Source organism: Drosophila mojavensis, unplaced genomic scaffold (genome assembly GCF_018153725.1).
Source record: "Drosophila mojavensis isolate 15081-1352.22 unplaced genomic scaffold, ASM1815372v1 contig_136, whole genome shotgun sequence".
NCBI classification, from domain to species: Eukaryota; Metazoa; Arthropoda; class Insecta; order Diptera; family Drosophilidae; genus Drosophila; species Drosophila mojavensis.
Genome location: NW_025318667.1, coordinates 7,004,429 through 7,061,323, shown reverse-complemented (window position 1 = coordinate 7,061,323; position 56,895 = coordinate 7,004,429). Strand labels below are relative to the sequence as shown.

Genomic DNA, 56,895 nt, shown 5'->3' with positions numbered 1-56,895 from the left:
TTCCCTCAATTTCGGCTTTTACCAGCTTCATATTGCTTCATTCATGCCGCTTTCTGCGGTCTCGGCAAAAGCAACCAAATAAAATAAACTGCAATAAAATGAATGAACAAAGTCGGGGGAAATTATCTGAGACTTGGCGAATAATTAATACACTCACTGAAGAAAATGGGCGGAAATGAGGGCATGAGAAAACGTTATAGCCAATACGTTATACACTTAACGACTGGAGGGAGGCAAACGTATTTAGGAATCGGGATTGCGTTACATATCAGATGACAAACTGATATAGCCGGCGGCAGGGCAAACAAATTGCAGGACTCATTTCGTAGCAGTAAATTCTGAGGTTCAGATCTGCGTTTGCCTTCGCCTTTCGGATTTCGGATCTCTGTGGGGGGTTGCGGCTGAATGAGTTTTATTCAAACTGGACTCAAGCCGCTGGCGAAATATGTGTAATAACTGAGCTATGCGCCCTGTGCACCGGCTGGCCATACGTGCACCATATATGATGTGGTACAATTAAATATTTGAAATATCGTCCTGCTCTAACCCAGTACAGCCAGAGCAACGTGAAAAACGACAACTCATTGTCGCCGTAATGAGGCTATTTGTTGGCATCAGGTGACATTATTCATGAGCTCTTTTCAGCCGACGCTGCGCTGAGAATGCGGATGGGAATGGGAATAAGAGGGCGAGCGCCGAGGGGCGAGAGGTCCATCCGAGCCGCAAGGTTTCTCAATATTTTACCAAAAGCTAAAATTTAATCACAATTGATCTATAACGAAACTGCGTTCAGCCTGATTTATCGGCTGGCCTCGTCCAATTTGTCGGCTAGCCAAATCCTAGAATTGCCTTAGCATCGGTCATACTTTAATATCTCAGACGGTGGGCCTATTTGACTGTGGTTTTCCCAAGAAAATAATGTCCTAGGCTTCATCTCGTCTTACTTTTTTCTATAACTTGTTGAGGTAGTCCATCTTCTTCATTCATTTGAAGGTTTCCTTCGTAAGGTTCTAGGCGTCATCTTGTCTATCTTGGTCATTTATCCAAAGGTTCCCTTGGTGAGGTTCTAGGCTTCTTCTCGTCTTACTTTCATCTATAACTTGTTTAAGGAGTCTATCTTGGTCATTCATCCAAGGAAACCTAGGTAGGGTTCTCTTCTATAACTTGTTGAGGGAGTCCATCTTCATTCATTCGAAGGGTTTCCTTGGTAAGACTCTAGGCTTGTCTTACTTTCTTCTATGACTTGTTAAAGCAGTCTATCTTGATCATTCATCAAAAGATTCACTTGGTAAGGTTCTAGGCGTCATCTTGGTCATATATCCAAAAGGGTCCCTTGGTAAGGTTCTAGGCTTCTGCTCGTCTTACTTTCATCTATAACTTGATGAAGGAGTCTATCTTGGTCATTCTCCCAAGGAAACACTTTCTTCTATAACTAGTTGAGTCCATCTTCTTCATTCATTCGGAGGTTTCTTCGGTAAGGCTCTTGGCTTCTGCTTGTCTATCTTGGTCATTCATCCAAAAGTTCCCTTTGTAGAGTTCTATACTTCACTTTATTCTATAATTCGTAGAAGTCCATCTTCTTCATTCGTTCAAAGGAGTCCTTGGTCTACAGTCCCCATTATCTCAACAGCCTTGAAACCTTAGCCATTCCTTGAAAATTCCAACTTTACTCTCCCGAAGGATCGTCTGGCTTAGATTGCTTATTAAATCAGCTTCTATGACCTAGTTTCTAGTTTCCTTTCTGTCTCTCTGTCGCTCCCTCTGTGAATCCTAATGAATTCCATAATTTAAAATCATTAATCGTAGTTATATACATATATATAATCACGTTATATTCCTCTATCTGCCTCGCCTCGCCTAGCCTTGGGAGCCTTGTGTGCTTAATCAAATGAGCTTAGACTGAAACTGAGACTTTAATCAAATGCAAATAAATATTCAGGGCACGCATCAAGAGCTTGGGAATTACCGGCCCAGGCACCGGCTCGAGTAACAGCCACAGACACAGCAGGTCAATTGGTGTGGAACAGGGCGTCAGAGTAGGGATGAAGGAGGGCGAGTGGGGAGTGGGGAATGGGGCCCCAAACCAGTTGACTGGCGTACATCCGGTCGAGGCATCAGCTCCCCGCGGTCAATCATTAAATAAACAAACGTCAAAGATGAGGCCGGGCCACTTGAACCGTGGAAAGGAAGTGGGCGGCCAAACTTGGAGGCCGATGATGCCCACGATAATGATAATAAAGATGCATGATAGTTCCCATCAACCGAATGAGCTAGCGCCGGCGAACGACGAGCAGGACTCGCCCTCTGCAGCCGGCAAAGGGGTCCGTCCATATTGAGATTTTGTTGGCATTGGAATTAAGAAATAAGGCAAACGTCAAGCTCGAGCAGAGCGTAGTTGGCAGCAGTGGCTGGGGCCCCTGTCCCAAGCAGTTAATTTCGTGTGTTCTGGTCATGTCCTTGCCGTGTCCTGGACGTGTCCCAGCTGCCTGACAGCTGCCCACCCCCAGGCGAACAAGCGTGAGAGCTTGTAAATGAGTGTGAACGTATATTCGGCTCCAATTGTGTGTTAGCAACGGGAGGGAGGGGAGTGGAAGCAAGTGGAGGTTGCTGGAGCGGGATGAATCACACTCCCAATTTGTGCTGCCCGCTGGCCATTACGAGTCGTAAATGGAACAGTCAAGAGCAAGGTTATATTTAGATTATTCATAAGCCGTTTGCCCCAACTCGGCGGCCTCCCGGCGATATCTGCAGACATCGCGACAAATGCTCCTTCCGCCCGGACACGTACGTACTCCTGTCACGACAGCGACAAATACTAAAGACTTGCACTATAATCGATGAATCTATCAACGATGTGATGATGGCCACCCTTTAGAGGGAAACCAGCCCACACTCCCTCTCTCTCTCTTTCTCTCTCTCTCTCTTTCTATTCTCTCCCACACCTCTCGCTGGATAAATGGCTGGCCATAAAATCTTATGAAAACTTTTCATCTTTCCGCTGTATTGGCTCACTGTCTTCCCTCTGCCTCTCCCTCTTCTGTCTTCTGTCTTCATTTGTGCCATATTGTTAATTATTTTGTATCTCTATCTCTCTCCTCCCCAAAAACAGCCAGCCAGCCATCCAGCCAGCCAGCTAGACACTTAGCCATGGAGCTCAGTGTAATTTGATTGTTCGCAGCTTTGTTGTCGTAAGCTTCTGCTGTTTATGACACTGCGACGGGCTCTTCATCTGCGCGATCCTCTTATGGGCACAGCCACAGCTGGTGGCACTTGATGGCATGCTGCCTCATCCTCCCTCACTCCTCCGCTCGATTATGAGCAAGTGCTCAAATAATTCGTCCGATTCCTTGTGGCCTTGAGCCTTCCTTTACAGGCAGGACTCGTCCTGCATGCCAGCAAATACAAATGTAATCATTTCTGGCCGAATAGTTTCATCTGATTGCACTCAAACGCATTCCCTTTAACCAATTGTTGCTGGCTGTTGCGACGATTCCTTGTGGCCAATTCAATAGAATGCGAAGAAGTTTGCACATTCCGATCGGGGCAACTTTAAGTTTTTGGAGCACTCTTTGGGCTGCTTCACATTTGGGAAGGAGTGGATGGAGCGAGGCAATGCAGCTGAAACAATTTGCAACGTCGTTCACAGCTGAGGCAGGAGAGACCCGAGTTGTTTCAGATTTCCAATGGCCGTCGGCTTCGACTGCCAACTGGGCATTTAAAGAGTGTCACTTGGATTGCTTTCGCCACTGAACTGCACCAATTCATTGGGCATTCGGTGTGCTTTGGCAGCTTTTACCCTTTTAGCCATTGCCGCACAGTGGGACCTTTGCTCATTTCGCAATGTAAAAAAAATTACAGCTTTTGAGTCAATTTAAAGTGAGTCTAGTTATCTAAAATCATAAATTGACAAAAAAATAAAATAAATAAATAAACAATACATATAAAATATTTGGTTTTCTTAAATTTTTGGTATAAAAAAAAAAAAAACTAAAAAAATATTTTGTTACTCAAAAATTTGCAGAATATATCTTTTTGCTCTGATAAATTCTCTCAATAATCCACCGGATCAATTTCTTGCATAAAAATTTAAATTTTCGCCACGTTTTGCAGGGCAAGAGCCCACTGTGCGCCGTTGCCGTTGTTCAATGGGCCAATGGGCTATTTACGGCTGTAAATCATTTTGCTGCAACCATTCGAAATGAGCTTAGAGTAGGAGAGAGAGAGAGAGAGAGAGAGAGAGAGAGAGGGAGAGAGAGAGAGACAGAGGAGAAAAAGAGAGTATGCTTTCATTGGATAGAGACATGCCATTTGTTAATTACGTGCCAGAGTTTGCAATGGCTAAAAACAATTGCAGCTGGATGCGTCGCTTTGGCAAATCTGTTGCCAAAACCAAATCGCATGGACAATGGGCGAACAACTGCAACAAGCTGCAACTCGGAGCCAACAAATATTCCAATTAAAAATGTTTCATGTCCGGCCTACGAGCTGTTTCAGCGGGCAACGATAATCAAACGGAAGAATGGCAAAATCTAATTGCATTTCCAGTTTATTCAACGTTGTCCAATTTGGCTGACAACAAGCTGGCTAAGCACACACCGAGGGCACCCAAGGGCCTTTAAACGCTTGTCAAATAGTTATAGCGGCCGCATAGTCAAACCGAGCTGAGTATACGAAATTGCCGTTGGGCAAACATTCTCTAGACATAACTGAAGGCAGCAGCAGCAGCAGCAAGTCTCTGCTTCTGCACCTTCAGCACATACATCGCAAAACAATTTCACTTTTGTTCTCTGTGCTTTGTGCTTTGTGTGTGCTGTCGCCACAAACAACGCCCGCAGCCACAGCCACAGCCACAGCCCAATCCGCAGCCACTTAGGCTCGCCTCCAGGATGGCCAAGCGCAGGGGAGCAACGGAGAAGTCGAGCTTGTAGCCGTTGAGGTCTGATTGCAACGTGACTGTGCATTGATTGCACTCTTGGTTGGGCGCAGTTTGGGCCATAGCCAAGCGCCAGGCTAGCGATGCTAACTGTGCCATCTATACCCTATGATGTGATAGATAGAGGAGATAAACTGAATTTGATTGTTTACCCCAAATTGATAATACGATTCGCATATAAACCCAGTTTTAAAGGGTATACGAAAGCACTCAGAGCAATACACTTGATCTCCAGTTAAACACTTCAACTCAAAATACAGGGTATTTGCTTAGCTAAGCACTTGTAAAAGTCTCAGTTGTTTGCGTTGCTCGGCTTGAAAGTTAAATGGCCAAAAGCTTTAGCGGCACGTAAATTGCTGTTTGTATTTAAATGACTGCCATCCTCTGTGTCTGTGTCGGTGTATATATGTAAGTGTGTGTGTGTGTCTGTGTGTGTGTGTCGGCGTGCTTGCTGGCAAGTTGCCAATGTTAGTGGGCATATTGGAATTCCTGTTGCGAAGCCATCTGATTATAAATGCCCAACGGAAAGCGAGCTGAGCTAAGGGCTTTCTGGCGAAAATACTTGAAACACTTTTGAGTTTAAATATTGATTGATTTGATTAAAGGAAGTTCGACAATTAAAAGCAATTTAGCATGTTGCACAGTTGTGCGGAAAGTAAAAGCAGGAGGCCATAAACTGTTTAAACGTGAATAATTCATTATGGAATTCAAGCAGAAGAAGAACATAATAAAAGCAATCAAAATAGAGCTAAGTTATGTAAAAGACTTATCTAATCTATGCATATTAATAAAGAGAAAATAATCACTTGAATTCCGCAAGGGAAGTCACTATGCTAACTCTCTTTCTCTCCGTCCAATGACAAGCGTCACGATCCTGCATAAAAAGCCATCTCACTCTCACTCAGTATTTATGCTGTTTTTTTTTTTTTTTTCAAGTAATTCCTGATGTGCTTTTCTTACACGTCGTGCTTATCCAAAATGCCAATTGCTAGCCCGCTTCTCTTTGTCCAATGTCAATGGTTACGATCCTTCTCAATTGCCATCTCGCTTTTGCTCAGCAGGACGCGGGACTTCGTTTAGCCACAGCTATCTTTGTCTCTCTCTCACTCGAGTGAAAGAGAACGGGTCATCGTTCAGCTCAAGCTATCTTTGCCTCCTTCCCGCTCACGCAGTGAGCGTTTACAAAGAGAAGCGTGGGACTAAGAGACAAACTCAACAGCAACAACTCAACGAGAACTCGGCTTCGCACTAATACAACTGCACCAGTGGGAGCCAATCAGCACAAAATTAAATAGAATTGGAAAACATAGAAAACTGAATATTACGTTGCGATGCGCTATATATAGAATATACATATATGTATATTCTTTCATTATTATTAAATTTTTTTTATAAAATCAATCTGGATATTTGGTTCAATTTGCGTCTTTAAATGAAAACAGGATATATATTTTATTTATTTTGCTTATATATAACATAGAATATAGAAATATACAAATATTATGCATATGCAAACATTAATTAGGTCTACTATAATATACATATGTATAATATTATATATATCTATATTTTGTTACTCTATTTTTTATCTGACTTTCAAGTGTGCTCTGTCTGTTAAACTAGACATGTTTGTTCATGTAGTCAAGGCTTGAGGGCAAAGCTGATGTATTATTTCAATATTAAGATGAGAGTTAAATGAAGCGATTCAGTGAGTGTATTGAGTTTATTAGAGAGCTCTTGAGCTCTCTGTGTCTTTTTCTTCGGGCAAGTATGTTTGCCTGGGATTACATTTATTGTGATTACAGTTATTGTGATACCTTCTTGATTGTTGGTTTAATCACCAAGGATGTGAAATTGTTAGCCAGTTCATTGCGTAGAGTATGCACCACTTATTCATGTAATTTATTAAGGTAAGGTAAGGTAAAATCATGTATCATACGTAATATAATAAATTACTTTTCTATATAATAATTCTGAACATTCTTTTCTTAGAGAAGAAGCCGGTTGATCAAACTGTCAACAAACCATGTAAGAATCACTTCATGTATATATATATATATATATATATATATATATATATATATATATATATATATATATATGTACATATATTAGTAGAGCTAGTATAACACACACTCACATCTTCATTATATCCTAATCGAGTGCATCGCACAAACTTTTTGTTACAATTCAAGCCAAGGATCAAACAGGAATCACTTGAATATCGTAAGAAACCCAGCTAACCCATGCACACATACATATGCACATACATACAAACATACATAGATGAGTGGCAATTATGTGGCAACTTTAAGAGCAATAAACTTCAATTGATTTGCTGAGCTGTTGATGCTGATGTTGATGTTGTTGTTGTTGTTGTTGCTGCTGTCACTGTGTAAAACCTCATGGTAACAAGTTTGTCTGCCAGCTGCTTGAGCTGAAGTCAAGGACACACACACCCTCACACGCACACACACACATCTATAATTACACATGAACGTGTGTGATTATCTGAAGAGTTATTTCGTCATTTTTGTTGTTGTTGTTGTTGTTGTGGAAGTCGTACTTAGCGTTTGCCTTGCCGCTGGCTTTGCCCTTAGCCCAACGACAGCCGTCGAGGGGCTGCCGTCGCGTCGCTGCGGCTGCGGCTGCTCACATGAGCTCAAACAGAATCGATGGTTCGGTTGGGTGACAGCTTTTATTTGCTTTACTTTACACTTTTATTTTTTGTATTTTATGTTATTTTCATTTTTTTCTTTCATTGTTTTGATTTTTTGCCACTCTAAATTTTTATTTATTTATTTTTTTTTTGGATTATATAAATAGAAGAAAGTTTAGTTTTGTAGGCTCGGCCAGTTGCGACTTTCCCGGCTCGAGCTCACTTTGTTTTACAGCATTTTTATGCGTTTCGGTCCGCAAATATTTCACACTGCCTCGGCGCAGTGACGCGGAAACGGAAGCGGAAGCGCCTAAAAATAAAAAAAAGAAGGAAGAAGAAAAAAAACCCATGCCAAACGCAAACACAACGCAATGGGCAATTGCCGAGCTGCTGGAAATGGCTGCTGGAAATGCTTGATTTTGCAATGTGCCACGCCCCACCGCGCCGCCCATTAAATCGAAATAGTCAACGCTGCCGCTGACGCTGCCCAAGCGGACGTTTCTTACAGCTCACTGATTTCTTTGTGGCAACGCATCAACATCAGGCAACAACAACTACAAAACAACAAAAACAACAGCAACAACTTAACACATTAGGAGCAATCACTCAACCCAAACATGATATAATAGTCATGTTGTGCAGCCATCGCCTTAATTTCTCGGCCTTGCTTTCATTTCGACCCACTTTCAGCACTTTAAGCTGCTAGAACTTGGCGCTTTGTTCACATTCAAATCGCATTCATTTGGCCGCTGGCAAATGTTTCTTAATATTTCACATAAACGTAGTTATTGAATTTTTAACAAGCCCCGGCTCTGACCTCGACTCCGACCCGGACCCGAAGAACAAGCCAAGAGAATTTCACATTTGCAACTGTCTGCCGGCCTGAGGCCAATTGACCTTTTATGAAATAACCCAGACCACATGTCGCATACGCAATATGTTTACACATTGGCACACAGCAGCAACAACAATAACAGCAACGGGAATACATATGCGCATAGTTTTCGTATATCAAAGGTAAAATGTAATTCAATACAAATTATATCAAATGGCAAACAATAGAGGGAAAAGGCACAAAATGTCACATAGAGAAATATACAATTGAATTGACATGGCAGAGATATTAAGAAAATAATTGAATTATTGATCGGGTAGAAACCGAGTTCATATTCGGTAATATCGAAACAAAATTATTTGGAGCCTATCTGATATGAATTGATAAGCTAGAATAGTAGCGGTGAAGTTAAAGGCTCAAATTTTAGGCAACAAAAAAAAAATGGAATATACATATACATATAATGTGACATTGTATTCTGTTCTGTAAGACTCTCTATTTCGTTCTGATTGGCTGCCGCCGTTGAACTCGCTGTAAAAATATTATCCGCGTGAGTTTGCGTCTAAACTGCCCGCTTCTCATTGCTGGTTTCCATCTTCTAAAACTCTCTCCGTGAGAGAGAGGGAGACAGATATTGCTATTGCTGAACAATGTACAGGCTGTTGAGTTTCAGCATGCGATTCACTCCAAGTGTGGGAGAGAGACAACCATAGCTGTAGCTGAACGCAGTCCCGCGTCCTGCTGAGCAAGAGCGAGATGGCAATTGAGAAGGATCGTAACCATTGGCATTGGACGAAGTGAAGCTGACAAGCAATTGGCATTCTAGGAAAGTCCATTGCGAAGGGCGCCACACCGGGAATTCCTTGTAAAATTATGTCATTGAGCGAGATGGTTATTAAAGTAGGATCATAGCGAGTTTTATTGGGCAAAGAGAAGGCGAGTAGCAGTTGGTATTCTGGGAAAGCACATTCTGATATATAGCATACCGGGAATTCATTGTAAAATTGTAAAATTGGAATGTCTGAATGAATTGACATAAGGTTTAAGTGCATACATGTATATGCTGTCAGACACAGATTTTAAATTTAAAAACTTTTACGCTTTGGACCAACTCTGAGAAATTCATATGTGGCTGGGTACAGCTCGATATATGGACGTGTCTGTATGAAAACCTAATGCAATGTCGCAGCATAAACATTTATATACTATGTATATATAATGCAATGCAGTTGGCTAGCTGCATATGTATATAAAAGTTGTTGGCATGGCAAATATATTCTTCGCTCATGTCGCATTCGCCTGGGCATTGAGTAGAGTTTTGCCGTTTTGTTGCTGCTGTTAATTGAATTCTATTGCATAGTTGTATTTTAGTTCTCTCTCTCTCTCTCGCTCTCCTTTACTATGTTCTAATTGCGTCCAGTTGAGTTAGTTTGTGGTCTGCAGCCTAGTTAAAGCTCAAATGGAAATTCTTTGCCACTTAATTGTGCATGCGTTGCGTATACGCACAGTCAACCGCCATCGGACAGAGCAGAGCACAGGCCATGCCATGCGTATGTCATTTGGGCAGCTATCTGAGCGTCTTTTGATTGCGATAAGTGCCACAATTTGGTGCTCATTTCATCGTGGGCGTGCAGAGGCTGATTCTGCTCAATTTCGGGGGAAAATATTGGGCAAGTGGGCAGCGCAAGTATAGGGCAAATAAATGGAGATAAAGCTGAGATGTCCACTTGCTGCTGACGCTGCCAGTTACCTTAAAGGTGACCCGAAAGCAACAGCTACAGCAACATCTACAGCAATAGCAACATTGACGACTCGCACCTCAGGCTGGCAATAAAAGAGCTGAAATATATTTGAAAAATTGTGAAATGCCATTAAATGACTTGTATACTATTTGGTCAAAGGGGATTACGCACTTAATTAATTCGTTCGAATCGGCTAGCTGGAACATTTAAGCTGTTTGCCCCCGGCCAAATGACCGACATGTCAATACATTTTTAATATACCTGGCTGCGATGTTCGTTGCCCGCGCCCTGGGGAATATTTGCTTTGATTTCGTGTACAGAGCTCACAAAGAACTCTCCTATTCATTATGTTTACAATTTAATAAATATTTTGTGGCAATATATACGCCATGCCCGGACTAAATCCAGCGCCAGCATTCCAAAGCCTGAATCCGCCAGCAGCCAGCATTGAGCGCGCGCCGGACGGAGAGGGCAACGAACAACAGCAAATAATTGAGGCAGCCAAATAAAATAGCTGACAGTCGGGAGTTAACGACTGCACAATACGCGCTCCACTCGATTTATGTAGGCGAGAGTCTAGCCGGGGAAGGACCAGATGCAACAGTTCATGATTATCCTCAAGCCTTTTCACCTTCAATGCGTAACGGCTTCTATCCATAAGGTTACACGCCCCCAACTAATATACCTGACCGTGCTTGCCGAACGAGTGTTAGGCAAAAGCAAAAAGAAAAAGAAATGGTCAGAGGGTAAAGACAAGAAAATCTGGCTGACGGAATGTTTATTGCTTTGTTTGTTTAACCATCAGCAAATCAGTTGAGCTCTCGTTTCATTAGGTTTTTAATTGAATTGAATTGAATTGACTCGAATTGAATCGAATGGAAGTGCAGCAGCCATTGCCCCAAGCCGGCGAGACGAGACGACGCACGCTTGATTCCTTTGTGAACTGGATTAGCAAGCCTAACCAAACACATTAAAGCATTTAGTGCAAGCCGAACAAGTCTATATTGACGTCAGCCACTTAGCTGATGTTTGCCCACTAGTTGTTTAGTCAACTCGAATTAGCAATATTTGCTTCATACTTCATATGAAAATTCAACAGTTTTCTTAATTAAATAAATTCTCAATGTGTGAGCAAAGACTCTTGTACTCCTGCTAAAAACGCTTCATTAGAAATTGCCCTAAGCTTCATACACTAACATAAACACGCACACACACACACACACACACACACACACACACACACACACTCATAAACGAGTGCTTTGAGTGTACATAATAAATTCATTTTAATAGGATTATTGAATAATTTCTATTTTTCTTTTTTAAACACAGTTTCCCGAGTAGATTTTTACCTCTAACATGTGTTTATAAGCCAAAGCACGAGTTTCTACTTTGACTAGCAGCTTAAAGTACTCGAAGCGAGTGCATTCGTCTAGCAGATACCCTAAAATCTCATTCGGGGAAGGGAATCAAGAAAAAGACTGCTGAGATTTTGACTAAAGATTTATATATTTTAAGGGTGGACAGAACGATAGAAAGATAATCAAGAATATCTTTGCCTGATGTACGCTTAAAGGACTTAAAAGATAGTATGGTGTGTCTATCGCAACTGATCAAGGATTTAAATACTATCGAGACAAACGGAAGTATGCAAAAGGCTATTAATGGTGGTCCCAATTCTAAGAGAAGATGGAATAATGAAAACTACAAATTCAATTTTTCAAGAATGGAAGGAGGGAAGAAAAATGGTAGAGAGTTTGATGCATAGATTCTGATCAAAATATTAATTAAACGAAGGCAGATGGTCGTAAAAGGTTAGAGAGATGCGGCTATTAATTCTGACATGAAGAACAAACGAAATGATGGAAAAGATATTAATTTTGATAAAGAAGGACAAAAGAGGCTGGTTAGCTTCAGCCTCGATGCTGATCAAGGATACGCGAATACTAAGGACGCACGGAAGGTCGAAGGATGAACAAGAATTTCTGTAATTTAAGGATGGATGGGAAATCGAAGAAGACTAGTTGCTATCATCTCTTATTCTGATCCAGAATACCCTAACTTAATGGACACAGGAAAGGACGAAAAAGGCTTCTGATGCCAAGCCAAAATCAATGCGCTCTAAATGGTTGAGACTCTCAGCATGAACTTTCCATTCGCCACCTGTGGCCAGAGTATCATCAGCTTGGCTAGGATTATGCGAAATTCGTGCTAAGTGAATGAAATGTAATTATTAATGTAAATGCATTTATAACGTGTCTTTGCTACAAATTTGCGCTCTCGTTCTGCAGAAAGTTGTTCAGCTTCAATGCTTAAAGTCCAGGTTCCTGTTAAGGCTCTGGGTGGCCGAGGCCCAGCAGGCCTGTAGAGTGAAAAACTCATATTTATTTAAAGCAAGCCAAATGAAAGCCCAAAAGAAAAATCAACTTTTGCGAAAATGTTTTGTTGCCATAGACTGGCCAACTTCAAAGGCGAAGGCTCGGTTAACTAAAAATGGTTCATGGCCAGGTAATTGTTGCCAGTTCTGAATCGAAGCAGCGAAGCATAAAAGTGCTCAATCCCAATCCCAATCCCTATCCCTATCCCGATCCTGATCCTGTTCGCAATGCCCATGCGGACTAGACGAGGCTGTCACTCGACGCAGAAGGCCAAACGAATGCCGGCTATAAATTTCATGCGAACTTAATTAGATGAGCGGCAAGAGTCGGCTCTCTGGCCCTGGGTCTCAGAGGGGGGGGAATTGCGGCTGTCATTTGCTTCTGGCATGTGGAGCATCTGGCATTTGGCAGCACGTGTGTGGGGCCGCCAGCGTAGGCGACGCGAGAGTTTTACCAAAGTTTAGCTGCACAGCCAGGGCACAAAAATATGCCAGTTTGATTTTAATAAAAAAAAAAAAAAAAAAATAACAACAAAAAAGGAGCAACAACTGCGCCAGCAGCAGCCACGTTAGCTTTATGCCTAAGCTTAAGCGGAATCAAATGTACATCGGGAGTCAAGTGTTGGCCCGAGTTAACCTACGGCTGCCTTGCCCTTGTGGGCGGGGGCTGGTGGGCGGGGGCGCAATTATGCCGAAATTACAAACTTGTTATCTCATTTATGGCGTCAGCTGTGTGTATTTTTGATTTCCTGCTATGATTTTTCAAGACAACCGAGGTTAAGTGGCAGCCAGGCCCTGGCCTGGTCGGGCCACCTCGCCCATCGGCCACACCCACAGCTGAAGTACCAACAGGTGCGTCGGCGTCTGTGTGTTTCCACAATTTTTAATTAAAAACTTATCGGCAAGTCGCTTAGCAAAAACTACTCATATTGGATACTATATATATATATATATATATAGTATACCTAATAACTGAACAATATCAATGACGCAGCACAACAGCTGCCGCAAATTTCGAGTCATTTAGCCAGGTAATGCGCTAATGAGTCGCCGCTGAGTCGATGCGTATCTATAACTATTTCTATTTCAGCTTGTCCCCAGAAATGTCGTCCAACAAGCAAAGCTAATGGCGTTCTGCACGTGACGACACTGGGGTGTAGAGAGCTGCAGAGAAAGGGGTGTAAAACGTGTAAAAAAATATTGATACAACAGAGCTTAGCTACACTCGCACAAACTCTTGAAAGTTTGTATGATAGATTTTGCTTTGACTCAGCTCGAAAAAAATCAAGATTATTGTGCTCCGTTCTAAAAAAAATTCAACTGCTAAGGACAGAGATCAAACTGGTTTATCACACTCGAAATATATTTAAGTTATATTTCAAGTTGTTCATACATGAATATAGATTCCAAATTTGACCTCATTAACCATTTCCCATATACTAGATAGAGATACAGAAACCACGTTTCTAGTGGCAGAAAATCTGCAATCTTTGAAATTTCAAGTCTTTAACTTTAATAGCAACAACATGACTAATGGAAAGACAGAGAGACGGTGGGACAGACGGATGGTTAAACGGATGGACGGATAAGCGCACGGACGAAGAGATGGACGGATAGATAGGAGCACAAAGAAACAGAAGGACAGACTGTCAGACGGACGGACAGAAAATCGGAGTGACGCACTGACGGACAGACGGACATACGTAAGGACGGAACGACGAAGAGAAGGTTAAACGGAACGACGAAGAGACGGTCAAACGGAAGAACGGGTGAACAAAAGGACAAATCAACGAACGTATAGACAGAAGGACAGGCGAAAAAACAAAACCAATATGCCTTACTCACTTCGTGAACGAGTATAAAAGCATGGTTTCCCAGAAATTGATTAGTAGAAATATGTGATAATTTAGGCTCCACGCTCAGTTTGCAAAAAACGGTAATTGAACTCTAAAGTTCGAAATTTATTATTGGAATTTATTTAATTTAAAAAGTCTGTCCACAATAAGAGTTGCTTTTGTTTGAGTCTTTAAAATATTTCTGTATATTCTGCATAGCATATGTTATACTACTGTATTCGCATGGATTAGTGTCTATGATGATATCTTCGATCATCTTACATTCACAAATGCAAGAATTGCTCATGTTAATTTCTAGACTTTCAGATGTAGGCTATGAAGTTCTCTTACTTCACCAAACAGAATAGAAGAGAGTGGCAAGAATCAAAACAGCTATACATACTTACATACATGTATATGAATACTATAGATTCTTAGCTGTTGATGAAACCACGCACTAGGAAACCGTATAAATTTGACGCCCATCAAATTTGCAATTTCAATTAAATTATTTCAAGCCCATACGTATTTCGATTTTGAATTGTTCCAATAATTTGTGCGTTGGCGGATCTCATTAGCTGTTTATTTTAATTGCTCTTGTAATTATATACCCTGCCATTCGTTGGGGCCGCTTTCAAGGGGTATATATTGTGATGGGCGGAAGGGGGTGTGAAAGTTCATGATTTTTCCTAGCTAGAAATCGATATCAAGTATAGTTTCCAGGTATAGATTCCTATATTAAATCATAAAAAAAAAGATTACTGCAATCCATAATTCCCTGAGATAGATCCCTGGGATAGATCACTAATTAGAATCGATCATAGTCCAGCTGATATCCATCATCGTAGTACTTTGCTTAGTCAAATTTAATTTTGTTCGTTGTGTGAATGTTGTTAGGAGATCTTTCATATAAGCAGCCTGGGACGACTATTATCTGGTAATTTAGCTACTAGATAATAGTTTGATAGAGTCTTTCAGCATTAAAACCAGTTGTATTTACAATATACTTCCAATGAGTATATAGTGGATTTCTAATACCTTCACCAGGTGTCTAAAAGGTATATTTTAATTGTAGAGTATCAGAGTACTAGAGCATTAGATTTATATTCATATTACTGTCCTGAAATTGAGATTCAGTGCCCCCATCTAGCATCGCAGGTATTTGATACTTTCCCATAGTAGCGGGTATTTGCTAGTCGAGCACTCCCGATTGACGCCCACTTACCAGTTTTAATATCGCTCTTCCGCAATGGACGTGCGGCCAATTTGCGCGCTCAAATGCCAAAATTTCTAATGATGCTATGAATAATGAAACGTTAGCGTTTTCCAATTGCAGGCGAAACTATATAGTATTTTATATTCTCGATTTATTTGCTGGCGGATTAAAAAACATAAGCTAAAATCGAATGGGTTTTGCAGTTGAAAATGGAAAAAGCCTTTGGCTATGATTTGAATAAATAATGCACCAATAATAATTGCTGCTGTTGAAATTGGTCGAATCGGGTCAGAGCCGTAAGTCCAGGATCAGCAATCGACATATATCATATCAATTTATTGGATCAGCTTGGAGCTGCCTTTGCATGTCGCTGGAGCTGAGCTTTAATATATAGTTTAAGTACGGCTATGACAGCATTGTATGCTGCCTACGACAGCTGGCAGACGTGAGATATGGGTCTTTTTTCTGTTACAGGTGGAGAGGTATTTGCTGGTGTCTGTGTTCCGAGCATCTCAACTGTAAATTCATTTCGCATCGTTTGTATCGACTGACTGCATATTTGCACACGCGAGTATTTATTTACGCTTTGCCGTGCAATTTTTTCCAATCAGCCGTGAGGACGGACGGACCGGACAGCCCGGACAGCACGGACTAACGGCTGCTCTTTATTTTATTTACTTTCGGACAGAGCAGCGAGAGCCGAGGACAGAGGCCGCAGATGTCGACAGCCAAATGCAATTGCAGCGCTTGGCTTGCTTTATCCGGCGCGAAAGTCCAGCCGTCGGCTTTAGCTATAACTAAACTTTGAATATAAATTCAATTTCCGCTTTTCAAACACAAGAACATACACACACACACACACACACAACGCGCGACTGCCTATTTGTTTGTTGACTCAAATGGATTTCAGCGTGGCCAATTCTCAAACGTTTTCAAGCCTCACCCCCCATCCCACTCAGTCGGCCTGCAATCTCACTGAGTATGCGGTCAAAGTTACTTGCAGCACAAGGCCCAAACAGAAGTCAATGGAATCTCAAGCCACGTTCATTGACACGCTCCGACACCCACGGGGCGGTGCGATGACACCGCATAACGTCGTGGATTATTGTCGCCTCGGTCACTGCGATAACAATTAACAGCTGCCAGGGGGTCAAAGCACCCGTGAAACGCACTCGAGTGGAACGAAGGGCGCCAAGTCGTCCCATGCCGCCCATTTGTCAAGTGTTGCAAGAGTGCCCCAGTCCGAGCACCGCAGCCGGCCCAGAGCAACAACTCTTCCTGCCTCGGTCATATCACTAGCTCCAGGCATGACACATTCCTCTTCTGCAGCCTCCCTTGCAATGGGACGCACTGCAGCAGGCTGCCCCAAACGGAATGTGCCAAGTTTTTCGCATTCAACTGAATCGGCCACAAGGAATCGTCGCAACAGCCAGCAACAATTGGGTAAATGGAATGCGTTTGAGTGCAATTAGATGAAACTATAAGGCCAGAAAGGATTACATTTCTATTTCTGACATGCAGGACGAGTCCTGCCTGTAAAGGAAGGCTCAAGGCCTCAAGGCCACAAGCAATCGGACGAATTATTTGCTCATAATCGAGCGGTTGGAGGAGTGGAGAAGTGGGAAAGTGGAGTAAAGCATGCCATCAAGTGCCACCAGCTGTGGCTGTGCCCATAAGAGGATCGCGTAGATGAAGAGCCCGTCGCAGTGTCATAAACAGCAGAAGCTTACGACAACAAAGCTGCGAACAATCAAATTACACTGAGCTCCATGGGTAAGTGTCTAGCTGGCTGGCTGGATGGCTGGCTGTCTGACTGTTTTTGGGTAGAGAGAGAGAGAGATACAAAATAATTAATAATATGGCACAAATGAAGACAGAAGACAGAAGAGGGAGAGGGAGAGGGAGAGGGAAGACAGTGAGCCAATACAGCGGACGCGCAGACGACAGCGCGAAAGATGAAAAGTTTTCATAAGATTTTATGGCCAGCCATTTATCCAGCGAGAGGTGTGGGAGAGAATAGAAAGAGAGAGAGAGAGAGAAAGAGAGAGAGGGAGTGTGGGCTGGTCTCCCTCTAAAGGGTGGCCATCATCACATCGTTGATAGATTCATCGATTATGGTGCGAGTCTTTAGTATTTGTCGCTGTCGTGGCAGGAGTACGTACGTGTCCGGGCGGAAGGAGCATTTGTCGCGATGTCTGCAGATATCGCCGGGAGACCGCCGAGTTGGGGCAAACGGTTTATGAATAATCTAAATATAACCTTGCTCTTGACTGTTCCATTTACGACTCGTAATGGCCAGCGGGCAGCACAAATTGGGAGTGTGATTCATCCCGCTCCAGCAACCTCCACATGCCTCCACTCCCCCCGTTCGCTAACGCACAATTCGAGCAGGATATACGTTCACACTCATTTACAAGTTCCCACGCTTGTTCGTCTGGGGATGGGTGCGGTGAGCAGCAGTAGGAGGGCGTGGCGAGTACATGACCAGGATACACGAATGAACTGTTTGTGGCTGAGGGCTGCAGCTTGTGGCTGCGGTGCTCGGGTCAAGTATTGAAGCTTTAATCAAGCTTGATTAATAGCTGCCAATCGAAAGCTAAATTCGAGCTGAGTTTACGTTTGTTTATTCCATATCCACTCTATGCACACGCACACGCATACACACACACACACATACACTATGAAGCACACATCTCCTGGTTGGCTTTAAGCGCCGCCTTTGCCCATTTAATTTGACCGCGAAAAGCAACGAAAGTCAAGTGTCGTCGGGCTCTTGTTTTGCGTGCCTTGAATACTCACGTGGCCTTGATTGGAGGCTTAGTTTCGGTTGATACGAATGGATGGCATTGAGTGCTCTCACCTACTTGACTTTGGCGGCTAAGTGCTTAGGAAAAGGATGAACTTGAGCGCCAACCCACAAAGGAGCATCGAATCGAAGAGTGGAGCTGGGAGCTACACTCGTTTAAAGTAGAGCATCTCACTCTACCGACACTTTGTTTTTGTGCTTGGCTATTCACAATAGGCCCAAAGGGTTTCGTGGCAACATTACGTTTGATGACGGCTTTGGCTGCGGCTACGGCTGAAGGTCGAACGGGTAGGCGCACGGGGCGTATGATCAATGTAATGGTCAATGCTTAAGCGGGATGTTGCTGTTGCTGTTGTTCTTTTTGTTGGTGGTGGTGGTGGTGGGGGGGTGATTGTGCCGTACAAATTTGCATGAGAACAGATGTCGCCATCAGAAAGAAGGCAGCCAGCTCGAACGGCGAGGTCCATCAAAACTCAATTATTGGCACGTGGACGATGGGGCCCCGGCCAGGACACGGGCAGGATTTTTTACTTAAGCGCCCAGTTTATTAAATTTTTGGCCGTTCTGCGCCCATACCAACGGCCAGCGCCAGCTGCGACACCTGCCTGGCCAAATTGTCAACAAAAGTTGCAGTTGACAAGGCGACAAAAAAGCGCAAAGTGGAAAGCATTTGACAAAAATACAAAAAAAGCAAGAGAAAAAACAAAAACAAACAAAACAAAAAACAAATTGTGGCCAGAGTCGTTTGTCAAAACAGAACAACAACAAAAAGCAAGAGAACGAGAGAGGGGGAGCGAGAGCGAGAGAGATAGAATGCGAAAATAAAACCATTGCAAATTGCTTTGCCCCACTTCGCTATGGGAAGGAAGAGCTCGGCTCTGGCCATTGGCAACTGCGCAACAGGCTCCTGCCACTGCCTGACCATATTCAAATAATGTTTTCCTCCCGAATGCCACTCATTGAAAGCCAGTGTAACAGCGGCTATGATGGCCAGCTGAAGTGGCCGCCATTAAAGCCTCTCAGACCAAAGCACTTCAACTGCAGGAAGCGCGTCAATTGGGTGAATGAGCCTCGCTGTGAATCAATTTGAATTGGTTTAGTGCAGATATGTAAATCACCATGTTAATATCAGTTAGATATATTAGAGTATTCAAATATTAGATTTAGTATATTCAAGCTTGATCTTAGCCCTGGTATCCTTACTGCACTACCGACTGAACTGCTGAGCTGCCTCTATCCATTTAGATTTCATACGAACTGGGAGCATTTTCCCTCTCTCTCTCTCTCTCTCTCTCCCTCTCTCTCTTTCACACACACGTTGAATAAGTGGACCAAGTGTTTATCTCATGCCGATACGCTTCAGTCAGGGCATTAGAGCATATAGTCTCACATTTGAGTTCACATTTAACAGGCCAACAAAAAATTACTGAATTAAAATGATGAAAAAAGATTCCCGACTTGTTTATGCATATTTATCTTTCCACTGGACAGTTTTATTGAATTCAATTTAATTGATTGTTTTTGCAAAGCAGCAAAAAGTATTTCTGTCTTTTTTTCTTATAGATAAATTTTTATTAATTTTTAAGTAAAGGCAAATAAAATTAAATGTTACATATTAAAAAAATTTTAAATACATTACAAAACAAAATATGTATATACAAAAAATATGTATTTTTTATCTATACAAATGTAAAACAGATGAAAAATATTAAATGTAGAATATAGAAAATACAGCAAATCAAATACATACGAAATTAAATATATGTATATGTAAATAAAATACAATATAATTTAAATAAATATATTACATTTGTAAAATTAAAAGAAATTGTTTTGTCAAAGCGTTTAAGCTGCTAAAAATATATATATATCTAATAAAATGAAACGACAAAAAAAAAAGGATGTATAAATAAACATACCTTGATTAATTTAAGGTTGCTAGCTGTAAGAGCTACAAAAACCATTGTTGTGTATTCTATTGTTGTTACCTTTTTTTTTGTTGGGGACGGCATGTTATGTTTTCATACCCTTAGCCCATTGAAAATGGGAAATCAGGGTATAAGGGTTTCGTGGAAATTTTTGCAACAGGGAGAGGAAAGCTTAGCAGACCCCTTACAGTAAATAAGTGCGTTGATCAGGATAACGAGCTGAATCTGCACATCCTATTAGTCCGTCCTTAAGCCACAAAAAGTAGAGACTTGAAATTTTACTCGAGTATACCATGCGAAGTACGAGTTTATCTTATTTTTCGATAACTCAATATAATCGATAATAACCAAAAGTTTGTCCTCGTTTCTGAAGCGTGATTTGAATACTGTTAGAGCTATAGATTTCAGATCTACAAAAGAAATTTATTCAACAAATAAGGTTGCAGAGTATGGAATTATTGAAATATTAGTTCATCGAAGGGTTCAGGGTATCTCGTAGTCGAAGAGTCTTGGCTAAAGCCTCTTTACTCGTTTTTCGGTGGCATATTATGTACGCATTTTTTCAGGAAAACTTTTGGGCCAACAGTTAAGCGTGTTGTGGGTGGGGCAAATTGTGGTTATTGTGGTAGCCGTTAGTAGTTTTTTTGTTGCTGTTTTGTTTCTATTTTTGACAAACTAACTAGTTATGCAATTATTTTTCAAAATTCCTTTCATTTTGTGCAATAATGTTTGCACATATTTTTAATTTAGTTACAACATGAATTTTAACCCTATTCTGGGACAGGCAGAATAGTTTTCTTCCAGGAAGACCTTGACGAGAAATTTCGAATATTCCAGCTGAGCTTATGTCACAGCAACAACAGCAATAAAAGCCAATAATAGCTATATTTGGTTGCGACTATCAAATACTCTGTGAGATCTGAGCTGAGGCTAAGCTCTGTTTTACCAGCCGTAAAGTGCTTTAAAGCCAAAGTAGTACAGCAACAGCAGTGGCTTATGGAAAGTCGACAGGACTTTGTTGTGAGTCATCGTATTCTCAATCAAAGTATTTGCCATTTTGCAGTTCCACTCTACCAAATTAAAATCCAGATGGAACTAGAGTGCCAAAAAGTCATCAAATCAATGGCTGCAGCTCCAGTTGCACTGAAACTTGCCATCACTAAGTTGTTGATGCTGCTGCTGTTGATGTAGCTGGCAGTGTTGGTGTTAGTATTGCTGTTGTTTGAGGAGTCTTTGTTGTCTGCAGTTGCTCGAAAGTATGCTTTGTGCCTGTTCAGCTGTCTGCTGCCGTTGAGTGAGCACAGCCGGCGGCAGTTGCTTTGTTGGGTGGCCGTCAGCAGCTGCAATTTGATTTAGCAGCCAAATAGCCAAACAGGCAGTTAGTCAGAAAGCGAAGCGAAGGGCTTAAGCGTTTGCCTGAACACTTCGGACAAATAGACCACCGGACGACAGTTTAAGCAGCTTAAAGCTAATGCAGCTGCCGTCTTCAAAACGGCGACAACTGCATAAAATAAATGGCGACATCTACGGAAATGTAAACGGAGCAAAAGCAACAGCAACAGCAACTGCTGTGGCAGCGGCAGCGGCGATTGCAGCAAGGCAACAATGCGCCACGAAGGACAAAGGATGCGTTTGAGGACGCAAGGCAAGTGTCCGTTGTAAAGCTGTTTGTCAGTTTCGCATCCGCCACGGTTCACTCTTAGCCTCTTGAGATACAATCACAACAGGCTATTCATATTAAATGGCTAAAGAGCTTGCTACGAGAAGCAACCTCTTGATCTCTCCATTGTTAGCTTAAGCATCAACTTAAAAGATGAACTAATTTTGAAAATAACAATGATAATGATAATGACAATGATAATGACAATGACAATGACAATGACAATGACAATGACAATGACAATGACAATGACAATGACAATGACAATGACAATGACAATGACAATGACAATGACAATGACAATGACAATTACAATGACAATGACAATGACAATGACAATGACAATGACAATGACAATGACAATGACAATGACAATGACAATGACAATGACAATGACAATGACAACGACAATGACAACGACAATGACAATGACAATGACAATGACAATGACAATGACAATGGCAATAAGAATGACGAAGTTAGCGAAGTATCGGTTAAGCTGAAACTCAAGTTTGTATTCATTCTTCGCCTTAGCTTTCACTATGTGGGTTCTGCGCGAGTATCCCATTGTTCACTGTGCGCTGGGCGCTGGCGCTGATTGGGTTAGGCAAAAGTTTTCAAATTAAAGTTAAATGAGCGTGTGTTATGATTCATGTAAAGTTTTTTAATTATACGCTGCTGGCTCGTGGAGTAGCACGTTACAAGTTACAAGTATATTAAAGCGAATTAGAAAAACTTCCACGGGCAGTGAGTGCACAGGATGTGCACAACAAAATTGAAAAGCACACCAATAGCGAATATACGCGGCTAACATACGATGTTGCAAACGCTACTCACACGGAGAACCAATTAGATCAGTTCAATGAATCGCTAACAAATTTTCAGTAATTGTAATTATCCCTAATTGGGCTGAACTTAATTGAAAGTTACATTTTAGTATGAGGTAATCAACGGTCTTAACTGAATTAAATAGGATTTAAATATGAAACAGACTCAATTAACAGCATCTGGTTAGCCAATTGATTCCATGGACGGCCGAATGCATTTCAAATTGAAATTTATCAATTATTATTATTATTGCTGGTCAAGCAAAAGAGGAATTACGTCCGACTGAAATGCTAATCCACGCTGTCATTCAGCTTGGTTGAATTAGCTCGGCAGCTGTTATCGAATTATTGAATCATGCTCAATATATTCCGAAATGTGTCATGCACATACATAAACCACACTGACAATCGTTGAAGCGAACTCCCATTGGTTTAAAGATATAATATATATTTATATGGTACATACATATTAAATATTTAATATAGCCTTTCATGGAGTCGCCAGCATTAAGGACAACGGCGACAATCGATTGTGCTGAAAGTTGAATTTATTACAGCTGTTTCCTTTAATCGAGCCACCCAAAAAAAAAAAGGACAAAGTTGGGCAAATGCTCGGAAAAACTGCGTAATAAATCTTTTTTTTATCGCAGCAGCTTCAAAATCATTTCGTAAATATGTGAAAATTAGTGTTACATGAGTTTTATTTCTTTTGTTTTATGAAATATAAATCAATAAAGTGTAAGCGAAAATAAGTTAAATTGCTGTAGTCGGGCGTTACCGACAGCAGAATACACATTCACATTCATTGAGTAATGTAGTCGTTAAATTTTAAGTTTCTGACTGTCATAGTTTCAGAGATACTGGAAAATGTATTTTACGAATTGTCACGCCTTTAGTGAGCGGGTCGAGAAAATATTGATATTTTATAGCCCGATCACGTATATCGAGTATTTGCACAAAATTTCAAGTCTCTAGCTTAAAGCAGCAAAGCGAATATACCCATTTCATTTTCGTGAATGAGTACGAAGAACGTTGACTTTACTTTCAGTTTAGTTGAGTTTTTTTTTTTAATCTAAGAGCCATAAGTGGCATTTTACTCAACTATAATTTGTTGCTAATGCAAACTGAACGCAATTGCTGCCTAAGCAATTTTACTTCATATTGATTGGGGGCTATAACTAGTTAGGCTGGCCAGGTCTTTGGGTCCAAAGGCCATAAAAGACATTAATTACCGTTGTATGCGCAAACTGTCAACAGCATGGGCTATCGATTGGCAAATTATTGGCAGCCAGCCACTTCGATTAGTTTCCCTGATATACAACATAAATACTTTGCCTGATTTACGATGGACTGGGACACCGCCCACTGAGCGCATTTTTCCGACCATTTGAACTACCCAAAAAAAACTGCTGAGACTCGACATTTACTTTTACTAGGTAGATTTGTACGTACTTAAAGACTTAATATGGTTCCTAATAGACATTACTGGCTGTTAGTTGGTGCAAAAAGAACTCGGCATTTGTCCAAAAGTACGAATTTTTTAATAAAAATATAATTTATAAATAACAAGTTAAAAATTAAAAGTTGTGATCCCAGCAGCTTAACATTTGATTCAAGTGGTCTTGATGTAGGCATATCTGTTTTTCGCTTGCTAAACAGTTAGATAATGATCCACTTTGTATCGGCGGCAGCCTCGTATATGTGGACACAGTGGACTGGAAGTTGAGGGCCATAGTATGGGCATATATAGCAGGTGTATATATGTTATTGAGTATATAGACCAATTCGGTTATTCCAATCCACCGGTAGCGTATCCTGCTGCTCCCTCAAAGTTAGTTACGTAATTACGTAATCCATTTCTTATGTGCATCTCGTGAATGGTATCGACTTTAAAAGGACAGCAAATTGGGCTGCCGTCTGGAAGAGAGGAGAAAACAAATAGGGAATTATGCTAGAATGTTTCTGATGGCAAAAAATAGTCAGATTTCATAAGCTGTGTGCGGAGGCAAGTGGGGATTAAATGGTCTATGTAATACACACTTCACTGAGCCCCAAGACAACTTGGCTGGGGGGCTGGGGGCTGAGCCTGAGCTTTGGCGTTGCCACTGAAATGATTGCTTCACGTCTGCGCTCTAATTTCAATTTAAGTCCGCCCGGGGTAAACGGACAGCAAAAACTACTCAATCGACTTGGCTCTGCTCTTTGCACCTTTTCTTATGCATTTTCTTTCGCATAAAGATGGTTATGACTTTGGCTGCCCACGCCCTCTCTCTCTCTCTCTCTCTCACTATACCTCCTTTACTTCTGTCTGGCTTGATATTACTTTGCAGCTACCTAGTTTTATAGAGTTTGTCGCTCGGACTACTTTTTGTTTAAGTGAAATGATTTTCCTTCCGGCGCTGCCACACTCTAGCCATGTAGATGCTATGTAAATATTTAAGGTCCTCTTTCTTTCTTTTCTATTTTTTGTTTTTCTTGCTGGCGCAGACAATGAGAAAACTATGAGACTTGCGTACTTTTTTTCCTCTTCCCTAGTCTACTGACAGTGCAAATAATGCGAGTGCCCTGAAGCGTGTAAATGATGGCACGGACACGGACACGGATCCGGTACGGGCACGAACACGGACTGAGACAGAGACGGAGACTGAGACTGAGACTAAGACTGGGTCTGGGGCATTCAACTTGCTGATGATGCATTGGTGTGTGTTTTGTTGTATTGTCACAAGTCTAAGCCGCCACAGCCCCTTCCCACTTTCCACTTCGCCCTTCCCCATCTATTTGAAGTAGTGTAACACTGTCGAAAAACTTTCAATTTTCCAATCGATTGTGTGCGCAAATATTGTCAGCCACAAATGCAAAGTACGTACCGGAATAAATGTTAGCTGGGTCGCGTCAGGCGTGTAAGGATGTGGTAAAATTTCCGAAACTAAACTGGATGCGATTTGGATAGACATTGGCCAGATATTCAAATTTGTAAATAATTTGTTTTTTATAACATGAGGTCAGTCCAAAGCGACTGTGTCAAACTCGGTGTTGAGCTTTTGCAGAGCTTCTTCCATTTCTAATATAGAGTTGTGCTCGGGATCTACTAGTTCTTGATCGGTTTGGTCAGATTCGTTAATTTTGGTTTGGTTTGCGTGTGCCAAAGCGAGAAGCGTTGCTTTCGGCTGCATTATCCCGTATATCATCTCGGCCAAGATCTTGAAGATCTTCTCGGCACCCAATGTGGTCATTAGTGTTTGGAGGAAATCGGTTAATCCCCTCGGCATCATGGTCAGCTGCAGAGCATTATCTACGTAGCGTATGTTTTCCTTGACAGTCGGAAATAGTTCGCAAAATATGTTGAGCTGCTTGCAGAGCAGTCCAATCGACAGAACGAACTCATTGCGATCGTCGAACATGTAGCATTCGAGGCGACAGCGCGGATCGATGGTTGGGGGCATTCCCCAGTAGGTCTCCAATCGAACAAACATCTTGATCTCCAGCAGTACAGCGAGGCGAAAGAAACGCAACAGCTGTCGGTTTTGTGGTATAGATCGGGAATTGATCTTCTGCACCAGCCTGCCCAAGTTCTCGAATGCCTGTTTGGCAGTCATGCGCCTCAGCTTGGTCTTCAGGTGCTCGTGGGCACGTGCTGAATAGTGTTCGGGCACCTGCACCGGTTCCAGGACCCGTTCGAATTCCGACGACTTGGCAGTGACGATGGACTGTGATGTTTCAAAGTTCAGAGTGGATGATACATCGCTGCTCTCAGAAATGTCGCCATCGGACTCCTGCAGTGGATGAGGATTATACAGGACCTTGATATTATCGTTCACTGTGGATGGCTTCTTTTGCAACACATGCCGGGCGATTCTCGGACGCTTGGTGCCATCAGTGAACGCTGCTCGCTGTTTCGGGTTAGCGCAATTCCATAGACGCTCACGCTCCAACATCTTCGACTTATCGATCTCAGTCATAAATATTCTGCGCTTGGGTGCGCTCACGGTGGGGCCATTGCCATTGTCAGCCTGGTGCTGCGGCAGATCAGCCATTTTCCTTGGGGCTGGCGGTGGTAGACCGTCGACGCTGCGCAGCTCCTCCTGATGCAATGTAGTGCCGTGTCTATCCTCGTTCCTCTGCAGGTTACTCAGTGACATCAGGCTATCATCGTAGTCATCTTCAATTCGCACGTCGACCCTCGGGCTGTCAGTTCGACTGGACGAGTTACCCGATGAGCTGTAGATCGAGCTTTCAATGTCATTGCGCTCACTAGTCGGACTTGACCATGCCGCGTCCCCAGTGGGCAACGGATAATGGCGTTCGCGAATAACCTCTTTCGATGTGATTGCTGTTGGGGTCCTAAACCCTATATCGCTACTTGTGATGGAAATATGCGAGTGCGCCTGGGTCGGTCCTGGAGTCTTGCCGCTTGAGCTTCCACTATCGGTCACCATCACCGAGCTGCGAGGCGGTGACACTACAATAACGGAATCCTCCTGGGGAAGGCATCTACATGACGAAATGCTGCTGTCCTGGAATAGGGGCGTCTTTGATCGAGGTTTCATCAAAACTTTTAGCTTCTTATCGCCATAGTCGCGATATTTTGCATTGAAATTTTTGAAAGTGTCCGGTGAATTTCGACGACGGGTCGGTGCAAGAGTCGAAAAGGTGCGGTTCTTAAAAAGCTTCTTCAGTTTGTCGCTGCCGGCGGTGATGGGACCGAGCGATTGTGTACGGTTCTCTATCGAATCATTCCTCGAGTTGACAGTTTCCTCGCTGTTTCGTCGCGTCATAGCTGAATTGGATTGACTACGTCCGACCGACTCCTCACGAGGCTTGGCCACATTGATCAAGCTGCTGCACTTTCCCGCAGACGGCCTCTCGCCGAGATCATTTCTCATCGCCAAATAGTTTTTATTATTCAATGGTCTATTGTCAGCATTGTTGCAGACTTGCGGTGAAACCGTACGGCTCCGAGCTGGCGATTTGTCCATCATTTTTGAGCGTAGATCGCCTGGAGAGTTTCTCTGCCATGCGCTGTTCCTGTCCACGCTGGCTCCCGAGTTGAATCCTATATTGGTTCGACCCCGGCCATAGTCCATTCTGGTATTCATTTCCGAGTGCGTACATATCATGGGCTCGTTGCGACTGCCGCTGGACATCTGGAGCTGGGTACGTGCCTTGCCTTTCTTGTGCAGCATTGCATTGGTCCTATCCGCTTGATTGGGTTGTGGGGGGCTCATCTCAAGATGTGTCCTTGAATTGGACTGCGCTCGGTGCTTTCCAAGCTGCATCTCGGTGTTGGCTTTGATAATCGTTTTCGACGGCTTTGGTCGCCCCAACGGGCCAATGTCCGGCGTCTCAACCAGAGGCATGCGGTTTGCTGCCAAACTCTTAGCCATGACATTATTTTGCAGCATTGAGATGCAACGCGGTCTGTGCCGGAGTCCCCTTGCTGAAGCCAAATCAACTGGTAATTGTGGTGAGCGCTGTGCTGCTTTGCTGCTCTTCTTCTTCTTGGGGAGTGGAGGAAGCTCCTTGCGGGGCTTAAACACACGAATGGAAAGCGACACCTCATCTCCGTCATAGTTCACAATGATTGGCTTTGTTGGCCGACTTATGGTTATCTCAAAGATACGATTCCTAATCTCCGTCTTTTTGAAGGCATCCTCCAGCGCAACGTAGCTCGAGCAGAAGACTATTGTGTAGTTGTCTGGTCTCTGGGTATACACTAGTAGATCCTTTTCGTCGGTGGTCAGACTCGTGACGCCTAGATGACGCTCTCCGTCAATTGCGAAGCCATGCACGATATGCTTTTCCGATGGCTCTTCTGTTGGCGTTATCAGAAGCAATAGGCTTTCCAGATTCGTAATGCCAAACAGTTTGTTCAGGACGCTATCGGCATTTGGCTCAGATCCTTTACTAAATGTTATTTGCGGACGTACGAAACGCTTTGTAACTTCAAATGGACGAACAGTGAGAACTCTGGTCACATAACGACCGGGAAAGGTAACGGTCTCAAGCCTGTCCAGTATTCGTGTTTCAGACGATATTAAGTTACCGCTAAATCCAGCCGCTGATGATTCGCTATAGATCATTCCCAAAATTTCCTCAACTTCCTTTCGTTCTTTAATTTGAGTTTGAGTCCTTCGCCGGCTACCAGCCTTTGATGGCTTAACACGATCACCTCCTGGATTCATTCTTAAGAAAAAAAAAAGGATAGTGTTGTATTTATTTTTGTATATAGCCAAAAGATGTGCAGAAAGGAAAGTTTATTAGATGTTTTAGAGTTATTTTTGGAATCGAAAAAGTTTGGAAGAGTAAAATTCGTCCGACTCGTGTCAGTAACAAGCTAAAATGAATTGTTGAAACATTCTCGTTCACCAGGTAGCATTCAGAGTGACGTTCAAATCATGGGCTGCTTTATGGGAATGCCTTTTGCGATGATTTGTTGCTCGCTTTGACATGGAACAGAATTTGTTTGGTTGACAGAACAGAAGGCACACGGAAAAACACAAAAATAAATTTCGACTAAAAAATATATTTCTATGCGATAAACAACATTTGCTCCGATTCCTGTTGAAACTATTGAGTATCGTAACTCTCCCAAAAACCTATTTACAGTTCAGTTGTCCGTGTTTCAGGCATGTGGTTATAGTTGTATAGTCTAAACTAATTCTTGTAGCAGTGTTTTTTTTTTTTCTTTCCTTTCTTCTTGATTGACACTTGGGTCGATTGAACGATGGAAGCACGACGCCTCGAGCGACAGCGCCGGGACTCGGCGAAGAGCACCGCCGTGGACAAGCTGCCGTCGACACAGGACGAGGAGTTCCACTTGCGGCTCATCGATCTATACGGCAAGTATCCGTGCCTGTGGAAGACAACCATCAGTGACTACGAGAATGCGGCCCTGAAGCGTCAGGCCTGGCAGGAAATCAGCAACCAGCTGGGCCCCCACCTCTCGCCCTCGTTCGTGCGCAGCCGTATCAGCAGCATGCGCTATCGCCTGAACGTCTACAAGCTGCAAATGATCGAGTACAAGATGAGTCCGGCCAGCGGCAAGCAGCCGGAGAAACTCTACTATATCGATAGATTCAGCTTCCTCGACGAGCCGAGCGGCTCGCAGCCGCCGCACGAGAAGGCGCAGTCGGAGTGCGATCTGGGACAGGACAAGAAGAAGCTGAAGAGCCAAAAGTCCAGCATTGCCAATCTATTCAAGCAGCGCATCCAGCAGCAGCAGCAGCAGCCGGCGCAGCTGCCGAGCGTGCTGCAGCGGCTCAGCCAGAGCGATCGACCCAGCGGCGGTGTCAAGGAGCAGCCGGAGAGCACCCTGGACGACTATTCGGACTTTAGCATTGCCAGCGTTGTGAGGCACCGGGCGCCGCACCAGTCTATACTAGCGAAGAGCCGGATACGGGCCGGACCGGACGTTCGCCTGAGTGACCTGCGCAAGCAAGTGGTTGGCGATCAGCTGGCCGCCGCGGCGGCCAAGCCGGGTCCCTCGGGCCCACCTCCAAATCCGGACATTGACAATATGCTCAAGAAGCGTATGCGCCGCTTGGGCATGGCCGAGATGGGCAAAGAGTCGCCCGCCGACAGCCTGGACAGCTTCACCGACTATCGCAGCTCCCTGATCAATATACCCAGCGTGGTCAAGAAGCGGATGCGACAACAGCTCCAGATTGGCATATCGCGCGCCTGGGACGATGACAAGAGCCACAGCAATAGGCCGGACTCCCAAATGAGCCTCCCACAGCCCTCGGCGCCCCTACGCGCCATGCCCGGCGACTCGGTGTCGAAGACTAAAGTCAGCAAACACCTGCGCCAGCCGAAGCCAGTGATTGGCTCCGAAGAGCAGCTGTCCGACGAGGAGGACTTCTATCGCCTGCATTGGTCATTGCGCCAGCAGCAGCGCTCCCGTCGCTCCGGCGGCAAATCACCCAATCGAGAGCTACCGCAGCCGGTGCCGCCCCTACTGCTCGGCCACTGCACCACCTCCAGCAGCAACATGGAGAGCGTACACGAACACCAGCTATAGCCATGCAATCAATTAGTGCTACACACTATAGCGATACACTATAGCCCACAGCACCCACACCATCCTCACCATTGATTTTAAATTTTGTAACTATGATTACCAGTACCAATCGTTCCAGTAGCATTAGCTGATGTTCACATCACGTTCCCACATACAACAGTTCGATTTTACTACCACAACATATCCGTTCGGAGAAGCAACTCAACTGCAATAATAAACATCGGAATCACTAAGCGCGGACCAATTTTCGTATACATGTTTACATAGAGGTTAGATGCAAAAAACTCGGATCAAATTAAATTATATATTTCGATAAGCAATTCAATATTAATAAACAAAGGAATCAAAAGACGGAATGAAAAGACGTGGTTTTATATTTTCGTATGAGCTATATATAGGTCGAAATTACTCTCGAGAGGTAGGCTTGATTGTCACGTAGGTCAAGATTTTCTTTGAGCTGGCGCTCTGAGCATGGTCTGATGAGATCTTGCGCTAGCTTTCTCTTTTCTGAGTTACGAATCGCTGCGATGATTTATAGATCCGAAGGCTGTTGCATTTTTGTTGGTAAAGGCGTCAGTAACTAAACTAATGGAATTTGAAAACTTTGGAAGATATGACTTCTACCAATTTCTCATTCCCCCAAAAAGAGTATATATAATATTTGGGAAAGTCTCTAGTCTCAATGGCCTTTTATAGCTAGACGAACGGACGGAGAGCGGGACAAACGGACGGACAGCATGACGGATGTAAGAATGGATAGCAAGACACAAATTAAGATGTATCTAGATTGACGTGAAGACGGGCGAGCCAGCGGACGGACCGACACCAAGCCAGGCGAACGAAGATGTACGGACGGACAGAGAGACGGACGGAGACTAAATCAGGCAGACGTACGAGCGGCCAAGAAGATGTCCACACGGACAGTAATCCAGACAGACGGACGAAACACTGACGTTCGGGCATATGGCAAGACATACGGACGGATGAGCTGCAAAGAGACGTTAAGAGAGGTTAGACAGGCAGACGGAAACCAATATGCCCCTTCACCTCATGAAAGAATTAAACTATAAACTGTCTATAAAATAGACATTGTCAATCGCTGAACTGATCCCAGATATCCACACGTCTCAGATATCCTCACATTCCCTCAAGAACAATAAAACATAGGGTATTTCAATAGTCAATACATATAATTTGTGCTTCGAATAGCATTTAATTTTGATAAATTCGTTGATAGTTTCACCTTGATTAGCTGGCAAGGTGCGAGCCAATTGAGCAGTCAATGCTTCGGCATCTCCTGCGATTTCTGTGCGTCTAATAAATATCGAGGCCAATGGCCGGAATGTGGTCTCTGTTTAAAGGGACGCCAAAATGTGGGGCAGCCAAAAATCTTTTCCCTTATTATTTTTTGTTTTGTTTGTTTTGGTCTTCTTCTATTTGTTTTTGCGTGCTTTGCAATATAAACGAAATTTGGCCTCCCCCTTTCGCCGGCGCTACCTTTGCTCCCAAATCTGGCGTCACGCTCTGGCGCTGGTTGGCATTTGCTGTCCTTGTTGCACGCATAAATTGGCAAAATTTTAATTTTCCACTAGATTTGCGTGGATTTTTGGCTCGTGTTTTGTTTGCTGTGTGCCCTTTTCGGTTTTGCTTTGATTTTGTGTGAGTGTGTGAGGTGGTGAGGTGGTGTGAGGTGGTGTGGGTGTAGTTGTAGGGCTGGTTGGTCTCTATCTCTCTGTCTCTGTGTTGTGCACTCTTTCAGTCTGTGTGTTTTTCTCTCTGTCTCTGTTTCTTGCACTCTTTGTCTTGTTGTTGTGTCTCTTGCTATGTTTCCTTATGCATTATCTGGCAAGCTCCGCTTGAATCTGCTTTGTTATCAACTTCCTGCTTGTGGCTCCAAGTAGCTTTGCTGGGCGACAGTCGTCGCAACGGGGCGTATGATGAATATTCATGAGCTCGAATTCCAATTCCCTTCTGGGGCATCGCCGGCCAAACGAGCTGGCATTGTTCAAGTACACCGCAAGCCGATCGAATCCAAATGCCATTATATATCGTCTGTGTTTATTTGCATTTGACGCTGGCTTGCCTCGCCATTAGCCGGTCGCCGAGTCTCGAACTATTGGGCTCATTGCACTCGGAATGTAAGAAATTCTCTTGTATTTTGCTGTATTCTTAATTTAAGCAGGCGACGTGCTCATTCCCGGCTTGATTAATTCCAAATGCTCTGCCAAATGAAATGGAAAGGCTGGTGATTGAAGTCTGGAAGCTGGATGGAAGCTGCAGGCGGCTGAAGGCTGAAGGCGGCTGGTTCTGAATCTCAACTCGGTCATGATTTATGAATGAGATAAAAAGTCTCAATGGTAAAAGTTTTGTCGTCTTCGTATTATTTTTAGCCCAGACTGATGGGGGCGGCGTCGTATCGAGTAGGGGATGGAGTCTCATCACAGTTGAGGGTGGGGCCGCAATAAATTACAGTTGACGCTGCAAAATGATGCCGCGTGGCGTGGCCGCGCCCAGCCAAATGTTAAATGGGCTCATTAGAAGCTGCAAAATCAAATCAAATTGCCAGCAAGCGGAGCCAGTTGCAAATGTGGCGCCATGTGGAGCCTATATAGCTCAACAGATTTCGATTTCCAGATGCTAAAGATGGCGTTGTCTTGCTTGAATTATCTATGTGTGTGTGTGTGTGTGTGTGTGTGTTTGTAACGGAAATAATGCTTCGACAAGCGAGAAGATTAAAGCTAATTATGCTTAATATGCAACTCAACAATTTGAGAGCCAATTTGGCTGCCAGTTAATGGGTTTTACAATGTGTTTTCTTTTTGCTTTTGTTTTTGCTTTTGTTTTTGTTCTTGTTTTTCGCTTTTTCTAGTGCTTGCTGCTATTATGCGATAATGTAGCTTTAGTGTTAGTGTTAGTCTTAGGGTTAGTCCTAGGGTTAGTATGAGTATAAGTAGTAGTAGTAGTAGTAGTGGTCATTGGTGTTGTTGTTGTTGTTGTTCTTGTTATATGTGTTACTCAATTTAGTTGCGGTCTAGCACGCGCAGCTGCTCCTCAACGCACTCGCGACATGCCTCATCCAATTCGGTGGCCTGAATATACTTCTGGACGCCATTGAACTCCTTCTTGAGGGCAGCAAACGAGCTGGAGTAGAGCATCTTGTCCTTGATCTTGGCCTGCATGGGACACCAGAGCATCAGGAAGAGCTTCTCCTTCAGGCAGGTCGACGAGGCGCCCTGGCACTGATGATGATAGGCATAATCGTAGACCGCATAACGGCACTCCTCCGGTCCGCCCTTGCGCAAATCGTTGAGGAAATCATCGTAGCTAGCATTGCGACGTCCAACCACATCCACGATGATCTCGCGCTCCTGCTTGATGGCATAGATCACATAGCGATGCTGCTTCAGCTTGCGTATCTCTTCGAAAATGCTCTTGCACTCCGTGGAGACCTCGATGCCCGATGCCATGGTGAGGTCTTCTGTTGCTGCTCGGAATATTGCTAACGCTTCAATAAAAATGCCAAATTCGCACGCGAAGCGCTGCGCTCTACTCACCCGTTTTGAATGTACTGAAGAAATATATATTGCTTTGCTTGAAATTTGTTTGCTTATTCAATATTCCATGAAATCTCGACGGCTAGCCTCGATTCCATTTCCACCGGGAATGACAGTGACGGCAGTCCAGTCAGAGCCAGCTGTGTGCCACTTGAGAAGCCTACTGCGTGAGCAAAGCTGTCTACGAAATTCAGTTACAAATATGGCTTAAGGCCGGCAACATAAACAAACACGATTTTGTTTAGATACCAATTTCCAGGAAAGTGCTGAGTATGAACACTGTATACCCTGTAATTTTGAAATGTATTTGATAGGCATAAAAGCTGAGTGCATGAGTGAGAAGCAGAGGTGCACATTAAAAATGGGCATTACGAGTATTACGGTTTGGTCAAAATTCATGTAGGCAGGCAGAAGAAGGCGTGGCATATATACATATATACCATAAATTCTAGAGTCAATCTAGTCTTATCCGTCTGTTTACCAGTCCCACCGTTTCTTATGTATAAACTTATCGATTTCAGCCTCTGTTTGAGCTAGAGATTTGATATAGAGAGATCAAGATTATTTAAAGTCGATAACTGCTCCCGTTGTAAATTTAGCGATTAAAAATCTAGTTTCAATTTATCATTAAAATTATATTTCGTGCATCTTTGGAGCTAGTGTCTATATTTACACTCCATATTTATAAAACTGTGTACCTTATAAAACTTTATTGTTATTGTATTTTGGGAAAGTCAGCTTTGAATATTGCCAATACGAACTTCATTTTGCATAATTTCTAAATTGGCATATATATATGAGTATACAAAGATTATATGCGGACAATTGCATTAAAATCGGTCTAGTGATTCAGAAGTTATTAATGAAAATATTTGGTCATTGGTTCCGTGGTTGGGTTTTTGATCTATTTCTAGATCGAATGAAGTGGCAAAATTTTGTTGTCTTTTTTTTTTTTTAATTTAATTTTTTATTTTAATAAGAGGCTTTAAAACCTATAAAGGACTAAAAAGACTTGGCTATTTTATGATATTAAATAATAAAAAAGAGAGTTTGAATGATGTGATAAAAGATATGAGTGTAGATTGGTGTTAGCTAGATGAAAAACCCGCATTGCATGAGCTTATGAGCTATAAGCTATGGAATTTTTTTTTGTTTTCAATCTCTGCTTCAATGTATACATTATATTTAAAAACTTGAATCATTCAATATTCAGGATATCCCAAGTGGGGAATAGAGTTTTCTTACTGATTCAAATTGAAACTTGATTACAGTGAAAATTTTTTACAGTTGAGCATATTCATTCGAAGATTTACCAATAATGAGATTATTTCAGCAACAATGGGCACAAGTGCTTTCCAGTTGATGAAGGAATCGACTGCACGTTCTCGTATTCCATCTTGAAACTGGCCAGCAGCTCACAGTACTTTCAAGTCGGTCAAACCCAACTAAAGCTCTCTGGAAAGTTTATTTAGCACAGTTGGGCGCACTATAAACATTAGCCCATCGAATCCAACTATTGACTGAATCGAATCGAGTAAATTGCCAAGTGCATTAAAATGGGTGAGCAGAGAAGTGCTGAAACTATATGCCCATGGCTCCAACAATCATGTTGAGCTGAACAAATTCCGGCTGGAGCCACCCAAAACTGTTGTCGGCCATAAAATGCTCCATTTGGCTAACAGCTGGTTGGCGGTCGCGGATGCAGAGACAACAGCAGCTGCTGCAGCTGCGGCTGCACTTGCTCTTGTTGACACACCCAATTGTTTTGTCACCCACATGCGAGTATAGAGAGCGAGAGAGCAGGAGAGAAAGAGGGGCACGCATGCATGCGTGCATGCACTTACATGCATGCGAGTTGATGTGGATGGTTTTGCCTGCCATCGTCTGCAAGTGACAACTTAACAAAGGGGGCGGAAGAGGGGGAGGCGCTTGCAAACGCTCAGCTTGGCGGTTTGCCATCTCAATCTGAGTTTTCAGCACGGACACAGTTTATATGCAAGTTTTGGGCGAGATATCCGATGGCAAGTAAATGCAGACATCGGCAAATATGATAGCTGCCAAATGTCTGCTAACTTGTCCTGCTGGCTGGCAGCATGTCTGGGCGGGGTCAACTGGCTGGCCAAGCCGAAGCAGTATCCGGCCACTGCAATATAAACATCTGCAGCAGCTGCATTGATTGGCTTCTGCAAGACAATATCTATTCCAAACAAGCTTCATAGTCCGCCTGAGCTGATATGAAATGTAATATTCAATTAAAACTCTTGTCTGCCACCTAGATAATCTCATGTGTGTTTGTGTACATGTATATGTTTATGCTCATTCGCAAAGTGAAATGGGTATATTGGTTTACCTCGTATATAACATATATGTACATATATGTTTATGCTCATTGACAAAGTGAAATGGGTATTTTGGTTTATATCTTGTCTATCACTTATATTAGATAATCGCATGTATGTTTGTGTATATGTATATGTTTATGCTTATCCACAAAGTAAAACGGGTATATTGGTTTACCTCGTATATAGCTTATATGTATATGTTTATGCTCATTCACAAAGTGAAATGGGTATATAGGTTTATCTCGTGTCTTCCATCTATATTAGATAATCGCATGTGTGTTTGTGTATATGTATATGTTTATGCTCATTCACAAAGTGAAATGGGTATATAGGTTTATCTCGTATATAACATATATGTACATATATGTTTATGCTCATTGACAAAGTGAAATGGGTATATTGGTTCATATCTTGTCTATCACTTATATTAGATAATCGCATGTATGTTTGTGTATATGTATATGTTTATGCTTATCTACAAAGTAAAACGGGTATCTTGGTTTACCTCGTATATGGCATATATGTATATGTTTATGCTCATTGACAAAGTGAAATGGGTATATTGGTTTATATCTTGTCTGTCACTTATATTAGATAATCGCATGTATGTTTGTGTATATGTATATGTTTATGCTTATCCATAAAGTAAAACGGGTATATTGGTTTACCTCGTATCTTCCATCTATGTTATATAATCGCATGTGTGTTTGTGTATATGTATATGTTTATGCTCATTGACAAAGTGAAATGGGCTTGTTGGCTTTTCTATTGTCTGCTATTTATATTAGATAATCGCAGGTCTGTATATTTGTATATGTTTATGTTCATGGACTAAAACTGGGTATATAGGTTTATCTCGTGTCTTCCATCTATGTTATATAATCACATGTGTGTTTGTGTATACGTATATGTATATGCTCATTCACAAAGTCAAGCGGGTATATTGGTTTATCTCTTGTTTTCCATGTATATAATGCCAAATCGCATTAAACTGTACCTTCTACAGTTTTAGATCTAAAACTCTCAAATTAAATGACTATTTTACTGTTGACTTATTCTACTGTCTTATCAATAATAATATGTATAAATATTTATATCAGTTTTCATCACATCGCAATGCAAAAATCCATAACTTTCAATAATTGCAAGTTATCAGCATTTCGAATGTGAATGAGTATTCTGCAGTCGATAGCACCCGACTGCAACATTCGTATTTATTTAATTCTTGCCAAAAACAATGCAAATGTATTTGGGCATATATGAATCTCTGAGGGACGAGAACATGTCACAACATGTTCAGTACATTAGGTAACTACTGTACATATGGATATTACGTGCACAAATGTAGGTGTTGCATGCACGCAAAAGAAACGAGCAAAAGTTTGCCGTAAAACTTGAACTCATGTTCTGGGCAGACATTGCAAGGAATGCAGGAAAAGTTTCAGTTGTGGGAAATATTTCAGTACGGGTTAACCAACTCATAAATGATTCCCTGAGTGCATATTTTATAAATTTTGCATTTTATTTCTACTCTAAGTTCCATCACTGGCAAACGAATTTGAGTGTTTTAATAGTCAAACAAACTTCAGACTCGACCAAACCACTGAAGGTGAATTCCATTCGAATATCTACTGAAATCCGGGCAATATTACGTATACGTACGTTGAACACATTGAGCTTTTTATGGCCCAGTGGACAAGCTGTAAATAAAAATTTGCATTTTCAGCACGAAAACAACATGAGGTAATCAGATATTGTATTAAGCCTTAATTGCTTGCTGTTGCCTGGTTTTTTGTTGGATTTCGCCTTCCTTTTTATCGCTGCTTTCCTTTTTTGCTTTTTTTTGTTTTTTTGTTTTTGTTTTTGTTTTTGATTTAAAATGTCAATTACGGTAAGCAGGAATTAAATATTTCCGCTGCATTTGCTTGTTATCCTGTTGAAATTCAATATGTTTGTCTTTCTCATGCATATTTAAGCAACTTCTATGCCTTCTTTGCATTGTTGTTGTCGCTGTTGTTGCTGCTCGGCTCGTAATCAACATGCGTGGCTCATGCGTGCTCCACGCTCCGTATGCCATTAACAGCCACAGCAATTTGCTGGCAGTGCCAATGCGAAATTCGAGCCGCTTCGTGGGCGTAGCGGAACAGCCATGTGGGCCGTAAATTAAATACAAAGTTAAGTAAAATACACTTGAGGCAACAGAGCGAACGCGTTACACAGGCAGAGGAAGAAACAGACACAGAGACACAGCCAGAGACAGAAACAGAGACAGAGACAGAGACAGAGACAGAGACACAGACAGAGATGCCATCAACAGCTGTATGAAAAGTTAAATGGCATTTTACGACGCTGATTTGATCGACTCACTGATGCGCTGTAAAAGATGATGAGAGTATTAAATATTATGATAATCAAATATAAAATGAATTTATTTTAAATTGTCTAAAACTTTTTTTTGGACTTTTTAGTTTGGCTTAGAAAATTTTCAACGTATTTTTCAAGTTCACGACATTTTTTTTTTTAATTAAAATTTATATACATATTTTTTATTTCTAAAATGTTTGTTTGTTTTTTTTTATTTTTTTTTTTTTTTTTCATTATATTAAATTCCATATATTTTCACATTCTGGAAAGAAGAAAATGCTCTACATATTTTTTTAAAGCATATTAGAAACATATTATATAATACTTATAATAATTATTAATACATATATACTTAAATATATATGTATATTGTTTCCAATGAGCTTAAAATAATATTGTATTTGTATATATTAAATATACAGCATTAAAAAAATTTTAGATTATTTTAAATTTATTTATTTTAATTTAATTATTATTTATTTATTTTTTATTATAAGCATATTAATTTTTTTAAATTATAATATTTAATTTCATAGATTTTTATTTTCAATTATTTTCAATATTACAAAAATTTTATAAATTTTTCTTCTTGAACACATTTCAAATTAAAAATAACAATAAATAAACAATATCTGATATTTCTGTACAAAATTGCATACATTTTCAGTGACAAAAATAATTTCTATTTTTGGAATATTCAAAAACAATTTTTATACAATTAGAATTATTAAGTTGAATACTTAACGAAGTTCAGCTTAGAAGATGATTTTCATTGAAAATTGTTAATGAATTAAAATATTTGTATATCAAATTTCACATATTTTAATTTCTAGCACAAAAATAATATTTTTTATATCTAGCAAATTTTTATAAAAATACACAAAATTTGCTTTGATCTATACGAAACATTTAGGCGAAAATAGGACTTGAGCTCTGCTTTTGTCATAGATTTTAATGATAGCAAAACATTTTTATGGCTGCAGGGCAAACAATATGAACAATGACGGAGAATGGAGATAACGTGATGGAATAGTTGAAGGCATGGCTAAGTGATGCCCTGTAAAAAAAAAAAAATAATAAAAAAAAAAATGATTAATTAATGTCATTATTATGTTCGAGATTATGTAGTTTTGGCTTTTAATAAAATCCAATGAAGAGCTGCTTTAGCAGTTAGCTGAGCTGATCAGCTACTTATTTAATCGCCCCTTCTCCCTCTCCCTGTTTACAGGTCATCGCCTTGCTTGTCATTCCGGGTGAGACAAGCCGAACAAGTTATGGGCATTAAAGACCGCGAGCTCCTAAGCCGCCCGGCGGCCAATGTTCAGGGGAGATTTCGTTTTTATTACGCGTAAATGAAAGACATTTGTTGTTGCTGTGGAATTTCATGTAGGCGGCAGGAATGGGGCCGCGTTGTGGGTGGGGCTGGTATTCAATGTCGGTAATGAGGCTGGATTGTGGGCCCCAGCGCGCCGCCTGCAGTGCAGAATTGCGCGCGATTTAAATCGCTTTTGCGTCGCATCGGCCCCGAGCCGCGCCGATAGACCTGTGGACTGCGGTTGGGCTCGAATCTGAAATGCTTGTGATTAACAAGTAATCGAAACAAGCATAAGCACCAGTGGCAGACATTCAGGCGGCCAGACAGCCAGACGGACAGACAGACAGACGCAGGTCGGCGTGTTCGCGTCTTGTTTTCTGTTTGCAGAATTTTCAATTAATTACACTGGCATTATTATTCATGCGCCTTGATGCTAATGAACCCGGCTAGCCGGCACGGGACGGCCCTGCACGTCCCTGCACGGCCTGGCCAGCCGGCTGCCTTTAAGGTCAAAGTTCAGGCAACAGTTTAATTGATTTGAGACATTTGTTTTAAACAAAGGCAAACAACAAACATAATAACAAAACAATATAAATGCTATTTGCTTTTGGCCATCAATTCAATTCCTCTCTCTCCCTCTGTGTGTTTGTGTGTGTGTGTGTGTGTGTGTGTGTGTGTGTGTGTGTGTGTGTGTGTGTGTGTGTGTGTGTGTGTGTGTGTGGTGGCTAACATTCACTTGAATGGGCAAACACGACTTGAAATTAGTTTTTGTAATTAAATTCAAATAATTGCAAATTGTGCAGTCGCCTGCGAATGCCCCTAATGATTCGTATCGCATAGTGCCCAGTTGCCAATTTGCTGCGCGCACCTTTAGGGCTGTTAATCAATGGCGAGCTGTGCTTGCTAAGCGAACTGAACTGCACAAATACCTACATACATATATATCTATTGATATGCGTACAGTTCATTTCTCTCCGTCACTCATTCATTCCATTCGAGGTACAGTGAATGCTTATAGTGAGTGCCAATTATGGCTTCTATTGAAAGTCAAGCGTAGAGTCATATGTATAAGTCTCTATATCTATCCATATGCCTATATATCACTTCCTTTTGTCACTAATTCCTTCCATTCAATGGCTTTCATATTTTTCATAGTGCCCAATTGCCAATTGGAAAGTCAAGCGTAAACCGAAGTGTACAACTCTTTAAAATATGCCTATCTATTTTCATCCATACATCTTATCATTGCTCTTCCTCATTCAATTATATGTATAGTGCCCAATTGCCAATTTACTGAGTGCACCTTTATGGCTTCTAATCAAAGACCGATCTATCTATATATATTGTATATATATCTATCATATAATTTCTCTTCATCATTCATTCATTCCATTCATCCACATTCTGTCGACTTTTTCCCCACCGGGTCTGCAACTTGTCAAGCGATTTTGCATTTGCCGTTTGACACTTTGGGCCGTGCCGAGTGCAACATTTCATTGTCGATATGCAGCTGCATGCCGAGCTGAATTGATCAACTAGTAGCGCCAGCGGCACGTTGTTCGTGTTCTGGTTCCGGAAAAGGGCAAAGCAGAGCAAGGCAGAGCAGAACAGGGCAGAACAGAAGAGGGCAGGGCAGGACAGGGCAGACAAAGAAAAATCGTAGAATGCGAGTCTAACGATAGTTTTTCTTTTGCTACCATGAAAAGTCTCAGAGACGACGACGACAACGACTTAGTCGTTGAAAACTTTGTGCGACACCAAAATAAAAGAGCAAAAGTTTGCCGTAAAGTTCAGCTCAGGGCAAATGACACCTGGGCAGGTGCTTGGGCAGGGATTGCAATAAGAGGCTGCAAGGCTCGGGAGTGCCTGACTGCGAGCTACCCTGCTTGCTTTATGCTGCCACATCAATTGCCATTTGCCTTCCTCTGCAGCTCGCCACATGCACAAGTCAAATGATTTTGAATTAATTCGAATGCATTCATTCAGCCGGCATTTACGTAAGCTAATGTGCTCGTCCGCCTGTTGCATATGCTTGCCTGAGATTCATATGCCCCATTAAGCCATTTTCAATGCATTTCAAGCATTAAAAATGCCTCAAAGGGTAGAGTTGGCAATGGTCTGGAATACACAATGCACACACACACACACACACACACACTCACACACACACAGGTACATCTGGGTAGTCGTGCATGTAATGGGTGCAATGGTGCCATAGTGCAGGTAAATTTGCTTACTTGTTGCCACTTTACAACACTTTTCTACGGTTATTTGTTGTCAGTGCTGCCGTCTCTGTCTCTGTCTTTATGTCCGTGTCCATCTCTGTTTTTGCCAGACATTTTCACCGCCTGCCTCTGTGGCAAGATGGTAATTAATGCCTGCGGTGTTCGGCTTGCCATGAGCAAATGCCTTACACCAACAACAACAACAACAATTTAAGTGCATGGAGGCAACGGTCTATAATGAAGCTGTGCAAATATATTAAAAGTAGTTAAGAGCAAACAGTTCGACACGAATGGGATATTTAAATGAAAGCATTGATCTGAGTGAGAGGGGGGTGGAAGGGATTTTTAAGAGAGACAGTGAGAGAGAAAAGGGGCGTAAGGGAGCGAAGAAAAGATAAAGACAGAGCGAGAAATTGTGCGAGGCAGTGATGAGGACAGAGAGAGGAGGAGGTGGAAGGTGACAGAGAGAGAGAGAGAGATGGAGAGGCAAGAGCAAACGAAGAATGAGCGAGAGAGAAAGAGGGAGAGAGAGAGAGAGAAAGAGAGAGACAAAAGGAAATTGAGAGGAATGGATGCACAGAAAGTGAAAGTGGAAACAGAGAGAAAAAAAGTGAGATAGAGCAAAAAAGATAAATAGAGAATGAGAGAGACAGAAAGATAGATAGACATGAAGATGAAGATGAAATAAGAGAGAAAGAGAGAGAGAAAGAGGAGAAGAGAGAAGTGAAAGTCGGATATGGATAGGAGGAGAGGTCGATGGAGGCACAGAAAAAGAAAAGCAGGAAAAGAGACTTATTCTGCTCTCTTCGCAAAAAGAGAGAAAGAGCTAAATATAAGGAGAGTGAGATAGAGAGATGGAGAATCAAAGTAGCGACTGAGAAGTAGTGAGAGCGATATGGAGAGAGAGATGGGTCTTCCCTCGCTGCCGTTCTGATCTCCCCAATCTTCAGGAGTAGCCATACAGACTTTAGTCAGGAACAAGGAGTCACAGGATTGAGACCGGCTGCACTACCATCAAAAGTTCCTCCTAAATAGGAATTGATTTGTTTATACATTCTTTGTTCAATTTCTAGGTGGGACGGCAGAGCAGCACAACTATACGAGCACACCTCGTACTTGCGTAAACAATAGTGAACTCACATCTGTTGCTCTGCCCCAGCTGTTGCTCCACATTCGATAAGGGCGCTCGAATTATGAAAATGAATCGTGATTGTTCGCATATGGGAAGCTGAGGGGTCTGTGCCGTTGACATCATTTAAAATGCTGTAATTAATTATTGTTAAGCTGTGCCTTAAGCCTCGGCACTCAAACATTGATAAATGAGTGCCTTTTAATTGCATTCACCTGCGCAAATTTGATATTACAGATCAAAGTGAATAAATTATGAGCGTTGCTCATGATTTATCCAAAGGCAGCGCATGCCGAAGGAAATGGGGCGGCCAGTGGATGGCTGGGGAGGGGAGGGCGGAGCAATGGGTGGGAGAGCATGTGGGCTGAGCTTATGAACGCCTTAGGCGCGATGCGAAAAATGCGTGATAAATTTCGATTTTCACTTGCGTGACACACACACGCACATGCACACGCAATTTCATCAGCCCAGCCAGGTGGCATCCGCCATTTGCCATCCGCCATTTGCCATCTACCATCTACCATCTACCGTCTGCCATTTGCCGTCTGCCGTCTGAGCCGCGACCCTTTGTCAATTTTTCTTTTGTGTGTGTCAAAGCGGCTTCCGTTTCCGTGCCACACAAACGCAACTGTAATCGAAACAATGCCGGCAACAATGCCGCCGCGATGATCACTGCACATTCCGTGACATCAGCCCGTCACGAGGGTGGCTAATGAATGGCGCACGCACTTGGCTCCAGCCTCAGCTCCGGCCGCAGACAGTGCGTATGAGTGATGCTCGAGAGAAACAGACGGCGACTTAAAGCTGTCATGGCGACTTTTTGATGCTGGGCATGGCATCAGCATAGCATTCAATCAATTTAGTTGACCTCTTGGTATTGCCTCAGCTAATAACTATACTGCCAGCAGGACTCTCGCCCTCTCTCTCTCTCTCTATCTCTCTCTCTCTGTCGGTTTTCTCATTAACCAAACTTTAGCTGCAGTTATTGCATATCTGGCCATCTATTTGCATTCTGTGCAAACACACACACACACACACGCAAACCTGTTTACAGCAAATATTGCGGATCCCCCGATTCCTCTGTTTGCATTTGGGCGTGGTGAGCGCCCAGGCAAACAATGTGAAGCGCGAACTTTTAGCCATGGCAGCACGCATTTACTGATTGCGCTGTGTCGTCAATGGAGGCCTATCATTTTAAACATATTGAAACATTAGTTCGATTAATAAATGAAATGAAATAATTTAAACTATAAATGTAGCAAAACTCATATGGCATACCATAAAGGGAAGAAAAGGGTTCACTACTAGCAGAGCAGAGCTAACAGCCTGCCCATTGGGAAGTATTTTGTATGGCTATAATCTACTCCTGCACGAATAGCAGTGAAATGGAGTCCTTTACCATATATAGTTGATTCAATTTGGCTGTTATCAGAGCAGGATTCGATAAGAGCCAAAGAAAAGTTGAGCTGAAGCTAATAAACGGTCCTGTTTGGCTGTTATCGACTCCTGCTCCACGCGATCTAATTTCCTATATTGAATACTCTCCTCTACATTGTTTAGCAATTATTGTTTCATTTAATTTCTGATCTTAGAGCGACAAAATTCCGATTTTCACAGGGACACGTTTGATAGGTCTCTGACAGCTTTCACTACTCATTTGCTTCAGTTAATGCTCATCATGATGTAACGCATAAATGGCAAAATGAAAGTGTTAAATACACACACACATACATGCACACCTATATAGCACAAATTAATACAACATTAGCTACTTACAAACACTCGCAAAAGGCAGCATTTATACCCTATAGTAAATACATACATATATATTATGAGCTTCAGCACATTATTCGTTAACTATAGACTACTTCCCCTTCATTAACATATATATTGCGCAATAAGCTGAGCAAAAGCTAAGTAGAAAAGTAAATCATAAAGTCACAGAATGATTGATGGCAAGATATCCTATGCTATCGATTCACAAACGGATGATTGAAAATGATTTCAATTTTCTTGAGTTGCACACATCCAAAAATTAATCTAAAATATATTTATACATAAAAGAAACTTGATCTACGGAGAAGCAGGACCTAGATAGGAAATTGCAATTCGATGAGTTCCGGACGGGAAAGTGAAAGAACGAACGGAAAGACAAACGGACAGGCAGTCGAGCGGACAGCAGGAGAGACGTGGAACAAGCGTACGGCGAGACAGTCGAACGGACAGGCCCAGATCAACTCAGCTTGTCGTCCAGATTAAAAATATATATGTATGATGTGTGAGTGGGCCTTGCCACGCCTTCTTTTGCCCTTCACATGCATTCCCACAGAATTTCCGTTTGCAATGGATGAAATCATATTATGTGTAGCATAATTTCAGGCTGTTCGATGTTGCTACCCCTCTTTAGGCCATTGTTTAGCTACAGGGTATAGACAGACTTTGGTGTTACTCGTTCGCCCGAGTCCTTTGTAACAGCCAATCAAAATTTTACGGCTTTTGTGCAATTAAAGTTGCAGGGAGCGTGCCGCAGCGTCTGCCATTTGTATTCATGCTACACAGTGTGTGTGTGTGTGTGTGTGAGTGTGAGTGAGTGAGTATATATATATATAGTATATGTTATTTGTGTGATTATTATGAGTATTACCTTCATGTGGTTAGACCACAGAGGACCATTAAAGCCGCATGGAAATTCAATTGTTAAATAAATATTCAAAATATTCGAAAAGTTACAAGAATCAATTTATTTATTTAGCTAATGATTGGCAGGGTATACAGGACAGTCGGAATTTCTATAGAGATTTGAGAGTGAGTCGGCACTAAGGCTTTGTCATTCTTAATGCTTCCCTCAAGCAGCTGACACATCCACAAAGCGAAATCCTGCGCCACCTTGCTTGCCAGCGAATCCTTGATGAGAGCCTCGCCTTTGTGACTGGCAGCTTGAGGCCTTGAGCCACGAGCTACGCATTCGCCTAGTCTAGACTGCGTTTATCGTGATGGGCTTTGCCACTTTCAATCAATTTGGCCAACTTTGGCAGCCAAGCGACTTCACATGGCTTAAACTGAAACATGAGTGGCTGAACGCTTTGCACATAAAACCATTTTCAACTAATTAAAATCTCGTTGGGAGTCCCGTCTCGTAGCCAAGGAGCTGCGCTGAAATCGAGAGCCATGTGCATGTATTGTATGTATATTATTTTTTAATCTAGTGAACCGTAAAGCCAATAACTGTCGACTGTATGAGGTCGGGTCGGATCGGGTCGGTGCTGAGGAGTGCGGCATGTGGCATGCGGCATGTGGCGATTGGCACATGCACGTACATCCGGCTCATCTCAGGCGGAATGCTAATGTCCTTCGCGACTGCTACAGAGCTCCTCCAGCTCCTCCAGCTCCTGCAGCTCCTGCAGCTCCTCCTTTAACGTGTCTGCCAACTTTCGACATCGCGCACGCATTTTGCATATTTGCACATCATTTCGGACTCTACAAAGGTCCGTCCGTCCAGGCGCTGTCCCGCGTCCTGTGTGCCACTGAGGAAATTGCAGTGCGTGTTTAATTTATGGCTCCGAATCAGCGTTCAAACTGTAACTGTAATTAGTTGTGACGTGCAGCCGGAGCAGCAGCAGCAGCCATAGCTTCACATCATCACATCTTCATCCATTAAGCTCAGCCGTTACTCCTGTTACATGCCGCATGCCACAGAGCGCATGCCGCACGACACATACCACAATGGCAACGGGCCCCTCGTCACCCATCACCCTTCACCCGTCACCCGTCACCCGTCAGCCGTCACTCGGCGGACAGTCGGAAATTTGAGGTGTGCATGTCACCGACCCATTGTCATGCAATTAACCAGACAATTAATCAACCCGCCGCGCGCCCTTGAAACCAAGCGAATTCCGCTTTTCGCCAATTACACCGAGCTCTGCCGTGCGGAAACCCGCGCAAGACCCTGACAACGGCCATCGATGCTGGCCAAGAGCTCAGCAGTTGGCGAAACTTCACATGTTATTAAAAAAAAAGAAAATTAAACTTAATTTCTTGCCTTTTTTCCTCATTGACGGCGAGTTGAATTTATGCCTTTGGCAATTTGGACTGACGTCGTTTGATCTTCCATCATAAATCATGCCGTCCCCCATCTCCCTTTGCCCTTCACTCTGCTCTCTCGGTTACAACTTCGTTGGCTCCAAAATTAATCAAATCACGAATGAGCACGTAGCTTAAAAATTGAAAGCGAGGCGAGCGTGCGCGACTAGAAGATATCCTGTAAAGCGGAAGTGTTGCATCATCTCAGCTCTCAGCTCTCAGTTCTCAGGTCCCAGGTCAGGGCTATGGCTGAGGTTTTTCCATGCAAGGCAAGGATGTTAGTTGAAGAACTTAATTAAGTTGATTGGAAAATGATTTCATAGCATTTGTTCGCTTTGTTCCCGCCCAACCACACCCCCAGCTTATCTGCCGCTGGAAGGGTTAAGCTGCCTTAGGAAAAATTCATCATACGCCGCGTTGGTTGACAGCAAGTGGGCAAGGGGGAGAAACTGTTGCTGATTTCATTCGAGTGCCTCGCAAAATTGGTCAATGGCCCCAACAACAATGCGAAGGGTGTTTGTGGGATAAAAGAATTCTTGCCAAAGTTGTTGAGTTTGGCATTCTTTTTATTGAAAGTCCGGAAACACAACACGCAGAGTCAAGGGATGGGCCAAGGAAAATCCACACACACACACAAATCTAGTGGAAAATAAAAATTACGCCAATTTATGCGTGCCACAGAGATGGCAGAGCAAAGGAGGGAGAGTGAGAGAGAGAGAGAGAGGGAGGAGGAGGGCGAGGCGGCGACAGACACAAAGAAGAATGTATTGACTGCCGAAGGAGGCGACAGAGCAGCAAATTTACGACTTTTGAATGCCTCATCTCAGTGCCTGCCACAAAGGGATTTGTATACGGCGCCAACTTCAAACTTCAAATTCCGATGCGACGACAACGACAACAACAACGACAGCAGCAGCTGCTGGTGGAGCCCAAAGGACAACAATCCTTTATGTGCTGCTATTAGATTATATAAGGCTCTTGGCTGAGCCATTGTTCTCGCCATTGGCTTGCTAAGTGTTTCATAAGATATTGATTGCAGCAACTAAAATGTATATACATGCGTCTTTAAAGCTGCCTATGCAGAGTACAATATTTATTTCTATATGTACATACAAACATACAAACATACATACATGTGTGTTTCTCAAACTTTAGCCTGATAAGCAAAATTCCTTTTGCTGTCATTCGCACTCGACGCCCGGCCACATTAGAGCAGGCGAACGTGTTTACCAGACAAAGCAACAACAAAAAAAATATATATATAAATAAATACACCAAATGTTTATTGCAAGTTGAGCACGTGCCCCATGCCACATGCCACATGCCACTTGCCACATGCTTTGACAGCCATTAATGCCATTTAATTATGCCTGTTGTGCGTCGCTAATGAAATTTTATTCATTTCCCTGAAAGTTTTTCCACCGAAAATGGCATTCATAATCGCCAGCAGCGACAACGCGTCGCACCTGCCGTATAGATGCGATTAGCCAGTCACCCACACAGGTGGAATACAATCTGAGCAGTGCAGACAGACGTATTTACGGCATATGCGGAGTAGACGAAATGCACGGAATACATGTACGTATATTCCGTACAGCACCGTCTGGCAGTCGAGCTGTGCCCTGGCAGCTAGCCAGACACTCCATGTGCCAAATGATGATTCCGGGTATTGTCTACGAGACATGGAACTCAAACGGAGAAGTGTGTTTGCATCGTGATTGACTGGGAGCACAACACCAGCAGAGGAACGACTGTGCTCACTGCAGCATAACTGGTTATAATGATGCTGCTGGAGGTGCTAATGAGCGGACTGCAATGCCAACTGAGTGGATTGAGCAATTGATGGAGCGACAGCAGCACAGTCCACAGCATCAAGTTCTTCAAGCAGAGCTGAAATAAGTTCGTTCCGGTTTTAACAGAGTGAAGTGCGAGAAGTCGGACGTTGTCAAACATCACTCACTCACTCTCTCTCCCTCTCCCTATGCCTCTCCTTCTCTCTCTTTAGAAAAACAAAGTTATATGTATAAAACTAAATTCTCTTTTTGCTATATATTTTGTAAAGTTTTTATGCCTTGAATATATAAAATTTTTATTAATTATACATACTATTGGATTAAATAATCTATGTTAACTAATATTAATTTATTTTAATTAATAAAATCAATTTATTTATCTAATTGGATAAGAAAATATATTTGATTAAAAATAATAATAGCAATATATAAGTTGATTGAAATTAATTTGCTAATATTAATAAATAATTAAAATAAAACGTATGAATAATAATATATAATATATACAATAAAATATGTAATTATTAATATGAATTTACATATTTTTTAAAATTATATTTTATTTTAATTTTTTACTTACGAATTTTGTTTTATTTAATTAATTAAGTATATTTTTAATTTTAATAATTTATTTTTTGATTAATTAGTTTTTATTTAATTATTCTATTCATTTACTATGTACATAATGAATTTAATATATTTCGTAACTAATTATAAATAAATAATAATAAATATATTAATAAATATGAATAATAAATAAAATTATTTATTTTAATTTATAAAATTAATTTATTAGTATTAAATCAATATTTATGTTGATTTTAATAATTTATTTTACTCATATATTAATCTACATAAGTTAATCATTTTATTAGATTACTTAATTTTTAATAATGTAAATCTCATATATGTATATATAATTTATATAAATATGTATAGAAGTCATTTTGTATTTCCAAAAAATTCTAATATAGTATTATAAAGTATTAATATATTATTAAAGTATTATAAAGAAATAAATATTTATTTAATTTTCTTCATGTATGCATATATTAATCTATATAATTTAATCATTTTATTAGGCTAATTAATTTTAATTTATGCACTTTGTATTTCTTAACATTATCATAATATTTAAAATAACTATAAAGAAATGTAGGTTTAATTTCCGCTGTCTTTTCTATCTATCCGCAGCTCCTTAATTTGTCATCGCCTTCAACCGAAATAGCGGAATTGCGACTCAGTTGTTAATGCGCAGCATAAATTTCATCCGAAACTCAGTTGTCAACATGGCGTTTCACAGTTGAAAAGTTGGAGTACTCCTACTCCCTCTCTCCTTCTCTTTCTCTCTCTCTCTCTCTCTCTCTCTCTCACACACTCTCATTGTTAGAGTCATTGCGGCGTAGCCAGGCAGCAATGAAGAAGCCCCGGAAAATTGTATGAGACGCCAACATTCGAAACGCAATAACCGGAATAATAGCACTCCCATCGAGCCAAGTTGAGCTGAGCTGAGCTAGTGGAATTCAACTAAAGTGTTATTTATATATAATGGCATGAATTGAACTTCGAAGTAAACTCAAAAACAATGTAAATTGTTAAATGAATTTGATTTGATTGCATATTATTTTGCTATTGCTCTTAAGTAAAAAAAAAAAAAACATTTTCTGCACGCTTGGCTAGTTTATAAGAAATGATTGTTTCTGCATCACTTGATTCGATTCCTGGATAATATATATTCCCCTTCATATTGAGAGAGCCGAAAGGTAAGCACCTTGACACCTGTATATTCGGTTAAGTATTAATAGCGGGTATATTAACTTCTATATAGTGTAACGATCAACTAAAGATTTACGCCACACACTCCATGGGTTATTTTTTGTTTGATACTCTTGCTTTTTTAGTGTCGACCTGCAGTAGTTTACGATTTTCTTTTTTACCATTTTGATGGGCCCTGGACGACGACCACATAAAAGTCCAAATGGCAGCATTCAAACTGTTGACAATTTGTAGCCAACATAAATGTTGTATAAAGTGTGGTTAGTGCCTCCGTCTTACGGGCTGTTTCCGCTTCCTGTTCGCCGTCGACTAGATCCAAAGTGCTGGCAATAAAAAAAGAACGGCTTGAACTTTACACACATATACATACCATATATTTATATATACATATGTATACATTTTTTGTTTTTTTTTTATTTTGTCTCTCCCTTTTTGCCAGTTGATGCGCCATTTGGCCCGACCCGCTGACTCCCTGCACTGCGCTGCTATTATTTTGTTGACATGCGGGCGAAATTGTGCTGAAGTTAGTGGCCTGGCATGGAGCTGGAGCGGCGCGTGTAACGTGAGCGTGGAGGCGGTGCGCTGCATTGACGCAACAGCTGGATATTAATATGTCTGCCGATGGCTGCAGGCGGGCAGGCGGGCAGCCAATCAGCATATAGCACTGACAGCTGACAAATTATCACCCGGAGTCGCCCACGCTGGAGCAGCTTAAGTGGGTGGGCGTGCCCGACTAACATGACTAGAGTGAAAGTGCTTCCACGAATTAGGTGCGAATGCGGCAAGTGCCTGTTAACTACCTATTCAACGCGCTTGCCACGTGCCCCAGGCCGGCAGTTGATTCGTGCCCCTCAGCCAAATGTGGCTTGTGAGAGCTGCAAGATCTATCCTCGCACACACATCTATCCACAAGTACTTCATCTGCACCCAGATTCGGCAATTAGTTGGACTGGAGTGCACTTGTGCCTGCCAGTGCAGGGTATCTGCATAACGGATTTATATCACTCATTGGCCCAAGTGCTCCCCATTGTAACTATGTTTAGCTCAGACACTTGAGCTGCATTGCTTCTGTTGCTATTTCCATCTTTATTATCAGGATACCTGAGCGACTGAGTGGGTGTTCGAGTGCTTGAGTGTTCGTGTGTGTGTGTGCCTTGTGAGTGTCGGACACTTGGCAGACTTCGGTATTTTCATACCCTGAACTCATTCAAAGTGTGAATTCTAGGTATGCTGGTTTTGTGGCTGCTGTGTGACAGGCAGAAGGGGAGACAGGACAAACGAGATAGAGTATATACATTTATTAGACTGAGCAACTGAGTGGATCTAACTATGCAGGACTGTCTGTCTCTCTGATAAATCTCCATTAGATCGTCCGTCTGTCCTTCTAGTCGCCCATTCGTCATTTTTTCTCGATCATTCGCTCTGTCGTTTCCTCCGTTTTGTTCTCTTATGTTGTTCTATCCGTCTGTCTGTATGTCCGATCGTCTATGCGTTTGCATGTATATCCGTTCTTCTATCCCTCAGTCTATATATCCATACATATTTTTATCCGTTTATCCGGTTTTTCGTACGTCACCTCTGTCGATTATTCTGTCCGTCTCTTCCTCCGTCTGTCCATTCATTCGACTTTCTATCCGTCAGTCTGTCCATCCGCTCGTTATTTCTCCATCCCCTGTTCATTAGTGCGTTCTTCCATTCACCTATCCGTCCTTATATTTTTCCACTCGTCCCTCACTACAATCGTACATCCTTCCATTCAAACGTCTGTCTATCTGTTCCTCCATCCTTTCCTCTATCCTTCTGTCTAAATATCTCTCTATCCATATAAGCTCAAGCGATTTAGGTCAGCAATTAAGTCCCTGAAATGCTTCGCATAGCAGCTCTGCCCAGGTTTCAGGGTATCTGGTAGTCCGGCACTCCCTGCCACAGCACTTCTACTTGTTTGATCAGCCATGCTACCACAATGCTCCTTTCTATCTTTGTGAGTCTCTGACGTCTGTGGGCTTCTGGCAGTTGCTTGGCTGCGCACATTACCTGGCGCTGAATAATGCAAAACAATATCATTGCTATGCGTGCTCAGCCGTACGCAGGCAATAAGCAATGTCAGACACTGACGGTGCTGCATACTGGTTTTTGTTTTTGTTTTGTTCTGCTTTTTTGGGTGAGCCAAGCTGCAATTTTCGATACACTGATACGCTTATGCAGCACGCCAGCCGACTGTAGCTGCTAAGCAACTGTATCAATTTGAATTACAAACGCCGAGAAACACATTCTGCAGTAGGCAGCAGACAAAGCCTCAAATCAACGGAAACCCTCATCATCATAAGCTGAGGGGGCGTCTGTGGAATGTGCCAGATGCCAGAGCGAAAAGTGCAAACAATAAGTCGACAATACACTTTAATGAAGAGCATATCTACTAAAGAGATGAGAGTGTTACTAGACTAGACTTGGAGAAATAAATGCATATCTTTTAAAGAGATGAGAGAGTTACTAGACTAGACTTGAAGAGATAGATGCATATCTTTTAAAGAGATGAGATAGTTACTAGACTCGACTAGACTTGGAGAGATAGATGCATATCTTTTAAAGAGATGAGAGAGTTACTAGACTCGACTAGACTTGGATAAATAGATGATTATCCTTTAAAGAGATGAGAGAGTTACTAGACTAGACTTGAAGAGATAGATACATATCTTTTAAAGAGAATAGAGAGTTACTAGACTAGACTAGACTTAGAGAATTAGATGCTTATCTTTTAAAGAGATGAGAGTGTTACTAGACTAGACTTGGTGAGATAGATGCACTTAGAACTTAGATCTCATATCGTGTTCTTATATTAAATTAGATTAGATATGGATTATTTTTAAATTCAGATTGATTAATATCCTAATTTATCTATGCCAAAAGCTTTTCTACATACTTCATCCATATATTCGATAATTCGATAAATGATGTCTCTGATATTAGTAGAACCAGTAGAATGGTTCTTTACTGGACTTTGCCCTTTTGTCCTGCTCTCACAGTGCCCAAGTACTCTGCATCTCTGTTAGGGTATTTCGGCTACATAATTTCCATATTTGCAACTGTCCTGCTCTGCTTGATACATTTCAAATTGGCAGTTTTATTTTCTATTCGATACTTAAATATTTAATATGAATTTTCTACTCTCTCTCTCTCTCTTTCCTTACAATTTGAAGCCATTAAAACCGTCTTTGCACATGGTTAGAGCTATAGGGATATAAATTCAAATATGTCGAGTCCTTGAACTGTATTTTTGTTGCTGTAGTTTTTTATTTTATTTTTTATTTTTTTTTTATTCTTCTCATTTTTGTCGGGCATTTTGTAGGTCTCCTATTGCGAGTCGGCGAACTTAGTGGCAGACACAAGTCAGACATGTGGGCAGGTTCAACAAAACCGCCGGCTGGACCGAAACGCAACCACAGAGCAAATGTCTATGAAACTTTTGCGAATGCTTAATTGAAATTTTGTAATTGTTCCATCACAACGAATGAGAACAAATGTGTCCAGCAACGGCTTAGTCGAGCTGCTGTAATGGGTGTCTCTTTGGGTGCGGGGGAGTGGTGTGCAGGCCATTGAAGACACATTAAATCAAAGTCAACAATTGCCTGGGGCTCGTTCTTCATTCAGTAAATGAAAAATGCGTTTATTAACTTTACGCCATGTTTGCCCATGTATTTCGGTGTAAACACATGTGCTCTATGGGCACCACTACAACTTCGCATGGCTGTGCAAATATGTTTGCAGCTGGAGCAACTGTAAATGATTTCAAAAACCGAGGCTTGTTGACACAGATTCCCGTAATCGTCGAGCACATCCAGGTCAATGTACAGCCCCAGTACTACATGTCCGAGGCGTGGGCGCTTCTCTGGCTGCCTAGGGACTTGAGTAGAGCCATGGAGCTGCACTAGCAGCACTATATGTATTGGCAAATAAGCCGTGAACTTCTGACCACCTGCTCTGCACTCAGAACTGGAATTTACAGGTGGGACAGTTTTCAGTGTGCCCCGATGTTGCAGCAACATCAGTTTACCGTATGCAATGCCTGAAGTGCACTATAGTGCTCTAAAATAAATTCATACACTTTCCAGAACACAAACACACCCACACATACACACACACACACACTCACACTCACACTCACAAACGCCCACACATATCCATATGCACCCACACACAAAATACACACTCGAAGCTCTCAGGTAGCTAGAGTCTCTAGTTAGTGCACAATACGTATACACTCACATGCCCACGCATACACCCAAGCACACACGCATACGCTCACCTGTGTGTTAAAAATATAAACAAGTAAAAGTACTTAGAATGGCAATGAACGACTACGAAATACCTGCACCTGAGAGCAGGCTCTCCTTTTTGACGATATACAAATCCAGCTATTCGATTAAAAGTTATTATTAAGATTTTTCTGTGGACACACATGTGCATATACTCCTTCTTCATATTACTGCAAGTAAAAGTGCTACGGATGGCAATGAACGACTAGAATATACCTGCATATATGAGCGTGCTTTCCTGCTTGGTAATAAAAAAAAAAAAAAAAACAAGATTAAAATTGAGATTGCTCAAGTATATATTTTAATAGATATACTTATATACTCTTAGTAAATCCCATTCTTCATATTAGTGCAAGTAAAGGTACATAAATAGCAATGCACGACTTGGACATACTCGCACTTTTTATTTTTATTTATTTATTTATTTTTTTTTTAAGATGAATAAAACAACGAAATGTGTTAGGTTTTTTATTAAATTAATTTTTTTTCATTAGGTAGATACATGTACATGCATATACACTCTGAGGATTTCCATTTTTATTTTAAAAGTTTCGTATTTGATCCCATCTAGGCACCACAGCCAATATACCTTTAATAATCAACATTTTCGTTTGGTATTCCATTAAAAGGGAAACATATGTGCGAACATATATTACATTGAATCGCTAAACGTTGCGCAACAACCCCCCGACCCCCCCTGCCCCACAGCAAATGTATACTTCAGAAAAAGTGCAAAAGGATTTGCTGGTACTCCAATTAAAAGCTAACAAACAAATGCGATTTCTTACCCACAGTTTTGGGGTCATATTTGCTAGTCGTGGTGGCTATGAAGGATTTCCTCTATGAACGTCCTTTACCGACAAACACGAATATTAGGTAAAAAGAAAAAAAAAAAAAAAAAAATACAAGCAAGAAGAAGAAACTGTTGGTTCCCGCTTGCATAATGTGCGTTAATTTACATTTAGTTTGACTCATTTGCAATGGAAAACTAAAAGTAAGCATATGGAAGAGCAGGTGCATCCACTGCTATGCCCCGTCTGATTAGCTGCCCTAGCAGGGTTGGCTAACTCAACGAGGGGTGAGGAGCTTACCTATGTAGTTGTTGAGTAACATAAAACAACGTAGAAGGAGAATGTATGCCGCTTAGAGTTTTGGCGTACATCCAT

The 56,895-nt window shown here is 41.8% G+C and overlaps 3 protein-coding genes and 1 long non-coding RNA gene across 5 annotated transcripts; 2 read left to right on the top strand and 2 right to left on the bottom strand.

Moving 5' to 3' along the window:
* Nucleotides 1-11,230: 11,230 nt before the first annotated feature.
* Nucleotides 11,231-13,312, top strand: LOC122757586. Its single transcript, XR_006357684.1, has 3 exons — nucleotides 11,231-11,296; nucleotides 11,502-12,395; nucleotides 12,461-13,312. It is a non-coding gene; the product is annotated as an uncharacterized LOC122757586 (long non-coding RNA).
* Nucleotides 13,313-24,336: 11,024 nt separating this feature from the next.
* On the bottom strand, nucleotides 24,337-29,173 carry LOC6586106. Its single transcript, XM_002011693.4, has 2 exons — nucleotides 25,686-29,173; nucleotides 24,337-24,735 (listed from the first exon to the last, which is right to left on the bottom strand). Exon 1 carries the CDS (start codon nucleotides 28,998-29,000, stop codon nucleotides 25,821-25,823), a length of 3,180 nt encoding a protein of 1,059 aa, XP_002011729.1. The 5' UTR covers nucleotides 29,001-29,173; the 3' UTR covers nucleotides 24,337-24,735; nucleotides 25,686-25,820.
* Nucleotides 29,174-29,266: 93 nt separating this feature from the next.
* Nucleotides 29,267-31,200, top strand: LOC6586105. The gene has a single exon (XM_002011692.4). It carries the CDS (start codon nucleotides 29,543-29,545, stop codon nucleotides 30,836-30,838), a length of 1,296 nt encoding a protein of 431 aa, XP_002011728.1. The 5' UTR covers nucleotides 29,267-29,542; the 3' UTR covers nucleotides 30,839-31,200.
* An 809-nt stretch (nucleotides 31,201-32,009) lies between these two features.
* On the bottom strand, nucleotides 32,010-34,517 carry LOC6586104 (cofilin/actin-depolymerizing factor homolog). 2 transcript variants are annotated; one of them, XM_015160629.3, is made up of 2 exons: nucleotides 34,393-34,517; nucleotides 32,010-34,337 (listed from the first exon to the last, which is right to left on the bottom strand). In XM_015160629.3, exon 2 carries the CDS (start codon nucleotides 34,303-34,305, stop codon nucleotides 33,859-33,861), a length of 447 nt encoding a protein of 148 aa, XP_015016115.1. In that variant the 5' UTR covers nucleotides 34,306-34,337; nucleotides 34,393-34,517; the 3' UTR covers nucleotides 32,010-33,858. The 2 variants fall into 2 exon arrangements, with proteins under 2 accessions (XP_015016115.1, XP_002011727.1); XM_002011691.4 differs by having other exon boundaries at nucleotides 32,010-34,322.
* Nucleotides 34,518-56,895: the final 22,378 nt, after the last annotated feature.

Bases quoted from the DNA above. Each gene is read 5' to 3' on its own strand.
- LOC6586106 (XM_002011693.4), bottom strand. From the start codon at position 29,000: ATGAATCCAGGAGGTGATCGTGTTAAGCCATCAAAGGCTGGTAGCCGG.
- LOC6586105 (XM_002011692.4), top strand. From the start codon at position 29,543: ATGGAAGCACGACGCCTCGAGCGACAGCGCCGGGACTCGGCGAAGAGC.
- LOC6586104 (XM_015160629.3), bottom strand. From the start codon at position 34,305: ATGGCATCGGGCATCGAGGTCTCCACGGAGTGCAAGAGCATTTTCGAA.